We start from the raw sequence: 67,500 nt of genomic DNA, 5'->3' as shown, positions 1-67,500 counted from the left end.
GGGTCCTTCAAATTAAAACGTTTGAGAACCACTGCACACTAAATGGAACACAGCCTTAATTAGTATCATCGGTAACACCTGTGAAGGAAGTAGGGAAGCGGCCCGGAGATGAGTTATTCTGTGTGCATAGAGTCCATTAGAGGTGTTGTATATGCTCCAAAAATCGTGTCTTCTCAAGCTCAGTCAGTGTAAAAATTGACTCGTAAGGGTCACGGTCCCTTGGCTGAGTGGTGTTAACCGGTGAGGTCTCCCTGTGGCCTGTTTGTTTTCGTTCTGCCCTGTGAGAGACATCAGGCGGGCGGTGACCCCAGAGGTCAGTAAGAACACAGCTCTCAGCTCATTGGGTCAACTTTGTTTGACGTCTGGAAATGTAAGAGAGCAGTAACTCAAACCAGGCCTGTTAATCAAAGCTAATGCACGCTTGATGCAGTTGCATGTCCGTCTCTCCCTCCTCTTAAAGCTAGCCTCCATTACATGTGGCCCCGGCTTTCTCATTGCACATGGTAAAATACTTTAGTGTTAATTTAACTCCGGAGAGCGTATAAATGCGGACCCTTACGGCAGTGGTTCTCGGTCCAAACATGTTTTGGGGGGGGGGAGACAGTGACAGTGAAGTGACATTTTAAGGACTTTTAAACCCTTTTTAATACAGCAAAAAGGACAAATAATGGTCAAATAATATAAGAAAGAGGCAAATGTGAGCTTAGATGTTCTATTTTCACAATATTTATCTGTTGAACCGAGTCAAACAAAATGTAATGCCTCAACTCTTGTGTGTGTGTGGGGGGGGGAGGGGGGGGGGGGTCCCAGTTCAAATATGATTATTTTGGTGGGGGTCACAGCCTGAAATGGTTGAGAGCCACTGCCTTACGGGTCCGCTTGGTTCCATTTGTGCACTCTTCTGAGTTAAATAGTTCCTCCAGTCCAAACCCCTCCACCACCTACCGTCTCCCTGGTGGCGGCTCCGTTCGAATGGTTCCATTACCAGGACCCACCGAAACGCCTTGCCAGCCCCCCCCACCCCCCCTCCGACCCCGCTATACCCTCAGGCATCCCAAACCTCATTTACACAGACATGTTTAGCCAGCACAGGAAGCAACCCGCGCCCTTAACAAAATTAGGGTCCAGTGCAGCGAATGAGCCGCGGGGTCCGGTCTGCAGGGACCAATCACTGAAGGGCCTGGGCTCTACCACTTCCTACCTCAGGAGGGGGGGTCTAGGGGGAATGATGCGTTAGAAACAGTGAATCCTGGCGTGGCCCCCCTCGGCCAGGAGGCTTTGGGCCCGGCCAAGAGCTCAGCACCGCTCCTGATGTGGGCTAATACAGTCCATTATGGGCTTTATATGGGCCGGCCTCTTCCTTGATGTGCGGCTCTGATTGATAATGTAAATGATAAGGGCGGTAATGATGGTAATGTAAATGCACTCAGTGCTGTGCTAACCCATTGAGATCTAAATCCGAGACAGTGGTCCTCAAACGTTTTCATGTCGAGGACCCTCAAAATGATCTGGGTATTTAGCCGCGTACCTCACCATCTCAATTTCTTTTGTTCCAGGGACAAAACGATTTTAAAAACAATTGCAAGCTCACAGCGCGTCACTTCGTGCAGCGCTATGAGTTTGTAGATCTGCTATATTTTGAATAGCCAAAGTATAAAATGATGGTTAAAGTGGTTCAAATCTAAAGTGACACAGATGCATTCCCGGTCTTAACGCGCTAACAGAGCCAGGGTGCACGGCTTTCGCTGTGATCGCTATCTCAGCGGCGCCTGAGTAATTTGGCTCAGAAGTTTTTGCCCTATTAATGGCACTGTGCTTCTCCTTCTTCCTCTTCTCATCTCCTCTTTTTATTCTCTCCATCCCTCCCTCTCTCTCTCTCCCCATTCCTCTTTGGGTCTGTCGGGTCATGTGGCTGCTTTGCTTTCTCTCTCTCGTACAAAATGTCCTGTTTATTTAGTGGCCGGTGCATGAATCATATTCATACTTAAAAGTTGCATAAAGGGCGTAGATTTTGCATTAATGTGGCATATCTGAGCAACCTTGTGTCAACACATTCCTTCTCTCTTTTTGTTTTTGTCTCGTGCTGCTACAACAAGAGGAAGCAGGCAACACATACTGTAGCCTACTGTAATGCTCCACAGGCTTCAGATCTCCACCTGATAATAAGTCACTCCAACCACAGTGTGTAATAATACCTTTTCTTTTTTTGTGTTTTAAAATGTTTTGGTAACACTCCACTTATTATAATATTATCGGCAGATAATAGCATAAACATTTATTTAATATCGGAACATATCGGTATTGTTTTATTACGCATGCTGTTTTACCGACTAAACAAAAATCTGTAGCAGAACAAAACTTGTAGGGGCACTGTGGTACAGTCGGTATAGCGCTGCCGCCTCACAGCTAGAAGGGCCTGGGTTACAAATGTGGGATATATAATTTTTTAAGCTATTTTTTGGACTTTCTTGCCTTTATTGATAGAGTAGGTAGACAGGAAACGGGGGAAGACACACAGCAAAGTTTGTCGGGATTGGGACTCGAACCCGCGACACACTGACATTTTGGATTATCATGAGCCAAGGTGCCTGGACCGCTAATCCTTGTTTGTTTTACTGTCTGTTGAGCATTTATGAGGTCTGAACTACATATTATATTGACTAGAAGCCCGGCCTCACTCTAGCACCACGCCACATTTTTGTATTGCCCCTTTTTTTGGCAGCTAAAAAAAGTGGCATTGTAAACTGTAATATGTTCATCATGTTTGGCATGTTTGCACTATGAATACAAATATTTAAAACAATTTATTGTGCAGGTGATCGCCCGTAACTTCACACAGCTCTTGTTTACTTCCATTATAGATAATGTATTTTTATTATAGCTAATTTGTGAGTTATCTGGCTGAACTGCTGATTTGGAACGCATTTGCCTCAGGTTGTTCACATGAACTGCCAGGTATTCATTCATAAATTTTTCCACCACTGCCAGCATGTTTTCAGTGAAGGCCCACATGGGTCCCGAGACATGAACCGGAAGTAAACACGAGCTGTGTGAAGTTACGGGCGATCATCTTTTCTTTCACCCGCACAATACATTTTTATAAATCTTTTTATTCATAGTGCAAACATGACAAACATGACAAACATGATGAACATAGAGTTTACAATGCCCCTTTTTTAGCTGCCATACAGACAGACAAACCCTAGTGTTTTCAACAGTGAGCTGAAATTGTAAAAGAAAAGAATACCATACAAATTAATCAAACAATATAGAATCTATAACTGATAAGTAGACGGAAAATAAATAAAAGACTAATATTATTATTATTAATAATAATAATAATAAAAATCGTAATTATACACAAATGGAAGAAAAGAAAAGAAAGGAGAGGCACAAAAAGAACATAGAACCAAAGAGAGAGGAAGAAGGAATGGACTCGCATCAAAGTTCAACTACTACAAGTTCAAATTTACTACCAAACTACACCGGTATAGGTATAGTTGCAAAGTAATCCATGTGGGGTTGTCAAACCTTCCAAAAGTCCTGTTGCCTATTCTTAATGTTGCAATGAATTTTGTCTATAGTGTAATTGGATAGTTGACGCAATCTGTGAAAAGATTAAGAAGATCCGAGATAAATGCATTTTTGTGTAAATCTATTTACATCGAGGCGCGGACGGAGACGGACTTTACTTTTCCGGTTCATTTCCGTTTTTCCGTTTTTTTAACAACCTATAGAGCTATTCATATGTCTGCGAAGAGCTGTGGCAGTGAATGTGCGGGTCAGTTCATCCTGTAGGCGCGTGCAGTGGGAGACTGAAGACGACTATCTCCATTTGATTCCTGTTTAATATTCCACTGTTGTCTGTGGTTTCACGAGGACACTCTAACATCACAAGACCAGACCCCATGCACCCCACCTAAATGTGCTTCAGTATAACATCACCAGACCAGACCCCATGCACCCCACCTAAATGTGCTTCAGTATAACATCACCAGACCAGACCCCATGCACCCCACCTAAATGTGCTTCAGTATAACATCACCAGACCAGACCCCATGCACCCCACCTAAATGTGCTTCACTATAACATCACCAGACCAGACCCCACCCCACCCCACCTAAATGTGCTTCACTATAACATCACCAGACCAGACCCCATGCACCCCACCTAAATGTGCTTCAGTATGACCAGAAGACACTCTAACATCACCAGACCAGACCCCATGCACCTAAATGTGCTTCAGTATATCATCACCAGACCAGACCCCACCCCACCTAAATGTGCTTCAGTATGACCAGAAGACACTCTAACATCACCAGACCAGACCCCATGCACCTAAATGTGCTTCAGTATGCATCAGGGCCTGACTGCATGGCAGGGAGCTTCATGCAGGGGTCATCGCCATGATGGACAATTTTGTCACAGACATACAAAATGAGCGGACAATAATACTGTACACATGAAGAGATAGCCCTGAATGACCATAACAGGTCTGTCTGCCAGTGTACAAATGGAACCTGGAGACTTGACATTCAGTAACTGGGTCTTAAAAATAAAATCAAACATTTGTCCGTGTGCGGACATGTTGATGACCACTGGCTTCATGTGTGAGCTCTCTCTCTCTCTCTCTCTCTCTCTCCTCCCATCCCATCCAATCAGCTCTGTCTTCGTGCCCTCTGCTCAGGTAATTAACTTCTCCCTCCATCTTGATCCCCTCCACACCCACCGTCTCTCTGCTCCTTATCTGAGCTTCTTTTCAGACCGTTAGAACTACCCCCCCCCCCCCCCCCTCAGGTCTAATTCACTGGATAAAGGTGGTGAATAGGTAGAAGGCTAATTCCTACTTTATGTCCCACAGTACGACGGTATCGCATGGGGGAAAATGGCCCACATACACAAGCTCACAATGCGTCACGGATGCAACGAGCCATGGGCTTGTAGATCTTCTATTTCTGCCACACGACGCCAACATACGACAAAGTCTAAATGGGTCTAATCCAGACCTCCACCTCTCCTATCATCACCCACCTCCCTCCCTATCATCTCCTCTCTCTCTCTCACTCCCACTCAACCACTCTCTCTTTTTTTGTCCTCTTTAGCTTTTCGTCTGTGAAACGTGGCCCTACTTACATTTGTCTTTCTCTCTCTCGGGTTGAAGGGAGGTTTAGGAGCGAGAGATTGGATTAATTAGACATGTTATCCTGATCTGTAAAAAAAGGTGGCTTGAGCTGCGCGTGCACGGTGCACACGATCCCGATGATGAGGACAACACACAGACACGTGCACACGCGCACACACATGCACCCACACACACGCGCACACGTACACAAAAGCATGCGTGCACACAAGTGAGCGATGAGAGGTTAAATCTTTGACTTTTGGAACTGTGAGGGATTAAATAGAGAGAGCGTAATTACTTTTCCCTTCTCTGTGTTCATTTGTATTGCCATCTTGTTAGTCCTCTGTCACACGGCAGAGAGAAGCACGGCGAGGTCCCAGATCTCTGAATAAAGACCGAGCCGACACTTGACAAAGACCAGAGAGACTATAGAGAGAGAATGGTTTCAGTGTGAGATCAGCTCTCCTCTCATCTCTCTCTGTGACTGTTCTCCAACACTGAGGCCAAATGTAGGATTTAATTTAGGGGTGTTTCTTCTTATAACACAGGTAGGTAGATATCTGAATAGGAAACATTATACAGTTATGATCCCTGGCAGATAATCGCCGTCGTAATTGCCATATGTGATAATGGAGAAAAGGCTCTGATTGAATGTCAGTCAGATGAATTAAGGGGAGGTGGATCCTGTGTCCTCATGTCCTGTAGTCCAAGCTGAACACTTGCTCTTTTCCCCAAGCCTACAGTGGTTTAAAAGGTACTGACATGCTTTACTTAAGTAAAATTATCAATACTGCAATGTAAGAACACTCTGTTACAAGTAAAAAAAAAAAAAAAAGTCCGGAAATCAAAATGTGCTCGAGTAAAAGTATTGGCATCAAAATATCATCAATGATCGGCTATTTACAAATGGTCGAAGGGCTAAACTTTGTTTTGTAATAGTAATAAATATAGTAATCTACAGTACAATGTAACTACTAACTAAGGTTTTCAAATAATTGTAGTGTGGTAAAAGTACGATATTTGCCTCTGAGATGAGGTGGAGTAGTAATAAAAGAACTGAAAGTGAAATACTCCAGTAAACGCACTCAATACTGTAGGCTACTTAAGTACAGTACTTGAGTGCATGCACTTAGTTACTTTACACCACTGTCTTTATCTGTATCGCTCACTGTTTATATCACTGTTTTACCCTCTGACTCCTGGTGTGTGGTAGTTGCAGAGTTACAGGTCAAGTGTTAAGTGTTGTGTGAGTGTGTGTGTGTGTGGGGGGGGCTTGTTCCAGTTCGTGTGTGGTAAAGAGATGAGGTCAGATAGAAACTGTAAAAAAGGCAGTTGTTCCGGTTGTTTGTTTCATAATCCCAGATAATAATCCATTTGTGCTGGACATTTTAAGTGAAGGTAATAGACATGATTCTGTGAAATTGTACATTGATTTACGTTGTGTTCCATGAGTGCAGTGAATAAAACATAAAAACACAAGACACTATTTTAGTCAGTCCGAATCAGATGGAATCTGTAACAGTAATGATTGTCAAATCCACTGTATTGTTCCAATGTTAATTTATAAATCAAGTGGATTCACAATAGGCTTGACGTTGTCAGTGCTTTGATCATCATTTAGAAATGATAAAAAAATATATGTATTTCAACACTTTGTTAGAATACTTTTGTTAGTTAAAGCTACATAATTAGTTATGGGCCACAGAAGGTATAGCCTCCATAGCCAGACTAGTATATCACTTTTTATATATTTATATATTTTCTTTTTGCACCGTCAGATTGGTGTCTGGCCATGTGGGGCTACAGAAGCTGTGTTTTTAACATGTTAACAATGTGGTGCTGAAGGGCCCTGGCTGTCTTTAGAACAAGGTGTGTCTGTTTCTCTGTCTGTCTCTATCTATCCCAACAAAAGTATACCAATCAAAGTTCAGCTCAGTTCACGCGGCTATCTGCAAAAAAGAACACTACTAAGCTCCTATAAGCAAAATTATCAACATTAGCACACAGCACATGCATGCACATTTGCACGTTGGTACATCATTGGTGATGCGTACAAGATATAGGCTATGCATATTACTGTAATGGAAATGGAATACAGTATACAAGGATGAAGGAGCACTCGTAGCACTTGCCCTGACGACCTTGCAGGCTTATGCTAAGGCTAAAATGTAACTTAGATAGCATGTTATGTTAACAGATGCCAGGTCATTTGTAGCCCTGGCATCATAGTGTTGATAGTTTCAATGTACAGAATATAGATTTTTGAGGGGCGCCAGCCCCTCCTATACACAGGTTTAATGTTTGTCTTTAGTTCAATGTTTGTTTTGTAAACGCCACTGACAATGAAGGGAAAACTTGTCATATTGTCTCTTAATGGTGTTTAATGTTTGTGTTTGCACCGTTTGTTTTACATCACCATTACATTACCTAATCAACATGAGTTAGACTTTAATATATTAGCGCCCCTCACTTCACATGGGTGTGATTTTTCAATATTATACTGCTTAGACTGATGGTTCTTGGTTTACGTATGCATATGCATTTGATATACCTTGTGTGCTCCTTGCTTACTGTAAATCGCTCTGGATTAAGAGCGTCTACTAGATGCCTAAATTGTAAATTGTATGGATCTCCCACTACAGTGAGACTTAATTTTGTAGACTATTACACAGTCAAGCCAGTTATCCAGATTACTGCTAATTAATTCAGCTAACTGTCTGAAAGCCGTTTCAAATAGCACAGGGAAGCCATGCCATTATAAGACTCTGTTTCTTGTTTTACAGTATGAGAGAAGACCTGATGAGAGCCAGTTTTGGTAAACACTGAACCCATGTCTACAGTTTCACCATCGACTTCCCAATCCCAAATGAAGCCGATTGATTTAATAACAACATTGTCCAGTTGAGGGATTTGAGTCATACACATCCTCCATCATCGATGCCATTGACATACATTGCATAGCTTCTGAATTGGGTCCTCTTTCTCTTTTTCTTTTCTATTCTCTCCTTTCCGTTTCTCCCTCCTCCTCCTCTCAGCTTCAGTTCAGGGCTGCTTTTGGCTGTATCGTGTTGCTTGGACAAAGCTGTACAGATCTCTCCTCCGTTTACACCTCTGTCTATAGCCCAGGACAAAGAACTGACTCACACACCCTCTACACACACATCTTCCTCTCTCTGAGTGGCTACTGTTTACCAGCTCCACGCCTAGCCGCACAGCCATGGTTCTAGGGCCAGAGAACCAGGGTGGTCTCAGGGCAGGCAGCCACCAGAGGCAGCATCTCAAAAGCCGGGGCCGCCACGGTATGAAACACATGATCTAGCCCTAGGTCGTTCCGAACAATAACCATTCAAAGAAACATTTAGAGTCCTCGCTTGGAGGTCCGACGTTCAGCTGTTCATGCCACGGAGCCATCTTGGATCGTGTTCCGTTTGTGGGCCGAAAAGGTCTCGGTTGAAGGTCTCCCCCCCGGGAGACCTGTAATGGATGGAATAATAAAATGACAAAGATAAAAGTAAGAAAGTGAAAGACGGAGAGAGGTGAGTGAGAGAGAGAGGGGGGATAAGGAGAGGGGAGGGAGGAGGCAGGAGATTACTCACGGCGCTTATCTCAAAGAGAAGGTTGGTTTGGATGGAGAGAGAGAAATGGGGGAGGGTGAGGTATAGCCATGGGTTGGCTCCATATAAGACCAAGGATCTCCACTGCTCTCTGATGTTCATGTGCAATGACTTCACACAGAGATAAAATATAGAACCGCCTTTCATCTCTCTGCTGCTCTCTATCCATGGCAGCATCAATCCTCCTCTGCCATGAGTCGCATCCATCCTCCTCTCTCCCAGAGGTGGCAGTAAGTCACGGTGGGGCACACACAGCCCATCATTTCAGTGACTAAAACTATGACGAAAAATGTTCGTCGACTGCCTTTTTTTACTGACTAAAACTAAATAAAAACTGAGGTCTGATGACTAAAACTAAGACAAAATATATTGACAATTTTGTCAACAAATAATAGCCTAAAATTCACGGACAGCGTCATTGAATCCACGTTATGAGTCTGGCCCCGCCAGGCTACTAGTGGAGAAGAAATCCAGTAGAAATAAAAGACAAGTAATTTTATGTTTGGTTGCACCAAGCCATTGATTGGCCATTGAGAGCCAAGTGAGAGTACGTTGATCACTATGAATGAATGTCTCTAATCTAATCTCCTACTGTGTATATTCAGATGTCCATCATTTCCTTTTCACACTTCTGCTTGCATTCACGTGGAAACGGAGCATGCCGTAGAACAGCAGTGAAAAAATTGTCCTCTTCTTTGAGATGAAATGGGTTCAATCATTCTGTACCTGTCCCCCATTGCTCCCCACCTCTACTCTCCCTAACAAGCGGACCGGTCTAAGATTACCCACTAAAACCCAACAGCTTTGTTGGCATGACAAAGAGAGGAGCAAGCACTCAAATGACACACCATAGAGTTGCATAAAACAACCACCTCCCCTATATACAGGCACAAAGAGAGGCAGTCATGTAACACACCAGCTCTATCTCTCTCTTTGTTCAGGGCGCACTCTTTCGCTCTGCGCCTTTGTTTTGTCTTCATGCGTTTGGTTTTTTTTTATCCGCCCTCCGCCGCTAACACCTTCTTCCTTTTCTTATGGGTCAAGTCATCATCGTAGTCCTCCTCTTCATCGTCTTCTCATTACTGATATAGGTTAAGTATAAGACTCAGATGTCTCCTGGGACTTGCTTTGGTGAACCCTGTGGCTTGCTGGTCGTGGGCTCAATTCCTCCCTGCATTGTGCCCCACAAGTTTGTCCTCAATTGATAGTTGGCGTGCAAAATTTTCATCAAATTTTCCTTAATGGCTGAACGGAAAAGGAAATCCTTCTAAATGTGATTCTAAATGTGATGTTAGGCCTCACGGTATGCTATGCTATTATCAGGATGACTTAGCTGAATTCCTAATGCTATCTGACAGTTTGAATGTGCAGATGATTAGTCATTCACTGTGTGACAGATGGTACAGATTGCCGTTACGAGGCATTCCCAAGGGGGGGAAACAGAGAGGAGAGAGTGATATTGAAGGGAAGGAGGAGGGATTTAGAGGATGCGTGTGCTTATCACAATATAAAACAATTCCCATTTCAATCAGTCACAATCCATGCAGAAAATATCACCTGTTGCATAGCGCTGCAATTCTTATATTCTTTGAAACATGGCTTGCCGAAGCCTCCATATTTTCGTCAGGTGAAACAACACAGCTTACCATTGGAATTGCATTGCTGAACCTACACATTGTTACATTTAATGTTTTTTTCCCGTCATAGTGCAACATTTGTGAAAAAGTGGCCGCCAAGCGCCAAATATTCTGAACTTTCTGCGATTCTGCCAATAATTATTATTTTTTTATTAATTTAGTTTTTGATTTGTCTAGTCGTTAGAAGTTAGTTTGAAGAACCAGACGTTTTTCAAGCAGATCATCAGATGAGACGAGTTCAAGCCTAATTGCGTCTAGATTTAGAATGCCGTCTGTCAGTTTTTCAAGTTTTTCGGGTACGTCACTATATAATATGATTTTCCCAATAATTATTCTTTGACACACACTTCCGAGTTGATCCCCTTCCCCTATTAGTTCATAAGGAAAGGACATGGTGTATGTGTAGGAAGAAGAAGAAGTTGGACCTTTTCATCCCAGCATTAAAACGGTACCCTTCACACATGATTATTGTCTCATTGACCATATTCACACAGCAGCCATTTTGCTCTTAAGTCATAATTGGGGTTGGGGGCGGGGGGTGAATATACGGTCAATGGAGGAGGGGACAGAAACGACTATTGTGACGGTGACATAGCAGTAACAATTTGTTATGGATGGGTCGCTTTGTCCTTTCCCTCTGGGATGTCTTTACTTACATGTAACTGGATTAGAATGGACAGATAGAATTTGGGACGAGTGGCGGGCCCATGAGTAATGACATTAATACCTGGAGCCATGAGCACTAGTGGTCCGTGCTCAATCCAAACCCACTCAGCCACGATGGACTGGTGATAAAGACTTTCAAATGATGTGCACTTTGCCCTCTCTGCCCTCCATGTAATTACCTTACATTTTAGACTGGCCAATTCACAGTCTATAGGTGGGGTTGGGGGTGGAGGCACTTACATGTATTAGCATTGGCTGTTTCTAAGAGTTTGGGTTATTGTAATTTAAAGTCAAAGTGGATGGAAATATCGTGGTAAACGTATAGTTCCCACTGATTGATTGCATTTCCGCAGTCGGTCAATAAGAATTGACGGGCAGACTGGGATATTGTTGTACCAGTTGACTGAGCATACTGTGCTTTAACATTTTTGTTCCCAGAACAATGAGTGATTATTATGGCTCATATCAGCTTATCAATTTAGGCCCTCTGAAGACTCCTGTAAAAGGTAGAACTCCAGGAGACACGAGGAGAAACAGGAATGTAGTGGTAATAATTAATTTGTACGGTACAATCTCACTGTGATCTCCAGTAAGTAGCAGTAAGTACAGAGACAGCCTGATAACCTTGCTGTCTGAAAGCCTCCGCTATCAGTTAAAGGAAGACATCATTAGATTAACGAGACCCTCCCTCAGACCTAAACATCTGATCTCCAACTGATACACACCGATATTAATTACTAAGTGCAATTACAGGTTTGATAGACGGTAACATGGCAATTAGACTCAATCACAGACATGTCTCGCAGTCTTACAGTAACATCGGTTGTGACTGTATATTAGTGTATAACCTTCTACTTCTTTATAGGAAGAAGCATAGCAGATAGCTCGGTGTGTTTACACTATTTGAACAGAGATGTGCTGATAGAGTTAGTATTATATGGTATTATATTATCTGACCTTTTACTGTATGTTCGTTGGCAGAAGGATATGAAAATCATGTATGAAATGGTGAAAAAGCCGCGGATAAGATGCTGGCTGGGATTATGGATATGTGGGGATCTGTCTGGAGTTTGGCTGTTGGCCAGGGGAGAGGGGAACTTACTGTGTGTGTGTGTGTGTGTGTGTGTGTGTGTGTGTGTGTGTGTGTGTGTGTGTGTGTGTGTGTGTGTGTGTGTGTGTGTGTGTGTGTGTGTGTGTGTGTGTGTGTGTGTGTGTGTGTGTGTGTGTGTGTGTGTGTGTGGGGTCCCTCCATCCGCGTGCGAGTGCTTGCTCTGGCAGTTCTGGACACTCGGATGTCCATAATATGCCTATATGGGCCTATCGGTCAGATCGGCAGTCGGGTCACATCCCCGCATGCGTCGAGTTTGTACACTGAATACACTAGTATCCTTAAATATCTTCACGAGTACAACTATACCCCAGCACCGAATGATTATGCCGCTGATCTAATGAAGCAGTTGTACAGCTTCAAGATGGTTGACACGTCACATACTTACATAACTCAGTTAGTAATGCTGTCTCTCCAGCCACTGCCCAACAGGCTTCATCGAATACAAGAACGCTTCCCCAAGTCGCCCCAGTCAAATCCGGCGACCTCGGAATGGTCGGACCCAAGTATTTCTGGCCACAAAAGTCCATTCGCCCCAGTCAAATGATAAATCGGGTAACCTCGGAACAGTCAGACCCACCAGGTATTTCTGGACACCAGAACCGTCTCGAGGGTAGTGACTGAGACTAGGGAGGGGGCGATGAGACTAGGGAGGGGGCGATGAGACTAGGGAGGGGGCGATGAGACTAGGGAGCGGGCGATGATTTACAATTCTGTCCCTATTGGGACATAACTCGAATGGCGCTGCGTCGGATGAAGCAGACTTCACAACGTTCGTCATGACGGAGACTCTCGTCTGAGCTCGCTCTCCGGTGCCTCTCGTGGCTCAAGTTTGCTTCAGACTGTTTTTTGCTGACTTAATATCAGGGGCTGTAGTCTGTTCTCACCAAGCGCCCAGTGGTCCGCCTCCCTGAAGAGGCCGAGCATTCTGTGCCTTTTGGGACGAGCGCGTTCCCGTTACCACTTCATCCAGTACACAAGTAGCACATTGATGTAACCAAATGGACTTGTTACAGCACATTTGTACACGAATAGCTCAAGTAACAATGTGGAATTTACTGTGTACGCATGTGGAAATCCTCAACATTTAAGCCAAATTGGAATCAACTTAATAGGAATCCTGTCATTACAAGTAGAACAGTTACAGTTGAAGATATTAAACTGGTCAAAATTAGAAGGAAAGACAAAATGAGGGAGGGATGAGAAGGAGTACAGTAGCTACAGTAAGTGTAATTAGGTTGTCTTCAGAATTGTAATTGTTTCATTAGTCAGACAGACCCATCAAGGTGTAGAAGAAGAGGTTTTTAACACGTGATTGGATGGCATCAACTCTATTAAATAGCAAATGTAAGGCTGCTGATTTGCGTGCTATTCCTAAAATTACATTGCCATATGCTTTTGATTAAAATGAATGTAAGTATAAGTTGAGCCATTGTTGGTAATGTGCTGCTGGTGTCAAAGAAGCAGTTGCTTAAATGTTGTTTGAACAGAGGCGTGCAGGCATGAATGAAGAAGACTGAAAGCAGGGGGCATTAACACAGAGGAAACAGCACTGTTCATTTGTCAGGAGACGGATGGCAGCCATTGAGAGGAAAAGCTTTTAATTTGGTTCTGGTGTGGTAATTAGGTTTCAATTCGCTTCGCTCACTAAGAGGAATGGAGGGGCCTAATGAAGTTAGTCATCTCGCTGTGTGTTTGTAAGTAACAGAGAGAGAGAGAGAGAGAGAGAGAGAGAACGAGAGTTGGAGAGAGAGAGAGAGAGACAGAGAGAGTACGCATGTTTCCCCTCTTGCTCTAATTCATTGTGTAATGCTGTTTATTGAGGGTATCATAGTGCTTTTTATGCATTAGTTAAATGGACCCGGCACATTACTGTAATGGAGAAGGAACATGAAAACAGATCCACTTCACCCACCTCTCTCCCCCTCCCTCCCTCCCCCCTCTCTCTCTCTCCTCCCACTCCTTCTCTCTCCCCAGTTCTCTCTCTTTCTCCCTACAGTAAGTCTCTCCCTCTCTCTGTGCCTCTGTCTTGCTCCCCCCTCTTCCCTCTCAAAACTGTCTAGACTCTCTAGCTCTTTGGAATCATAGCTCTCATTTTTTGCTCCAAAATACTCTGCCAAGAAGAAATGGATGCCAGCATTGGCACAGGAAGGGTGATCGCTGGCACATTAGCATAAGTGTGAGATTATTTTTGGTTTAACATAAAATATTAAAAACAATTTAGTCAGTTCATTGAATTGCCCTCGCATCTGTATGCAAATTACATCCTTCACATAATTCTACATACATTCAAACTCTGAACTTTGACAGGGGAGGGAATCTGGGAGATAGGTGAGTCTAATGATCATGACAATGTTCTGATGAGAACGAAAAAATAGTTTGGAGGAAGAAGAAGTTATATGGACAATGGACAATCAAAATCTGTTGGATGAGCATGGTGTCATAATTAAACATGACATGGATACAGCACACTAACTATAGTCTGCACGCACGCACGCACGCACGCACGCACGCACGCACGCACGCACGCACGCACGCACGCACGCACGCACGCACGCACGCACGCACGCACGCACGCACGCACGCACGCACGCACGCACGCACGCACGCACGCACGCACGCACGCACTCACTCACTCACTCACTCACTCACTCACTCACTCACACACACACACACACACACACACACACACACACACACACACACACACACACACACACACACACACACACACACACACACACACACACACACACACACACTTTCCCCTTCTTTGCTGACTACCTGCCTCTGCACTGATTTGATGTCAGTATAATATCAGAGCTTATATTATGCAGAGAGGCAACAGAGCGTGGGAATCTCAGGTTACACAACCCTTCCTGGACGGACGGAGGAAGACAAGAGAAAGGAGAAGTGCAAGTAAGAGGAGAGGAATAGAATAGGAATAGTGTTTCAATATTATTATAATTATAGGGCAGAAAAGTGAAGACGGAAAACTAAAAAGGACACAAATTGTGATTGGCCAGAATGAGATGATGTGATGTATGATGATACGAGATCATTAAGCTGTGTCCATTAAGCCATGTTCCTTGTCTGCTGTGGATTGCTTCATTATCCAATCCGTTGCCAGCAGGAACAAGAATGGCGATAGCAGGCGACCCTGAGGTGCCAGTGAGTTGGCCCTCATGGATCACCCTGCAGGTCATTCCCTGGTAGGTGTGAGTTGGCCCTCATGGATCACCCTGCAGGTCATTCCCTGATAGGTGTGAGTTGGCCCTCATGGATCACCCTGCAGGTCATTCCCTGGTAGGTGTGAGTTGGCCCTCATGGATCACCCTGCAGGTCATTCCCTGGTAGGTGTGAGTTGGCCCTCATGGATCACCCTGCAGGTCATTCCCTGGTAGGTGTGAGTTGGCCCTCATGGATCACCCTGCAGGTCATTCCCTGGTAGGTGTGAGTTGGCCCTCATGGATCACCCTGCAGGTCATTCCCTGGTAGGTGTGAGTTGGCCCTCATGGATCACCCTGCAGGTCATTCCCTGGTAGGTGTGAGTTGGCCCTCATGGATCACCCTGCAGGTCATTCCCTGGTAGGTGTGAGTTGGCCCTCATGGATCACCCTGCAGGTCATTCCCTGGTAGGTGTTTTTGTAGTGTTAATGTAGCCTAACCAGTGGTGTGTTCTACTGCTATACACCTAGTACAGATGTGCAAGGTTTTTTAGGAAAAAAAGCATATACCGTCTGCTAATCATTTCATCCATTGATGGAGCATATAGCTTATACATCGGCATGTCGCACAGGGAATAATTATAGTATAGGCCTACCATCTAATCTGAAAAAGTGTTAAGCATTGAGCTTAACACTTGAGCCGAATGTCTGTTTATCAGCGAATGTCTGTGTTAGTTTGTGTGTGTGTGTATATAGCTGTGTGCGTGCATGCGTGCGTGCATGCGTGTCACTGGACCCAGTAGCACGTGCGTGCGTGCGTGCGTGCGTGCGTGCGTGCGTGCGTGTCACTGGACCCAGTAGCCACATGACGACCCCTGGGTGACCCCTGAGATGTGTGTAGGCGCCAGATTCAGTCTGACTGTTGTCACATGATCCCTTACCACACTCACTCTCACTCACAATAGAGTATTAATCTGGAGAACACACACTGTCTCTCTGATCTGTGCATGCACGCACACACTTTTGGACAGAAACCTCCTATCTCCATAATCTAACTATTTGTTTTGTTTTTTCGTCAAATTAACAACCTACTTGATCATAATGCAGCACTGGTTTTCAACCCTGTTCATATCAAGGTCCATTATTTATTCGTCATTTGAGCCACTGACAACCATTTGATGAGATTTTGCCTCTCAGACCCAAAACTTAAATATTAAAATATTGTGTTGTTGGATACGGTTTTGTCCACAATTCCATGCTGTATTGATGTGGTACCACAGGAGAGATAACAGGCAAACGTTGATCAAAATAACAATTCTTCTACATTCTCTAATTGTGTAGACTTTTAGTAAATTAAGTAGTGCAGATGTTTTACAATAATTTAAGTGTAAAATGAGTGTAGACATAGATATTTAATAAGGGTCCATTTGGTTACCAACTATCCATCATTTAGCTGGGGACCACTTGGAACTCCCTCAAGGTCCACTAGTGGTCCCCGAACCACTGGTGGATAACCACTGTGTACACTCACTACACTGTACAGCAGCACACAAAAGCATCAAAAAGTATTTTAAGCTTGTAGATCTGCTACTTTTGATGCTTTTGAATTTGAAGGTAACAGGACAACTCACCCTTTTCCGATTTAGCTCCCGGAATTGTACCCAGTGAGGGGTGGGAGAGGCTGGATGGCAGACGGCTGTGGAACTTGAAGGACAACGGGCGTGCGTTTATGAGAAACAACAAAAATAAAAACTTTGGCAAAAAGAAAACAGAAGTCAACAAGAGGATAAAGGAAACATTCAGTCCAAAATGTCCAGTTCGCTAATTCACAACTGTACTACTTTGGTGTTGAAACTTAGTATGCAGACAAGCAGCCTATGTACAAATATAATTTATGGAAAGGCTACTACAGTGATGTCGGTTCACGGAAATTGTTGTAGGCTATGTGGAGATTATCTGACGAAGTACCATTTGAGTAGGCATAACCTAACATAATATACTAAATTATACTAAAGTGTTTACAGTACAGGGTCAATATAAGTAAAATAATATAGCTTTTCCATAGGAGTATCTTTTAATATTTTTCCAAAAAGAATACAAACAGCCAATGGCATATTAGAAGTTATCCCCCTCACTGGGGAAAAAACCGGGAGGAAAAACTGGCAAGCACCAGGTGAGTTGTCCAGTATTCAAATTTTAATCCTGAAAAGTTACTGTTTCGGACATATGAGGTTTCCACCCGACAGAGACGATATATACACAACATGCACAACATGCTCTGATTGCCCTCAGACACCACTTTGTTTTACTCCACCAAACATAGTCAGCTGAAGGTGAAATGAAACATATTGAAGATGATGTATTCTTCATCCAGGCAAAGCCAGGTTCTCTGGTACTAATTACTAAATGTATCACCTTTGTATTTTTCTCTCTGTTTCTTTGACCCTCTCTATTCTCACAGTCTCTGTCTGTCCATCCCCCATAATTCCCTCTGGCACGCTGCTGCACTATCTCTCCGCCACCGCCGCCGTTCTCTCACTGTGTTGACTCTCTCTCCGAGGCTGGCGGTCATTAAGGGATTAACGGGGTCAGGAGACGATTGAGTGGGCTTGAAGTGCAATTGCAGGCTCACTTTCACTTCTGTATAAATAGACGGCGTGTGTCCTCTGTCAGTCATGTCACACAGTCACACCTTCACCCCCCACCCCACCCCACCCCCCAATACACAATGGCAAAGCTGTCCATGGAGTTTTATACATCTGAACTGAGTGCTTAAAATAGGCACGCACGCACGCACGCACGCACGCACGCACGCACGCACGCACGCACGCACGCACGCACACACGCACGCACGCACGCACACACACACACACACACACACACACACACACACACACCCCACCCATCACCTGATGAGAATATTTATGTCCATATTAAGTGCGGTGCAGTGGGCTTATACTTCCTCCTGTACCTTTTCCACCATGTCTCCCACGCTCACCAGACCCGTGCAGGGCCCCTAGCGTCCCAGCATCCTTGGTGTGTGGGCTGACTCCAGCCTGACTTCCTGTTATAGAAATGAGCGGAACCGTGCACAACCCCCCCGCCCCCCCCCCCCCCAATCTCCCCCCCCAACGCACACACGCCCTTCACCGCCAGCCCCGCAGCGGCCGTCTCTATATGATTGTGTGTGTGTGTGTGTGTGTGTGTGTGTGTGTGTGTGTGTGTGTGTGTGTGTGTGTGTGTGTGTGTGTGTGTGTGTGTGTGGCTGTGCTGCTCGCTTGCTTTGCACACACAATGGAGTCTCTCTGCGCAGAAAGACGCATGACCAGCCAAAATGGGCCATGAAAGGTGAATGGGTTCTGTAATTTCAAGACACACGCAAGGAACACACATGCCCCACACACATGTGCGCACGCTCGCACACACACGGAGAGTCTCCATGGTTCCCAACCATATCGCGTCACACAATCTGTGCTATCTGAGAAAGTGTATTGTAATATACACTGCAAATTATGTATAAAAAAAGAAAACCATCCACTTTTATGAACAGAGAGCGGTGAAGTACAACATTCCCAGATCTAAATGTCAGACGCCTTTACATGGAACAATTACAGGGAACAATTAGCCTGATCTCGTCTAGTTTACTTTTGGATCCCACCCTTGCATGAAGGTGAACGACCATTCCATATCACATTAAAGCTACTTTAAAGCCTATATGCCCTCTCGCAATGTAATTACAGAGATGGCTGAACTACATAAAAAATGGCAGCTCATAAAGTGTCCAATCTGGTCTGCTTCAAATAACTTTATTGACATTGTCAACCAGTAGTTTTCTACCTGACACTAGGGTCTAACTGTCTCAATGGAAGAGTAGGGAGGGCCACCTCCACCCACTGCTGATGTAACATATACTCTACCAATACTGATTGTTTAAAATAACATTTTGTTCATGTAAATCAGTCCCTGAATGCCGCGTTGCTACAGGGAGTTGGCCACATGGTACAGTAGGCTACAGTATGTTATACTGTAAGGTAGGCTATGACTTGGTGGCCTTGTGATAAACGCTTATCGGGTATCTTTAGGTCCTGAAGGAAGGTAAGTGCTCTCGACTAAGATATGGGTTGCGCGGAAAGTGGAGATGAGGTTGTGGAGTCAAGCGAGGGGTAAAATAACACTTGATTACAATGTAGCCGAAGTAGTGATAGTTATGGAGGTGTAACCAGAGTGCCGTACAGTACAAAGTATAATGTGGAGATGGGAGGGGAGGAGACGGGAGGATGATGAGGCTGAGGTTTCAGAACATGGACTAATAACCCCGCAGTGTCACTCAATCCCGGGCCGATTGTGCCGTGAGCCCCGGCCCGCGTTGTCACGGCAATCTGAGCGCCATTCTATGCGTGAACGCCCCGAGGCGCTTGGTTTTCTGAAGGAAGCATTTTCTTAAATGACAATAAAAAAGCACAATAACAGGGTGTAAACGAGCAGTTTGATCATGTTGGTTTCACAAAGCACCCAGTTTAGAAGAGAAAGATGGATTTCCTCACGGTGTGTCCTTGTGTACATGCGAGGGACTGTGGAAACCACTGTGTGTCCTTGTGTACATGCGAGGGACTGTGGAAACCTATAATCACTGTGTGTCCTTGTGTACATGCGAGGGACTGTCTGTGGAAACCTATAATCAATGTGTGTCCTTGTGTACATGCGAGGGACTGTGGAAACTTATAATCAATGTGTGTCCTTGACTCCTTGTGTACATGCGAGGGACTGTGGAAACCTATAATCAATGTGTGTCCTTGTGTACATGCGAGGGACTGTGGAAACTTATAATCAATGTGTGTCCTTGTGTACATGCGAGGGACTGTGGAAACTTATAATCAATGTGTGTCCTTGTGTACATGCGAGGGACTGTGGAAACCTAGAAATCAATGCAAATTCTCAGATCGATTAATCTATGAGAAGCTCACAGGTGGACGCATTCATACCAATATGGTTAGATTTTGAAGAATGCTTTGTTCTTACTAGATCTCTAGTCCCATCAGTAGTTTTTCATTACATTTGTGTGTGTGATGGTAAAGGTCAGAGTGCCCATGAGTTCAGGCTGGAGTAATTGGCCAGGCTTCAGTGAGGCACGGACCGACGTTGACTCTGTCACTGTTGCAGTGGCTGTCTGTCTGACAGCTACACAGTAAACACATTGTGTGCCCCAAAACACTGCCTAAATCTCCACAGTGCTGCTCCGACCATTACTTTGTCCCTCATTCATTTGTCCCTCTGTCAATCACAAGTCCTTGCAGAGGTCAGACAGGGTAGGGGTAGAAGGTGCTGCTCCTCTTGCACTAGGTATGTTGGCTTGATTGTTTAATTTATGTATTATGTATATGCTGTACGAGTCACCTGTGTACCTTATGGTCTTGTATTGTTATTGTATTGTATTCATGTATGCTGCAGTGCGGGTCTTTGTGTCCATGAAGACAAATTTGGGAGACAAAATAAAGTAACCTTGAACCTTGACCCATGTCATGATATATAGTGACATGGCTTGTAGTCTTTAGCCAACTCGACCCCCTGTATCATTCAGCTTTAAGATAGGCCTACATTAGCAAGTTCAATTACAGGACCCATCACTGTATGTTGTACAGCATAGTTGAATGGCCATCCCGTGCTATGCATACATATTTATTTTTTATAGTACACTGCCCAAAAGAGGAAAATATTAATATTTGGAGATAAAATTCCTTCTAAATATAGTTCTGTTTTAATAGTAAAGCTCCATAATATTTTCTCACACCCCACCTGCTCATCAGCATTGCTGTTTCAGCACATCATCAACATTCAATTTCCTTTACGTTCCTTTCCTTTTTGCGTGTGTGTGCGCGTGTGTGAGAGAGAGATCAACATCAACAACAACGCTTTCAAGAACTGATTCATTCTTGGAATGGTCAGGTCTGGAGGGAATAACTGGTACCATTCAAAACTAGTCACAACCGTCCACCCTACTCTGTCTGTATGGCATGAAGCACTTTCACTAGTTATGTCATAAAATGGTAAATGGTGCATTTATATAGCGTCTTCATCCAAGGCGCTTTACATTACATTCACCCATTCATACACACATTCATACACCGATTGCGGCGGAAACCATGCAAGGTACCAACCAGCACATCAGGAGCAATTTGGGGTTCAGTGTCTTGCCCATGGAACTTCGACATGTAGACAGGAGGAGCCGGGATTCGAACCGCCGACCCATGGATCATTGGACGACCTGCTCTACCTCCTGAGCCACAGCCGCCCCATCAGATAATACCTCACATGTACTTGCATGTCATACCTTTTCTCATGTTCTTGTGGACTGGGAGTCGGGACAACCAACAGGCCTGTTAATACACACAGAACATAACAGTGCCATACAGAGAAATTATGTCAAATCACCTGTTGCTAGACATTTCTATGATTACAGAACATGTAGAGGGGGTGATGTTCATCAAAAATACTGTTTTGTTTTTGTATTTTTGGTACTGAGTGTACAGCACTTCAACACTGTTCTATTATGTTGTAAAATTGTAAATAGAATATTCTAATAACCAACTCTTCTCTAAGAGTTATGGGACAACATTGTATTGAGTCCATGTTTTTATGGTATGGATTGTATATATTGTGTTATTTCTATTCTCACAGTCTCTGTCTGTCCATCCCCCATAATCTATCATCACTAACAGTGATGATGGACTGAACTCCTTCCCTGTTGCCACTAGATGGCAACAGGATGACAAAATTTACGCACTTCCGGGAACACGGAAGCATTTCAGGGATGCACCCTAGATACATGGTCAGTGATCACAGCAGCTGAAACGGTCCAGCGCGGTCGCCAATTTTTTTTATTGAGCTCCAAACACATCAATGTTTTGTATGATCAACTCCATTTGAGCTCAATTCCAATGCAATGAGTTTTTTCAATCGGCTCTAACGCCGGGACCTGGATGGAATATAACCGGTGCGTTCACATACGCAACAAAAAGAAAATCAGTATAAAAGTCTATTTTCGTCCAATGTCGTCCTAGGCGGTCTGTGATCATCAATTAAAGTCGTCCAATGTAGTCCTTGGCAGGGAAGGACAACACTCTGTGCCTTCAATCAGCTCCATTATCATTGGTTAATAGGCTGACTGTCTATACAAGTAAGACGCGCTAACGCGGGAAGGCGAACGCAGCTCGTAAATTGCAATAACAACAATTAGAATAAATTACGTTTTTTTTAAGTTCTTTTAAGATTTTTTTTTAAGTTAAGTTTTTTTAAGTTTTTTCTTTTTAATTTTTTTTTAAGTTAAGGTTTTTTAAGTTAAGTTTTTTAACTTTTTTTAAGTTAAGTTTTTTTTTAAAGTTTTTTCTTTTTAAGTTTTGTTTTTAAGTTAAATTTTTTTTTAAGTTAAGTTGTGTGTGTGTGTGTGTGTGTGTGTGTGCGTGTGCGTGCGTGCATGTGTGTGTTTTTGTGTGTGATACAGCTGCGACCTCTGGTGGTGGGCGGGTGGTGTTACAGCGTGACACACACACACACAGACAGACAGACAGACAGACATGATCTGCTGGGTCTCATAGTAAATGCTCACTGCGTTCGCAATAACTAGACAGCATGGGTATAGGGCAAGCCCCCAGTAAGGCTATCCAACGTTGAAGATGCCACTACCTACTGGCGAAATGTGGAATTTCAGCACTTAATGGAAGTGGACGGACATTCATGACATCACGTGAAAAGGCTAGGCTAGGCTAAACTTCCGCTCGCTCGAGCCATTGAGTTATAATTATACTTCGGGAAGTCTTCCGGGTGCTTCAAAACGCCACTGAGCAACTTCCACTGAAATGAATAGCGGGGGGGCGGGGCTAACGCTCCAGTTCGGTCGCTATCCTTCTTTATACATATGGTATAGGGGCCACATAATGCATTTCTCTCTCTCACGCACACACACACGCACGCACGCACGCACGCACGCACGCACGCACGCACACACACACACGTGAAGTAGAATACATTATGCGATACAGCTATGTCATATATATCTACCTGTAGGCATATATCAACAGTTAATCACTCAACATTCACTCTGCCATATTTGACCTGCAATGATGCAGTGTTAATACAGCATAACTAATCTTTGTTTACAAAATATATATCAACGACAAAAAGCAAACAGCGGCTCATACTAACTGAAGTATGTGTGAAGTATGAACCTATATGTTTATGTTTAAGCTTTATCAAGGTGCAGTTCTGACAGTTGTAACAAAAGCACATAGAGGCAAAATAATGGATTTGCATGCCAGATAACCTGTGTTCAGAGTTGATGATGGTCCGAGAACAGAAATGTCCGCTTCTTGTGTCCCTTCTTTCACTTTTGTAATGTAAATATATTGCATCCAAAGAGCCTCAATCTCCTTCTGTCATATTCTGTTATTTGTGGACTTGCTCTCTTGCTTTAACTTTTGGTAAGCCTTGAGTTTAGAGCGCAAACGTTTCTAGTTTCTACATTATATACTCTGTATGACAGACATACTCTTATTTCAGTCATCAACTTCATACAGTATATTGCTGGTGAATGTAAAGGACGGATGAATTAAATGGTAAATGGTAAATGGTGCATTTATATAGCGCCTTTATCCAAGGCGCTTTACATAGATTGTGCATTATATTCACCCATTCTCACACCCATTCATACACCGATTGCGGCGGAAGCCATGCAAGGTACCAACCAGCACATCAGTTTGGGGTTCAGTGTCTTGCCCAAGGACACTTCGACATGTAGACAGGAGGAGCCGGGATTCGAACCGCCGACCCATGGATCATTGGACGACCTGCTCTACCTCTTGAGCCACAGTCGCCCCAAAATATATTCACATCCAGAATGGATTGAATAATGTCCACTACCAGACCAGTGATTGAAGCTGCAGTCATCGGACAGTTTGCATTCTCTACAATAAAATAAAACCTGCTCTCCAATGTTCATATTTCCTGCGAAGTTCTGGGTGAGTTGAACGAAAGAACAATTGACAAGCTGGACACCGATTTAACTGGTTTGGGGATCTGGGCAGGTTGGCCAGATGATCTGAATGACATGTATTGGAACTGGCATGTGCATGTCGATGTGTGACACTGAGACCGCAAAGACCTCCGAGGGCATTATGAGCGATGGCTGGGAATGCCCACACAAACATTCTCGTAGCAAATTTGCTCACTTTTAACTCTGCTTCTCTGTACAGTTTAACTCTACGGGGTCCAGGGTCAGGTCTCACTGTCAATCGCACTGTGTCCTCCCTCAATCTTTCCTCAGAAACACTGCACTCAATGAGGACATGATTAGGTTCACTATAAAAGCTATCTGGTTCTATCTGGTTCCCAAGCTCTCATCCATCTCATTGTCTGCACCACCTAACAGAGCAGGTAACCAAATCCATGTCACATGTTTTTAATGGCTGTAATATGTACAAAGGACTGCACGCAGCACACCATGACTCCAAGGTCACATCCAATCATCATGCCCTCTTTTGTGAAAATCGACATATTCATCAGCGGTCAAGCCTGATATGTTTGGACTTTGCAATAATATAACCATGCAATCTTTACACTCCTTAGTGCCAATTCTCCAGATGTAATTGTAAATGGGATGTATATGCTCTGGAGGTTGGATGTAACTTTATCAACTCTAAAGAGTTTTTTAACTAAGCTGCAGAAATGCCAAACTCTCACAAATCTCAGCAGGTTCCCTCAGTCCTGTTTCCTCAGCATTGGGTTTTGGTTTTAGGATTTGGTTAACATAACCGTAAGTGTAGGGAGGGATCATAGAGTTGAAGGAACTTAGACACATTCCATATATATATATATATATATATATATATATATATATATATATATATATATATATATATATATATATATATATATATATATATATATATATATATATATATTATATATATATATATATATATATATATAGTCCATTTGGTCCACTCTGTCAGAGTTGGGGGGGGGGGGGGGTCCTTGATATTTCAAAGTTTGAGAATCACTGGCCTAGATCACGTGCAGCGGTGGCCGAACGGATAGCGGCGCGGTCTAGATACCGGAAGGTTCCCAGTTCGAATCAGCCGTCCGACACGTTAAAATTACCACCGCTGAAATGCCCTTGAACAAGGCATCAACCACTACGATGAAATGTGTTCTATGAGCAGGGCCTGGCTGGAAACAAGTTCTTGAGCTTAGCCCAGATACCCTGGGTAAATATAGATTTCATTTCATTTCACATGCAGGCTGGTGGTAAGAGGACTGCAGTCGGTAGGGCTGCACAAAAGGCTAAACAATTATAGCAAGGTGTTCTTACTGTTACGTTCTTAGTTTACGCATGATTCATGATAACTACTTTTTATACATGTGATGTATGCCATGCTTTTGTTATTGCTTAATGTAAATCGCTCTGGATTAAGAGTGTCTGCTAAATGCCTAAATTGTAAATTGTAAGGTGTTGCACTCTGTGTGTGGGTTATTGGTAGGAGGCACCATATCTGGAGCCGAGGCTTCTGCTTGCCTCTGTCCTTGATATAGTGATACGTTGCTGTAGGCAATCGCTTGTTGTGCGTATTGTGTGTGAACTCTGTGATGATGCCATGCAACTCGAAGTGTGTCGACGCATTGTTGCTTTGTGCCAGCAGTGTTTGTGTCCTTTGCTGGCTTTGCTATTGTGTGTGGATCCATACATAGAAATAACTAAAAGCCCTATACATTTTGTCCATTTCAAAATAGCCGATCTACAAGTTCACAATGTGTCACAATGTGACACATTGTGAGCTTGATAGATATTTTAAAACGTTTTATTTTTAATTTTTTACACATTACAATTGAAATGGGACATTTCATTTAAGTATATTTGGATACCAATACGTTTGCACTTTTACACACTTTTAGTATTTCTGCTTTGCAGTATTGATACTTTTCCCACCACTGGTAAAAAGCCTGCAGTGATTTGTGTGTTCACACAGAAACGGGCTCATCATCATGCCAAGATAAAGGACAATACAGCAGGGGTGTTTGTGGCTGGCACAACAATGGAAGTGAAATGAAAGCTGTGAGGGAGGCAGTGTGGACGTGGTGTCACTGCTGGGCCGCTGACAGAGGGTGGTATAGTGTGGGAGGGGACCGGACCAGGGCCATGGTGGAAGTACTGTACTTAAGTACAATTTTGAGGTGTTTGTACTTGAGTATTTCCAATTTCCAATACTTTTACTTCTACTCCACTACATCTCGGATCCAAATATTGTATTTTTACTCCACTACAATTATTTGAAAACTTTAGTTGCTAGTTACTTGTAGCTTTTGATTATTACAATTGTCGGCAATTTGAAAATAGCCGATCTACAAGCTGTGACTTTTACTTTTCCACCACTGCCTGCCGGGCTGCTGTGTCATGTAGTGCACGGTGACTGTGCAGGAGGGCCGTGCCTCCACCTGACGCTACAGATCAGGTGGATTCATGTCCATCGCTCTTGTTTTCTCTGTGCGCTCACCTCACGTCCATGTCTCCAGTTTCCCTTGGCCCGATTTCCACCACCCGCCCTACCTACAGTATGAATGTGTGTGTGTGTGAAAAAAAACTACGCCTCAGCTTGTGTGGACGTTGTTTGTGCGTGTTGCACGCGCACATGCTTTGGTGCACCAGGCTCAGTTTTGGAGCCTGCATACTTTATTTCACACTGAATCAAGTTCTTATTTTGGTGAATGGTGTAAGATAGCGCTGTCACTGTGTGCTAAATACTGTACACACTGCACACACAGTATGTAATGCATTTCCTTGACAATATGAACAGCACATGCACAGTCAGATCTTCAGTGAGGATGGACCTGTTATAGGGCACTTTTAACGCTAAGGATTTTACTGTGTCATTGTCTCCACCAGGCCGAAGGCATGGGGAGAGAGTATGTTTTGCACTCCGTCCGTGTGTCCGTCCTTCCGTCCTTCCGTCCTTCCGTCCTTCCGTCCGTCTGTGAACAGCTAATCTCCGGCACCGTTAACCTGGTCGATGCCAAACTTTGCACACACACTCCCTGGATGCCAACGATGAACCTCTGCCCCACATTTTCCAGAACGGCCTGTTATAGCGCCACCATGAGGCAGCTTTTCAATTTTTTTACCTAAAACTGCACCGATCTGCGTGAAACGTTCCATGCACACTCCCTAGAGGCCAAGGATAAACCTTTGACCTGCATTTTCCGCATCTGCCTTTTATAGCGCCACCAGGAGGCCGACTTTTGTAAAACACATTTTTGGATATTACTCCTCCAGATTCAGTCCAAAAATCTCACAAATCGTTACACAGTATCTCTATGGTCATGTGCTCAAGTCGGATCTGTCCGATATTTCATATTCCATCCTAATTGGCTATAATTGGCTTTCACAGTTTGCAAGATTGCCCCGTTTTGAACAAAAGCCTCAAATCATGAACGCAGCATGCAATTTACGTCAAATCTTTCACACATTTTCTTACTAGGCTGAGGAATATATCCCACCCTTTTCACATTGGCCTGTTATAGCGCCACCAACAGGTTGATTTTTGCAAAACACATTTTTGGAACAAAATGCCTCAAATCATCCAATTGCCATCAAAGGCGTATGAAGAAATGGCACCCTTTTCACATTGGCCTATTATAGCGCCACCAGGAGGCCACAACCTGACCTGCCCTGGTGGAGACCTGTGCCCCGAGGGGCACTTTTTCTAGTTTATGCACTGTTCTGTTGTATGCAGGAGTCATCAATGTGTCCGTACACCGACAAATGGGTCCGTGGCAAAGACTGACTCTGCCTTGTCCGTGGCAACTTTTAGATTTTTTTGTTTTTTACATAACATTATAATGTTCTTATTTTGATCGTAAGACCCAACTATACTGAATGTCAGTCTCCAGATTTTCTTCAGAATATGCACTGGAGTTAGGAGTCCAAAGTTTGCACTAGGACAGTTCTCTAACTTTTTATTTTTCAAGTACCCCCATAACTCTCAGGGTTACAGACCCGCAAAGGGTATTTAAGGCTGTATCTCATTTTCACAAAAATGCCCACCACAAGCCAGCATGGCAATGAGGCTGAGCCCTGGTTGTGTGCTATTTTTGGATGGTTGTATGCGTGTATCTGAAACGTTCTATAGGACAGAGATGTAGCGCTGCAGAAGGAACAGAATAGCAGTGTTGACCCCTGGAAGGTCAGATAGGGCTGTGCTCTGCAGCGGGGTGATGATGTCACAGTCTTTATGCTGTGGCTCAGGAAGGTGATGGAAGGGTTAAAGAGACACGGCACACACACATTAGACAAAAGAAAAAGCAATAAAGAGGAGAGGAAATGAAAAGCAGCTTGATGGAGGCTGCCGATAAGAGGTACGCTCCTCGTCGAAGAGGCAATCAGCCCCAAATTAAAACAAGACGGCGTCTAATAATGGTGTGGCTTCCCTGCCAGTCCCATATTGATGACATAATATAATGACATCAGTCTTCCCAAATATGGAGGGAGAGCGGCCGGGACAAGGGATCTGACATATGAATTCACAAAATGTGAAAATTATTCAAAAATAAATAAAAAATTACTAAATGTGAACAAATACATATACATTTTGGGATTGACTTCTTTCACCTACTGGCAGCGTGCACAATATATTTGGCACTGATGTGTAGTGGTTTGTGAGATTAGCCACAGTCGGATGAACAGAAATGTTATGAGGATGAAATAAAAATGGAAACCTCTAGGGTTAGGGCATGAGGAATCGGAACTGTGATTTATTTTCCACTACAGTACTGACGTTTGTTTGATTCTCAAGAATGTAAATGATAGAGTACGTTCATTTAAGTACAGTAGATCTATAAATTTAAAACATGCTTGTGATACTGTGTAGGTAATCCAACACAGTGAGGCTGTTATAGGCTAGTCAAGTGGGAAGTTTGTTTTTACCATGTGTGTGTGTGTGTGTGTGTGTGTGTGTGTGTGTGTGTGTGTGTGTGTGTGTGTGTGTGTGTGTGTGTGTGTGTGTGTGTGTGTGTGTGTGTGTGTGTGTGTGTGTGTGTGTGTGTGTGACTGTGTGTGTGTGACTGTGTGTGTGTCTGTGTCTGTGTCTGTGTGTGTGTTTATACAGGGCTAATCTCGCAAACTGCTGGACCGATCAGCACCAAATATCATGCACACTGCCAGTATAGGCCAAGGGAATACCTCTTCCTTGTACACTTGACTTTTCCACATATCCTTCCTTATATGAAAATTGTCTACTCTACTGGCTCCCAGTATGCACTCCGCTGAGCTCTTAATTAAGTAATTTACATGTACATTATTGTTGCATGTTAAGATTGATTTGAGAAGTTTTGCCGAAAACTCTTTGTCGAAAGGATTTATGAATCAAATTCTTGAGTTCACTTAAATGATTGAGAAATGCGCATAATCTAAAAAAAATTATGCATTCCTGGGGAAATGGTTTATTTTTGAACGGTGCTATAGCCGCTCCAACATCTTACTGTGTGTGTTTGGGTGTCCAGCATGGTTACTGTGGTTACTAATCTATTTCAGTCTCCATTACGTAATTATTACGTCATTATTATGTAGTATGTAGTATGTAGTTCATAGACAGTTTAATAAAATTAACTCATCAAAGGCACTTCTCACTTTACATTCACGATTTCTATGCACAATATGCTGAAGATGTGAATGGACAGACATTGATGTATTGAATTGCTGGTGGTCGATCAAACTGCACCAAAAAACAATTCCAATCACTTAAAACTACAGACACATATCATACTGTAGCAAAAGGCCCACTTGCTACTTTTACACGTTGTTATTATTCTATAATCACGGCTTCACATCTTTCATCTGTCTGTGTTTCCATTTCCACAAGTCTCTTGATAATCCCTTTGTTTTGTTTTCTTATCATGTCTTTCTTGCGTTTGTTTTTCTTCTGTGTTTGGTCTTTGGCCAGCGGGGCCCTATATACACTGAGCTGTAGTATGCTCCAGAGGTCACTGCCGGGTCAGCTGAGCAGCACTGCTGGAAAAAGTACTCACATTTTCCACTTAAGTAAAAGTATCAATAGTGTAATATAGAAATACTCTGTTTGTTACAAGTTAAAAGTCTGGAATTCAAAATGTTCTTGAGTAAAAGTACAAAAGCATGGGTATCAAAATGTACTCAAAGTACCAAAAGTAGCCTACTTTTTGTGCAGAATCCTATTTCACAAGTTCAAAATGCACCTACAATATTTAGAAAATAGCCAATCTACATTGTGAGCTTGTATTTGCTACTTTCAAATGGTGTATATATTGAAGTGGTTAGTGTGTTTTGTAATAATAATGAAAATCTACAAAGTAACTAACTAAAGCTTTCATATAATTGTAGTAGAGTACAATATTTTAATCTGAGATGTAGTGGAGTAGAAGTAAAAGTAGACAAGTACTGAAAATTGGAAATACTCCAGTAAAGTAAAAATACCTCAAAATTGTACTTAAGTAAATGTAGCCTACTATGTTACATTCCACCACTAGCCCCGGCCTACACCCCCACCGGCCTCTGGCTAAAAACAAACTACAGATGAATTTATCCTCCCTTTCCAAAGATTCCTTTCCATTCCAGTCACAAATGCATGTTCAGGATAAATAAACAATTAACACAGAAGGCCATGTGGTGTGTTAGTAGCACTGGAGCGACAGTGAAAAGGATGCGGTTTAGAGTGAAATCACCATTGACAGATAGCGTGATAATAACGTGTTTGGTTCAAACGGTGAAATCCCCTGATGAAATGCAACAACAGCCAGACAGATAGAGGGCCTCCAGATAGCCACGTGGATGAGTGTCAATTTAGTGCTAATCTGTCCAATCTCTTCTTGCATACAAAAGACAATGAGGCAGACTACTACCACAATGTGCTGGACGTGCTTACTTAGTGCTGTTGCTGATATCAGCTACTCGATCAGTGTTTGTTTGTGTCTGTCTGCAGTGGTGGAAAACGTACTCACATTTGTTACTTAAGTAAAAGTATAAATACTGCAATATAGAAATACTGTTACAAGTAAAAGTCCGGAATGCAAAATGTTTGTCACGGGGCAGCCGTGCCCATACACACAAGCAAATTCACAAATTACATTTTAAAGTAACATGTAATGATTGAAAGACTTTTAAATATGTTTATGTTTATTTATTGACACTGAAGTTCAAATATTTGTAGTGCTGGCAATCTCCTGTTGATTGGAAGTGTCCAAACACTGTAGGAAGAGGGGTACGTGTTTGTTCATGTTTGTATTATGTTTGGTCTTAAGTTATTTAATATTCTGTGAATGAATTAGCACCGGGGAAACAGTTGAATATGTTTGTAAATTCCTTTATGATTACTCATGGTCCTTAGTTGTTTTACTTACTTTACTTTGAAAACGTGCAATTCCCGTCAGTGTATGACTCAAAATCCCCATACATGGGAAAGCCACCATAGCCCAGGTCTCGTGACATCACTATGACATCTGATGTCATAGTAAATGCGATCTGCTGTCGCAATTAAGACCATATGGAAGCCCATATGGAATGGCAGTACAGGTTCTGACATTCCATATGTTGATCCTTTCCCATCCATCCTTCCTCTTCGATGTCTCCCTTTTAACTGATACCTGTCCATTCAAACTCTAGACGGACTTGCCCCAAAGTTATTAGTGCAGCCACGCCCGGCAGCCGGCGAAAACTAGAGTTCTCAACAGGCCCGAAAATTAAGGCCCGGCCCTCATTAAACCCTGTACACTCAAGAGAATGTCCCCGTTACCACCCTTACAGTACGTTTTTACAGCGGGAGACCTTAGAGACCAACAGCGAGCGTCGCTTGAATTTCATTGGCTATCGCCCACTATCGCCGGGCGACGTCGCCCAAAAGATGAATTATTTGTATCTTTTCGGCCTACGTTCCTCCGCCCACTTTTCCAGAAAATTCGTCTGGCTGTCGCCCACTGTTAAAACGTACTGTGAGATCTCCATTGAGCTGACGTGTTCTGACATTCCATTATGTTGATCTGACCTCATCAAACTCTGTACACTCAAGACATGCTCCTTTCTTATAGCCAGTACAGAATTCATTCCATGTTGACTGACCGACCCCCCATGCCATAGCGCCAGCGCTCGCCCAACAGTCTGCCGTCAACGAGGCGGATGTGTGTCTTACTGATTAGCCGTGTTTTGAGTTAATTGTGTTATGCATTACTGATTAGGGGATGGTTTGCCTCACCTGTTTAATAAATGCATGCATGTTACAGGTGAAGGAGTTCAGTATGAGACCACATCAGGGGAGAGCTGCCAGGTCATGGTCATGGATGACATAGCCTGAGCTAACAGGTTAGGTTTCTGGTCTAGAGGGGGGGGGGGGGGGGGGGGTCGCGGCTGAGATTTGTGCACGCTCTGATTGGATCTCACTGATCTGTCCATCAGCCGGGGCCCCTCCTCTCCCCCCTAGTGCAGCGCTACGTCACATCATTTGGAACGACACCCACCCGGAAGGGTTAACTCCCACTTCTAGACCAGAGCGACCAATGCGTTCCCCCAGGCTATCAATTTTTGCGAAAATGAAAGCCTGGGTACCGAGGCTATGGATGACAGCCTATGGCAGTATCTCAAGTTCCTGTTTTGTTGTTTTTCTTTAGTGTAGGTTTCAAGTGCTAACTAACTTCAAGTGCTTGTTTCCTATATTTTTGGAAGTTTTCTTTTGGCCAGTCTTTTGAAAATAGCTGATCTACAAGCTCACAATGAATTAATATTGGCTAAATAATCCCCACAAACAGTCAGGGCGCCTGTTCAGGGGGGGAGGAGGTGGGGGGGATAGCGTGTACCTCCACATGCGTTATGCCCCCCTAGTGAGACCAGGTGGAAAGAAGATGGTGGCTTGACGGCCCAGGTATCGGAGGAGACCCGAGGCTTTCTTCACCCTCCCAATAACTGATTGTGGGGGTTAGCAGAGATGGAGTACTCGTAGAGAGGCTGGGGAATTGGGAATTGGCTTTACTAAATTGGGACTTGAAGGGGAGGAAATGTTTTTTCTAGTTATCTTTCTCGAGAAGCGTTTATATTTCGATCGCGATGCAATGAAAAATCAGAAATCAGATCCGAAGTTCCAAACCTCGAATGTTTGATCAGTTCAATGGACAGCAGTGTCGTTTTTGAGTAAAGAGCCAGAGAAGATCTTAATTATAACAGTAGTCTACGCATGCGTGAGCACGCTCCATGTGTGCAGGGGAAAGCAAGGTGTTGCCTATAGCAACCGGCTCAGGGCAAAAAGTTGTTTTATAGCGGTGCCATTTCAGATCCATATAAAGCGATATAAAACGTATAATCGCAGACAACAGATGGCTATTAAAATACATATATATACGTCAATATCAGTCCATGTGTTAATTAATACATGGCAGTCAATGTACAGTACTTAAAGGTATATTCAGTGATTTCACATAATTCAAATATCACGTATTTTTTTGTTTTGTTGTCCCGTTAACCCCTGGGGGGAGGTTAAAAAACTGCAGGTTTCGTTTTTGGCTAGGTGGCCCAGCCTTCATCCAATCAGGATAGAGAGGGGCTTTCTGCCAATCATGATCGAGCGGGGGCGGGCCTTATTGTATTCTTTGCCGATAATCTTAAATGCTGTGTGTGGCCATTATCATGCATGCATGTGCATGTATTTGATTTTGCTGTTGATTCTGAACGTAATGAACTAGCATCTACGGCATGACGCCTAAGTCGTTACCGCGCTAACCAAAGCAGATATGTCGACGCAGGGCGGCGTTGAGTTGACGCCGTTCAAATCAGTCCAAACACATATGTGACAGATCTGATCTGTCACAGATCGGGCGAAAGGATGGAATTAGAGAAAAAAAATCGGATTCGACTGGATTTGACTGCAGTCTAAATGGGGCCTAAGGCTGCAACTGAGACCTTTCGACAGCCTCTGAGCCTAAAGAGCGAGCGGTGCGAGACAGACAGTGGTAAGAAGAAGAGGGCCACCTCAAGCTGCAAGTCTTCCCTCACCTCCCTTCCAACTTCCTTCACCTCCTCCTACAGTAAACAACAACAGCCCTGCCCACTCATTAGCCCAGAAATCACAAGCATTTATAGGCCAATACTGTACCGTAGGTGCAACCCACCTGTATCCTTCTCCCAACTTCCCACCCTCCCGGCCTAGATACCCCCCCACCTCTCAGATTTCCTGAGGGCTGAGCCCTGGGCCTTTTGTCAGCGATGTCATAGGATAGTGGGGCCCAGACGCCCAGTCCCAGGGGCCTTAACACACAGGACATTAGCCTAGCGCCTCGCTCTCTCTGTGGGGCGGATGCTCTCTCTCTCTCTCTCTCTCTCGCTCTCTCTCTCTCTCTCTCTCTCTCTCTCTCTCTCGCTCTCTCTCTCTCTCTCTCTCTCTCTCTCTCTCCTCCCTCTCTCTCTGAATCTCTCCCCCTATCTTTTTCTGTCTTGCACTCTCGCCATATCATCCTCCCTTATTCTTTCATTGGTGCAACAGGCAGAAGAAAAGAGGTGATTGTCTGAAGACAAGAGGGATGAATTTGTCTGCCTCAGACAGAAGAAAAGAGGTTTAGAAGAGACTTGTCAGTGACTGTGAGCAGGGTGTTTGGAGGATGTCCCACTTTCTCTGCATGGGAGAATGCACCGTGTGTGTCTGCGTGTTATACCGCCACGCTACCCGTGTGTTAATCCGTGAACATGCACACACGCATGCATGGGTGCATGCCCATGCATGTGCATGTTTGAGCGCACACACCTTCCAGATTTACTCCCCTTTGCCGTAATAAATTTTCACAAGTGTTTCCTCTTTAGTCCTTTTCCTTCCTGTTGTGTTCCAGCTTGGGGACTGTGCTCCTGTGTGTGCAGAGGACACAAGCTGTCTGAATGGCATAGGAGGAGCGCTATACTTCATTTTGTTCTTCACCAATTGTGTCATGGCAGTTTATTGTATGCTTGTCTATATTACGATAACTTCCTCTGCTCCCTTCCCTGTTTCATAAGAGAGTCGAGGGACCTAGTCGAGGTGGAAACTAGCACACATTTCAACGTGCACACGTTGTTTGCGGCCAGTGAGCATATGTCACTGGGTGTGTGTATAGACGACGTACATGGTTTTTGCAGCGATAGTTTATTTCATAACTCCTCAGGGATGCGAAAGATTCTATCACATTTTTCTTTTTTTTGAGGATCACTGTCAGAGGCCCTCTCTTTTTCTTCTGCCTCTTACTTTTGTTTGTATGTTGTAGCCCTCTTGAGATGCCAACAGAGATAGCACCTTTGTGTATCAAGCCCAGATCCTATTAAAGGCCAAGCTAATGTCCCAGATTGTACCAAGGCAACTGCAGTCCCACTGGAAGAGATGGGATAGGCCTACGTCATGAATCCCATTATCCTCCAGGGGCATCACAGGGTTGGATGAAAGTGCAATGCTCAACTCTCATGTATATCTGCCTCTTGGTTATGCAAGGGATTAGGTAGGGTGACTTCACTCTGGGTGGGACTTACCTCCCGTTTCTAGGGTGCCAATTTCATTTATATTGCAATTCTTAAATATTTTGTGATTCGATATTGTGATTTATTGTGATTTTCTTCCCAAGTTACTAGTATCTTTATTATACTAGAACATTTTAAAACAATTCTAAACAATATAGACCATGACAAGTTCAATAATACACTTCAATGCAGACAGATAATGTCAGTCAATCTTTCTGACATGAAAGAATAAATAAATACAAATACATGAATGAATAAATAAAAATGTATTCTAAACTTAAAAATCGCGATATATCCATCAATCGATTTTTTTGCCCACCCCTTGATGTAGTTAGGAACTCAGATTCTACTTACCACTTGAACCCTGTATACTTTCTTGACTGGAGTCCCCCCCCCCTTTTTCACTCTACACTAAATCTACAAACTCAACAGCATGTTGCATTGCAACGCATTGTGAGCTTGTAGATTCTGTAAATTTTGCCACATGCTCACCCCAGAATAAGGATGCTAGGGCTCACTGACTACATTAATGTCCTCAAAAGTCATAAGAATCAATGGGGCGCCTGCTGGCCTGTAGCAGTCAAGGTACATATTGACTTAGCTCTGGTCCATAGCCTTACTGCTTCTATGATTCTGCCCTGCAGTAAGGCTATGCTACTTTCGTTTTTAAATCTCACATGGAAATCAGACCAGCCTCTCCTCTTTAGCGTAAATAAAAATAACGTTTTTGCTACTCACCAAAACAAAGGCGGGTTGTGTCATTAGAAAGCCTATTTTCATTTGGAAGGAGCACTCTGAGCCCCCCACCACACGTATAAACGGTACTTTTTGGCCAAAAAAGGATTTTGTTTCCACCGGGAAGAAAATACTTTTAGTTACTCCACTGCGCCTTCTACCGATATTGCCCAGAGAATTGCCTCATAGAGAATATTTTTCCTCCGGTGAAAAAAAATCCCTTTCTGGCCAGAAAGTACCGTTTATACGTGTGGTGGGGGGCTCCGAGTGCTCCCACTAAGGAAAGTAGGCTTTCTAATGACACAACCCGTCTTTGTATTGGTGAGTAGGTCAAACGTTCTTGAGATTTCCACTAAAGAGGAGAGGCTGGTCTGATTTCCATGTGAGATTTAAAAACGAAAGTAGCATAGCCTTACTGCAGGGCAGAATCTTAGAAGCAGTAAGGCTATGGACCAGAGCTAATATTGACTCTAATGCAGCCGTCGCTGATCCTGACAACCTTTGTTGCGTGTCATTCCCTGTCTATCTCTCTCTGTTTCCTGTCTATCTCCACTGTGCACTATCATTAAAGGCTGAAAGTCCCTCAAAAATATCTTAAAAAACCAAAACAATCAAGAATCAAGAGGGTTTTATTTGTCGCTATAAGTACAAGCAGCGACATTCTTTGCAGCATGGGGTGCCTGCTGGCCTAGTGGTCCAGGCGCATGGGGTGCCTGCTGGCCTAGTGGTCCAGGCGCAGCATGGGGTGCCTGCTGGCCTAGTGGTCCATGGGGTGCCTGCTGGCCTAGTGGTCCAGGCGCATGCCACATAACCTTTGGCCTGATCTTTGTTGCATGTCTGTCTCCTTCTCTCTCCCTCTTTCATGTCAGTCTTCACTTGAAACTATCAATAAAGGCAGAAAAGCCAAAAAAAAACAAGGTTTCCAAAGGGTTCTAATCTAATTAACAATACACTATTTTGAGGGGAAAACAAACAAAAAGGTTCTCAAGAAAAATAATTAATAATAATTTAAGTTTTCTCCAAAGATTCCTCATTAATTAAAATCTCAAAAGCTGGCATCCAGGGATCTTGGACAGTGGAAATCACCCACCCCTTTCTTTTGCCTGACTCTTTCCCATCCCTTCATCATCATAAGAGACTCTGAATTGAACTAAACTAAACCGCGGTGCTTTCTGCTTTCATCTCGTTTATCACCATCTCTCTTGAAAGTCAGTCCTCTGAAGTCCAGCCTGAGCTCGCTTTTGATTCCATTAATTGAGTTTGGTTGAAAAACAAAATGTTCTAGGGAAGAGGCGTGCATAGGAAGGGGACCGTAAACCTCACTTGTAGCTGATTTAGGATGCCCGAACCACCACCCGATCCCCAGACCCCTCCCCTCTACCAGGCCAACAGGCTGGTTTCACCTTGCCAAATCCACTTGGAGTCCACCTCTGGAACATGGCAATGCTTTTCATCTCTTTACAAGGACGTTGTCTGTGTCACAGTGTCATGTTTTCCAGGGGGGAGACGTGGCATTTTAAAAGGGCCTGTAAATTTCTCTGTGTACAGAGTGGGGAGCGCCTGAAAGAATGACAGTGTAAGTGCTGCAGGGTGAGAGGTCAAGGAGGCTGGGAGAGAACTTAGGGTGGCCAGTGCACTTGGGATGACCCCTGATGTGTGTGTGTGTGTGCAATCTCATCCATCCTGGACTGTTACTGAGTTCTTATTTGTGTGATGGTGTCGCACACCAAAATACAGCCGATCTACAAGCTCCTCACACTTCAAGCTATTTTTAGCACACATCACTGTTGTGCGACTAAGTATGCATCAGGCTTGACATTATACAGTCTCATCCTTCTCGTCTCTGTTGGAGACCAGATTGAAAAAAGAGAGTGAGAGTGCGCCAGGATGGCATCGTGTATCAGACACAGTGGAAGGCAGGTGCCCTGCAATCGCCCATGAAACAGGACCATTTAGAAAGAGCGTTATGCAGGACAATGTCTAGAACCAAATGGCTACAAATGGCCAGGCGGGGTGATCATTGTCACTGCACCAGGGAGTGTTGAACTGCAAGGAGTAATAACTACATTTGCAGAAAAAGGAGGAAACAAATTGCAAACTCTTCATGAAAAAAAGGGTTTATTGATACCATTACATAACTGTCAGGGTTAGTGTAGTAGCTTGGTTATTGGAAAGTGGCTGATCATATCAACAGGGGATACAGTATTTTTTGCACAGCATAACATACACGAGTAGAGTGGTGAGGATGGCTATATCCTGCATTGTATTTTAGATTCTTTAAAGCCCCAATGCGTAAATTCTATGTCCTTCCCAGGATTCGAACCAATGCCTCCCATGTGGGAGAAAACATTTCTAGTCAAGGTGGAGGAGAGATATTACACTTTGCGAGTCAATACCACTTGTTATCCAGTAGTGGTCCTACATACAGATTTGCAAAATAACATTTTATTCACTAAAATGTTCCGTATAGTGGCTTTAATCTTATATCTAACTATAAATGCACCAAGTCTGTATGTGTGTGTATGTACGTCTGTATGTACATTGAAGACAAAAGTGTGTAAACACAAACATTGAAGACAAATGTGCTCCATGTGGCAGAGTAGACAAACGGCACAGAGGCTCCACTGTTAGGCTTACATGGTTTCTTTATTATCAACATTATGTTATGGCGACCAGATTGTCAGCTTTGAATAGTTTTCAATAGGTAGCAAAGAGCAGGCATGTGTTTTCTCACACGGGTAAGAGTAGAGAGGAGTTGATGAAACGCCATGATGTCGAGGCAAAGAGAAACAGAGATGCTGATTCAAAGTTTGACCAGTTCCTTATAGATAGTAGCTCCCTCAAACTAAGGGCTCATTTATATTTCATCACACAACCATGTTCCACTGATGAACGACTTGCCATGCATGTCACATTGTTTTTTCAAATCTGTTATTTTCCTGAAGTAATGTCATGCAGCAAAGTATAGACTAGCCTATATACTGTAGGTGTAACCACTTTCAACCTGGGCCTTATAGGCAAACATTTTCAATGAATTCCAAAAATGTTCTCATTCTTAAATGTTTTCAAAAGTAACGAAAATAGCAGATCTACAAGCTAACAATGATGCAATAGCTATTTTCACTATTTTTGCAAGAAGCCAACAGGCATAAAATATGGCTTAATATGTGTTGGCTACAGATGTGTTAATAATCATCGTGGAGCAGGACTGTGGAACTATCATGAAGGAATGTTTCAAACGCCACTGGCCAAACTGTCAATCAGTGAAGGTTCATGACAAATGTACAACAGACCACAGTGACCTCATTGGAAAGTTGGAAACTCAAAATACATAATTAGTAGGCCTAATGGTATCGGAAAACAAATCAATGTCAAACGAACCAAAACAAGTAAATGACATGATGGTACCTTTGAGGTGTATTTAGCAACGTAGGCATGCATGTACAGAGTAGAGTCTGCATCCAAAGATGTTTTCAACAATGGCCTTTAAGAAATGCCTGCAGTGTTTCCCAAGCTCAACATGGCACATCGTCTTAGTATGGCACAGAGGAAAGTGAACGTTAATAGTGCCATTAGTAACAAAACATGTATGTCCATACAGTCCACCATACAGGTGACTTTATACACCGACATCAAAAGTAGAAAGTCAATTTCACTCTGAGAGTTTACATTTGTACACACAGAGTGAAATGAACTCTCAGGATTTTTTTGTTTGAGTATCGAGTATAGAGGGAATAGATGGAAAAGTAAACTTGATCTCTTTATTTCTTGTGAGTATAAATGTTTAACAGCTCAGAGAAAGCACTTAAGCTAAAAAATATATTCATAATTGGCATAACAGCATCCGTATTATGTTTCAGGTGATAGTGTAAAAAGAAAGGAAGTGAAAATAAATTATCTGAACAATAATTATAATAACAATAATTATAATAACAATAATTATAATAAAACAGTCTCAAATGAAGATTTATAAACTTTTTTGTTTACCTGTTTCTTTTTTTGTAAATTCCTTTAAAATAGTCCATGAGCAAAAAATCCAGCATATTTGTCATAAAATGTCATTCAGGGGGATCACCCTCATCTACCCAAAGCTAACCCACACGTCCCCCTTTCATTCCTCTCACAAATTTACAGTATTCACAGTTAACTACAAACATGTTCGGCACGTTTACCACTGCAGCTAGACAGCATATAGTCCGTCTATCACAGGAAGTGATAATGGAGAAAAACTTAAAAAGGTGCAATTATATTTTCGTGTTTAAATGCGAACGGCCGGGGGTGGGGCGGGGGTGGTTGAGGGGTGATGTATAGAATCTACATTGTAGATCATTGTTCTGTCCTCTCAAATTAAAGCAGGTACCTAAAAGGGGAGGAATATGAACGTCCACAATGCATATTCCCTTCCCTTCCCCATCCCCTGTATTCAGCAAGACAATCATGATCAACTGTGTCTGCGTGGATGCTTTTTAGCACTGACAAATTGTGCAAACCACTCAAACATCACTAATGTTTTTACATCTCTCAATTCGGGTTGCGATTCGGAACCGAAGGGAAACGTATCTAACATTGAGGAACCAGGAATGGGTTTCATCAGCGGTCAGAGCTGGTATGTGGACTTCACGTCGGCTATACAATTACAATACCGGTGGTTCTCAAACCTTTTTCGTTAAGGAATCGGACCGTTAAAAAGGAATCGTTAAGGAACCGGAATTGTTAAAATTCTATAAAGAATCCCAACTCTACTCTTCACCACAAGGCAGGCAAGTCGACACAGTGAGGTCCAGAGGCTTGTGTGGTGCACCCGAGCGAACCGCTTAGCGAGTCAGTGCCCTCGGCAAGGAAACCGGTGGCCTCGCGCCTCGACAATGTGTCTTATGATCTGGCCAGTGGATGGAATAGATTATTACCCGTGTCCAAATTGTCATGCATGGTACTTGACAATGATGTGTGTGTTTATGCTAAACATTAGAGGGCTTGCTAGCTGGCTAGATAGGGTATAGCTGCAAACAGGCGGATGTCACTAACACCCAGCCAAAGGGAGGACAGTGTAGCCAATGAAAACGACTGGACATGTATGATGAATTGCCGCATTTGTCAGAGCGAAAAGCATACACGCACCGACTGTGTGTCCGTTTGTCTGTGATGATATACGCCTCTAACGAGACGTGACCTCCGTTTATGTAATATCTGAGCCCCACCCACCCCCTCTGCTGTTTTCTCTCCTGTTCCACTCTCATCCCATGGCCGTGACCATGTTGGAGTGATGCGGGTGGCCAAACGAGGGGTGTATGGGGGTGGGCGTGGGAAGCATGTGTCCGCCGTGGCTGAAGGGGGTCAGGTGGCCCATGGACATGTGTCCGGCCAGTGAGGCGGCGCTGAATGGAGAGCTCTTGTCGTGCATGCACTTGGAGTAATCCTCATAGCTGTCGTTCATGCGCTTTCCCTTTTTGGACTTGTTGGACATTTTGCGGTTGCGCGTCTGTATTCCCTCTTTCTTCATGGTCAGAGGCCGGTTCACCTGCGGTCACAGTGAGAGATCAGAGAGAGAAGTGAGTGACCTGCTGGTTACGACGTAGGAAGGAAGTTGAAATACCTGGAAAATATATTGTCAATATGCAATAAAGTACTTTTACCTAACTAATCAAACACACTTATATATGCCTTTGACCCATTTAGACCTGAGGTCGATTTTGAGGCCTTTTAAAACCTAAGGCAGTTTTATGAAAGACACCTGAGGATTCCTGAGAAACTTCAGAAATCCAGAATCCGGAAAAGTACAGAAAAAGACTGGCTTCAGAGATAAAGTAACGTGCTGCGGCAGCCGGTCTAAATTGCTCCAATTCATGCACAGCAACATGGAGTGTTAATTTAACCTCCATTAACACTCTGGATTAACCCATGCACCCCTTAGCTCAGTGGTTCTCAACCTTTTGACCCCGAAATTAATCATATTTGAACTGGGATCCCCCACCCCGACAAGCACTTGGAATTGTAGGAGTTGGCATTACATTTAGTTTAACTCAGTTCCACAGATAAATATTGTGAAAATAGCCGCTCACAACACAACACCTCGCAATGCCAAGTGTTGTGAGCTTGTAGATCTGATATTTTCACACATTTAGCCTCTTTCTCATATTATTTGACAATTTGGCCGATGTTTCACCAGTTGTTATGGGATAGTTTAGTTTGTTGATTACTTTTGATGCAGTAATGATCTTTCATCTTCATCTTCACGGCCATAGGGACCCCTCCAAAATTATGTGGGGACTCCCCTGGGCGTCCCGATCCACAGGTTTAGAACCACTGCCATATATAGTCAAACGTTAACCTTTTTTTACAATATAGAGTCAGTTAAATTGACTCTATAGTTCTTTGCATGCACTACATGCATTTCCTATAGCATAGCATACACCCCATATCCTATAGTGTCTAATAACGCTATTCATGTCCATGTTGACCCTGCAGGCTCATTTAAACAGAGTCCCACTCAAAGAACAGTCTCACCATTGTGAGTCTCAAGGGGATTACGCCTACCATGGAAACAATAAAGCACAAAGAAAGAAAACACCAACGAGTCCAACGGTGTCTGAGAGGCAGCGGAGCACATGCATTCTCCGCCTCTCCCTCTCTCTCCTTTCTGCCTCTCTTATCCCCCAACAATCATTTGTAACCTGCCCGCCTGCTTCCGGTCTATACTTGACCCCGCTGACTTGCTGTACGGGCCCATGCAACCTGCAGTCTGTTCTAGGAGTCCAGCAGCAGCACTTACGTTGTGCAGCTTGTAGTAGAGGCCGCAGGCGTTACACACGGGGTCTCCGTTGGCGTTGCGGCGCCAGAGAGTGGTGGTGGTCGTTTGACAGTTGGCACAACAGGTGCCTGCTCTCCTGGCCGCGGACTGCAAAGACAGCAATGAAACCTTTGTTAGAATACAGTGGCACTATAGCACTGGTTCCCAAACACTGGGTCGGGACCCATTTGTGCATGCAGGGTCGCGGACAGTGGACACATTGTTATGGGTCCCCATACTTTTTGTTTGTTTCCTACATTTGTTTTTTCATTATTATAAAACATTTACAAAAAACATTCCCAAAAAAGCTAAACTATTCATTAATTAAAAACAAAATGTTTTTTTCCCCCAGTAACTTCATGAACAAATACAATAAAAATCTAATAAATTGCATAAAGAGGAACAAATATTTAATAAGTGATTGTAGATCTGCTATTTGCACTAGTTTGGGTCCGGGGAGCTGATTGGGGGTGGGGAGGGGGGGTGGGGAGGGGGGGTCAAATTCAGCTTTCCAGTAAATAATAGTAATTAGGCCTATATTTGCAATTTTGCCCTGTTACTTTTGACAATGGTTTGTGCCATTGTGTTCCACAAGTCCATTATTTATTGTCTGATTGGTGTCTAATTGGTTTAGAGAACTAATTAATTGCTATACAATTACTATTGAATTATACACAGTCTTTCTTTATTCTACTTTATGTACAGTATACAGCCTACTTGCAGCTTTAAAGGTTGAGTGCAAAGAAATTAGTCAAATTCAGTCACGCAGGAGCCCAGACAACCTGCAATGTTTAATTGCTATATGAAAAATCACACTTTATAATATTTGCTTTCAGTTTCAAGTATTTCCCCCAAGAAAATAAATAATATGTAAATAGGCTTCTCTCACAGTGATTATAGATAACAGAAACAAATATTAAAGCCTATTGTGAAATGTGGAAATTATATATTTTGTTCCATAAACAGTCACATCTAGAATTCATTCAGTCCATAATGGGTAAAATCATTATCAATATATTATCGCGATTTCCCAGCGTTATATTATTGTCACATAGCATGCATGCTTCATGTCGGGGATGGACGCCTGGATGCCTGGACCATTAGGTTATAGCGGAGCTAAAAGGAAACACGCGGTGGTCTCGCTGCTTATCTGGACTGGTCAGATATCCGGATAGGAAACAACTGGAGGCCTCGCAGCGACGCTGCTGCCACTGAATAGAATGAACCCCGCGCGATGCACGTTATTGGCTCATGGGAAGAGAAATCCAATGGATTTATCGAGGCTATTCATCTAACAGCAATGTAGGCACTAGGCCTAGACGTCGCTATAGTTCATATAGGCATCGACAGCCGCGGATTTTACACGAACGTCTTTGAGTCTTGACTTAAAGCCGATAATAATTCAAGATGATTTAAATTGTGCATTAGGAGCTTCTTTTCTTCTTTATTTTTTTCGGTAGACGCGATAGATCAATGACACACATACTGCTCGGTTAGTTATAGCCTTCATTCATATATATATATATATATATGAATCATATATTTAAAACAATATTCCAATCCCAAAGCCTCATGGCTAAGCTGCCATTTCCACAGCTCTGCTATAGGTATAAATGTATAGGCTGTGTATTTCTATTAATATCAATGGTGTTCTCGCCTATATACTCTTGATTTTGAATAAAATCACTGATATTATTCAAGTGGCATAATATCAGCAGGTATAGGCCTTGCGTTATGGGTTATCATATTTAAAATTTGTTTTGGATTGTGCAGTTGACTGTCAAAGTGAGACACAAATGATTATGTAAAAATAGCTACACTCGGATCAGGCAATAGCTATATTCTGATGAGAATTCAACCATCAGACTTTGAATTGGACAAAATGACCTTTTAGGCCTACATACAATATACATTACATACCCACATTCATTGATTTAATTAAGTGTTCATATGGCATGTTGTTTGAAATGGCCATAGGTGAAGCATGTTTGACTGGGCATATAGGCCTTCTTCTGAATCTGAACTGCTGCCCTCATATAAGTAAAAATATAACATTGATGTTTAAACAGGTTCATTGTGGGGGAAGAAGCCAGAGGGGTAAGACGGATGAAAACAAAACAAAAAGGATGTATGGAGTAAAGTTACACATGCCTTTCCACCACAACACATGAGCCTCAATGAAAACAAACACAAGCATGAAGCCACAGCAGCACAGCAAGGTCAAAACGATGCGCCGCGGCGTGATGGGCTACTGGAGTGTCACCCAGCCATTGTGCTGCATGAGAGGGATGTTGCAGTGAGCCTGCTATCAGTGACAGTATCAGAAGTAGCGGTAATAATGATAGCAAAAACAACACAGATAGACTGCACTCCACTAACGGCCCGTGTGAAGGAGTGCAGGGGTGAGAGTAGGAAACACAATTCCAGGAAACTGATTGGGAAAATATAACTTTCCTGGAATTGTGCTCCCCCCTCCTCTCTCTCTCTCTCTCTCTCCATCTTGTGATCTTTTCATTTAGCCCTGCATGGTCGTCCCCTCGCTCGCCCCTCCACATGTTTGAGTGACTGAGTGGCATATTATAGGCTACTCACCAGTCTGCGTTTGGGCTTGATGAGCGGCCTATTCTGTCCGTTCATCTTGTGGTACAGGCCGCAGGCGTTGCACAGATAGTGGCCGGTGCCATCGCGCCTCCACAGGGGGGTAGAGGTGGCCCCGCAGTTGACACATTCACGACCCTCTGAGAATGGAGGATAAAACAGGTGGACATTTTAATCACTTTCAACCTGGTGACCCTATTGGGCATGTATACCGTCTGTGACATTTTAAAAGGTGTGTTTGAAAGTATAAAATACGGTAACCTTTACGGTTGACCTTTTGATCTGATAGACATGCATGTTATATAGGTTTTTTATAGGCTATATGTCATGTTTAATGTATCTGTACGTATAGTCATCGTTTAAATAATTTTGAATGCATGAGTCTTTAGATAAAGATTGACAGACAGATATCTGGAAGTCCATATAGAGAAGGGATGTTTGGGTTAGAGACAGTATAACAGAATGAGCATGCAGCAAGAAATAGTAAAAGAAAGAAAGAAAGAAAGAAAGAAAGAAAGAAAGAAAGAATCCAGTAGGCCTGCTGGCCTTTCTTTTAAAATGATCATAATGGCCAAATAATATATGTAATTTGACCATGCAGGTGTTCGTTTGGTTTTAGTTTGACAATTAAAGTCATGCAGTACCATTTACGTTTTTTAATTTAATTTTGTATAGGCTGCATTATAAAATGTATTTTAAAGAGGGACATCTAATCCCTGCTTGGCGTGCTTGCTGATCTGTATGGCTATGGCTGCTGGACTAAAAACATTCTATATAGATTATGTTCTAACAGTTAATTGACTAAACACAAACATTGTATTTCTGTAACGTCGGCTTGTGCAGGCTATATGGTCTGCCAACAAATATGGGGGGGTATATAGCGGCTACATGTCGTATTAACAAAGAAAACGTCTCTTAGCCATTTTGGCTGTTTGGTACCTTTGAGCTGTATCCAGTTGACCATTCTCATGGATCCATGCTCACGCGCGTAATTGAGTTTCGGCTAAAAGAGGATTATAACCAACCGCACGCACCCGACAGGGCGACAGGCATATATGATATGCATATAACAAAAGGGCAAAGCATCCTCATTTGTATGGTTCAAACACTGTTTACACAAATGATATGATCGTTAATCAAGTTGAAAGTGTATAACTTAAATGCTTCATGAATAATATAGGCCAATATTGCTCGTATTCATTCATATTAGCCTGTAGATTTCTGAGCAAATTAAATATACTTAGTCTACTGAATATGAGCAAATTTACAAAATAACCTGCAGGCTATACTATTGGCTTAATTGTTACTAGCTACATTTGGGAAAATAGATCTTTCGACCCTGCAAGTGCACGGCTACATTTATATGCTGATTTATGCTGTTGCTATAATTCACACGCAGGCCTGCTGATTTATTTGATGGCTTCAAAATGTATCCTATATTTTGCTTCGCCGAGCTGTCACTGTGTGTGTGTGTGTGTGTGTGTGTGTGTGTGTGTGTGTGTGTGTGTGTGTGTGTGTGTGTGTGTGTGTGTGTGTGTGTGTGTGTGTGTGTGTGTGCAATTATTTCCCATAATTGCGAACTATATTATGCATCAAGAAAAGAAGAAAAGTTGCTGTGGCCTATAGCCTGCGGTTGACTCAGCCTTTGTGTTGATTATGTGAGAAACAATAGGATACAGAATTATGTCTTAAGTGTATCATATTGTTTTAATGTTTCACCAACTGATATTTTTGCAAACATATATCCTATATATCCAAAACGAATTGAAATCAATTCATATAGGCTATTCAGCTTTGTGCTTGTAGGCCTACCAACGGATTACTAAAGTGCATATAGGACCAGATAAGTCAGTTAAAAATAATAATAGCCCTGCAGTAGCCTATTTGTGTTATACATTTCCATGAAGATATTAGGCGAATCGTCAACTTCATCATGATTTAGAAACAGAAAGGCCTGTCACTCTGACTGCTGGTTGGGAAACTCACCGGAACACGAGCGCGTTTTGCTTTTGCACTTGGGGTTGAAGCTGGAGGACGAGGCTCCCAGCAGGCTGCCCGGGTGGAACAGACTGCTGCCATAATCGTGCGCCGAGGGGAGAGAGTACGTGGGGTAGGTCGGTATGGGATGGTGCGTGGAGGGCGTCTGGGCGCTCATGGAGGCCAGGCTGCTCCTGAGCGGACTGCAGCCCTCCATCTTCATTCCTTCCGATAGTGACATCTGGTATTTATTGATAGATTCCTTCTCGTCCATTCTGACACTAGAGGAGGACGGGGACGCGGCGCCAGGGTCCGGCGACACGTCCTTCGGCGGGGTAGGGGGGAACGGGTATAGGTGGTGGGGACTCGAGTGGGACGGCGTTAGCGACGAAGCGGAGGCCGCGTTGGAGGCGTTGCTGCACGGGTAGACCGCTCCGGAGGAGCCGCCGGAGTGGTGCAGGCCAGCGGGTTTACTGAAGTGATGGCTGACCGCCCACGCGTTGTGGTGGTGCGCCGAGAGGGCAGCCTTCCCGCTGTCCAGCCACGAGATCCCCGGGCTGTGGATGAGATGAGGCCGGCACACCTGAGTCCCCGTGAGACGAGCTGTGAAAGAATTCAACGGCAGCCTGATTATAAGAAGAGTTGTTTCATATGGCCTATATATTTTAATGCAATATATATATATATATATATATATATTATTATTTTTTATATTTATATTATTTTATTATTATTTATATTTATATATGTTTATACATATATAAATAATAATAATTTTAAAAAAATAGGCTACCTGTTTTATTACTACTATTTATGCGGTATTCTGCTAAAATAAAAATAATTGATTTAGATATATGTCTAATGCAGTTTGTATGGATTATTGGATTATTCAAAATAAATAAAATGCACATGTTTAGTATTGTTTGTGGGTTTTTTTTTATCACACCTGCACAAGATGTGTTTTATGTGGTTATTTTACGATCAATATTGTTTGATTATGCTAACATTATATAGAGCAAAAGCAACTTGTCAAATATGTTTTTATTTGTATTTGTTATAGAACACAGCAGGCTATAATAGACAGATGATTCTTACCATGAGCTGCTTGGCTATAAGAGACTCTCGCCCGTGCGTGCGGAGAGTTGGGATAGTAGGGGTTCCCCTGCGAGTCCAGATGATTAAAGAAAACATCCACTTCATCCGGCGGTAGGAGCTGTGCCGTAGGCTCCATGTAGTTGTGCGCGAGGCCGGGATGGTGAGAGTCCGGGTGCTGTCCGTTAAGCATAGCATGGTGGTGCATCCACCGTGGCTGGTCAGCCGCAATATCCATCTCTGGGTTAGATTTATGGGGCGGCTATCCAGTGAGAGGACGGCGGATAGCCTTAAATATGTTCCTCTGTAACCGCTGTGTCCTTTATTCGAGGTCCTCAAAGGATCGAACTATAACAAGGCCACTTAGTGTTGAAGAAAACTCCAAAACGCGATCAGTTGGCAGTCTATTCCTTCCCGTTCCATGCACTCTCTGGAAGCATGTCCCGTTTGACACTGGAAACCTGTAAACCAAATATAGGATGTTAATATTTCAGAGGCAGTCAGGCAAAGGTGTTGCACTTGCACATAGCTATCTCACTCGGTGTGACCACACAGTCATCATGTGCGGGAGAGCTCGAGGACACTGCTCCTTTTTAGGTGATGCGTCGAGATGCATGACAAGATAATGAAGAAATCATCACCACCCACAAATTAATGTTTTGAATGAATGGCTAAGTGAAAATGTTTCACCTAAATTGCATTTACTCTGAAGTAAACTAACTCCGTCAGTTGATAACAGGAGCCTATTGCTTCCACATGTTTATAATCTTTATGCTTTCTATATACCGAGTTTTATAAAGAGCGCTCAGCGAGCCATTCCATACCTTGCCAAGTTGTTGTAAATACAGCGTCGGTGAGTCGGTCGATGAATTCTTCTCTTGAATTGCTTCTTTTTTATCCAGAACTCAAAATGTAAAAAAGCGTTAAATAGGTCTATTTGTCGGTTGGGCGTGCATGCGCGTTTGTTTCTCTCTGCAAACTGTGACTGACTAATACTATATGTGTCTGCGTGGACTTAGTTCAGCAACATGTAGCCTAATGCAAGTCTGGCTGCAAAGCTCAGGCGCCAGGGATGTCATGCTCGCAGGGCGGAGTCTGGTGGACTCTGTCAGACTCGAGCCAATTGAATGTCTGCTCCGTTTCAAGATTCAACCCATCCCTGAGCCAGCGCCACTAGAAAACAGTGGCCGTAGCGGCTACCATATTGTATTATTCAATAGCAGTGAAAGTCCCTATTTAAATAATGGGTAATGGCCTATATGTATCGTTGTACATTCTTGTTTAAATATGTTAGCCTATATATGGCTGAGTCGCCTTAAACCTTGTTCAAATTTGCTTTGATGGCCTGGGAAATTAAACCGTTCAAGTGGATTTAAATGAGAATTAAATGCTATATTAAAAGAACAGGTGCAATAGCATCATATTGGCATCATATATGTTATTTCACCATAGCTTCACCTGCAGCAATAGTGTTAGAAATGTGCAAAGGTCGCTCCGTCGCTTTTTCTTGGCACCTGTTGTTGAGTTAACCTAAACCCTGACTACTTGGTTGGCAGAGGTCACTCGGGGATCTATAATAGGCCTAGTGACTTTTCTGTTTTCACTATATTAAATATCTATTCACTATCACTATAGTCTACATTGTTCAATAATAAACTGCTCAGAAAACTTTGCAATCACTTCTAATGCAACTGAACTGATCTCTTCCCCTCTCCTCCATCTCTCTCTCGCCCCCTCTCTTGTTATTGTGTTGTCACGTTATTGTTATTTTTGAGCGGTGCCTCCGCTCCATTATGCAGCTGTGTGTCCCGACCCTATACGTGTCCCTAGGCTGTATACGAGCGCGTGTCCGAGCACGGAAAGCTGCAACACGGTCTGTCATTTCTCGACCGTTTCGGACGCGGTAAGGTTCGCCAGGAACAGGGCCGTCCAACTGGGCCCGTTCCTGCAGGGGGCTGGATGTTCCGGGGACCCCCACGCGGTAACTCTGTCATTTCTTGACCGTTTCGGATGCGGGAAGGCTTGCGCGTTCCTATGCGGGTCTGGATGTTCCGCGGAGCCCCCCGGGACATTTTGGGAAAAATGACAGAGGTACCTCTGTCATTTTTGACAGAGGTATACATGAGCACAGTATAGGGCCTACACTACAATACAGTACAGATCACAGTATAAGTACAGTACATGCAGTAACTATAGGCCTATATAACAATAAATGTATATTGTACCGCTCAGTTCACACAGGTGTTATTTTTCTTTCATCACGTTTGATATGCACTTCTGCTGAATTGTTATTAGTAATAAGGACCCCCCCTCTCTCTCTTTCTCTCTCTCCCCATTTTTCTATATCTTCTCTCCCCCTTCTCTCTCTCTCTCTCTCTCTCTCCCCCCATTTTTCTATATCTTCTCTCCTCCTCCCCTCTCTCCCCCTCCCTCTTTCTCTTCTCCAATCTCTCCCTCCCTCCCCCCTTTCTCTCTCTCTCTCTCTCTCTCTCTCTCTCTCTCTCTCTCTCTCTCTCTCTCTCTCTCTCTCTCTCTCTCTCTCTCTCTCTCGGCGGTACGTGGGATGAATGGCAGGCAATAATTGCAGAGGGAACTCGCAGCCCTGACCGGCCAACATTGCCGCCTGCTTGACGCCGTTTACTGACGTCACCGCATCTTAGTGGAGAAAATACATGAGGAAATGAACTTTTTACAACGCCAAGGGACCGAGAGGATGCTGGGTAGCATGAGATCCAACATCCCAATGGATCTGAACTCTAGGAAGCCGAAGAGAACTCCATGTGATATTGAAACCAATATATCAAGTAGCCTACAGTCTTTTCATTTATGTTTAGATTTTTTTCCTCTTTTTATCAAAGAGAAAAAGTATAGGCTATATAGGCTATATAGGCTTTATAAGCCATAAAGCTATATTTCAGTGAATAAGCTTAATGACTGAGTATCAACAATTGGAGTGAACAATGAATTATTTGTATAGCCATCACAAACAAAGAGATAGCCTTAGGCTACTATACATCACTAATGTATATTAACTATGTAATCAACAAATACAAAACGATATATAGAGGCCAAAGAGGCTTTCAGATCCACCCGTACGTATCCACAACGAAATAAAATCGGTGGCACCGCATTTGGATGTACTTGTTCAATTCATTTTCTAAATTATCCCAAGGTGGTGCAGGTTATATTATGCCGATGGATAAAGGCATTTTTTTTTAGAGACAGCTTTTTTAGGCCTATTCTCTATCTGTCCATCTATCAGGGGTGATTCGTATTTTTGACGTCACCTCTGTCTTGGTTATAGGCTAAACCTTTTTTTGTTTAGTTAAATCATGCCCACTCGTTTCAAAGGTGACTGTATAGCCTATAGGCTAATTGGTTTTCAATAGGCCTACCAATTGTAATATATCAAATCATAATTTAAACATATAAACTTTAGCTTAAAGAATGCAGGACAAACATTCAATTCCAAAAAAGTGTGCCAAATATTAGAAGTATATATAGCCTATAAAAATGATAATGTGCGGATACATGCTTGAAGCGTGAGCTGTTTTGATCCGCCGTGGCAAGTAACGACTACACATACAGCCTTCTTGATGCACGAGATAAAGCCTTATCAGCGACAAACATCCACTTCCATCTTCACATTAATTCAATCCCCCTCGCTGATCTTTTTCTCCACCGCTTCTCCCAAACACACGCTCTGTAGTAGATGGAGATCCATCCTTATTGTCGTTGTTGCACAATCTCAATCAACTCAACAAAGAAAAGGAGAGATTGAGCCTAAATTAGTGTAGTGAACCATAGCAGGACTACCATTGAAACGGAAGCCGCTTTACTAATAAGCCTTTACAAATAAGCCGAATAATAAACCAATATTAGGCCTATATCAAAGTTTACAATAGCAAAAATATGTGTTAGCCTAATAATAAGGTGCATTTGTTATTATTGGGCCTATAGTAATATATATTATTATTATTATTATTATTATTATTATTATTAGTAGTATTATTATTAGTATTTATTATTATTATTATTATTATTATTATTATTATTATTATTATTATTATTATTATTGTTGTATTGTTTTTTTTTAGTAATGCAATATCAGGCCTATTATTGATCATCCCTTTTTGCACTTACTTCTAATAAAACCGTGTGTGTGTTGTGAGTGTGTTGTGAGTGTGTGAGAGAGAGAGAGAGAGAGAGAGAGAGAGAGAGGAGAGAGGGAGAGAGAGAGAGAGAGATGGGGAGGAGGGGGATCCACTGCTTGTAGGATCCTTGGGTCCTCCTGATTAGAACCCATCCCGGGGTAATTTTTCATCGGTGCTAGCTAATCTTTGTTCTTTGTGAAGATAATAAATAGCCTAATCGTTATCAGCAAGCTGCTGGAGGTGTCGGGAGAATGGGGGGCTGATCGGCCCGGGAAATAGGCTCCAAAGTGCCGCGGAATAAATGGCATTTCTTATCTCACTCCCCCAGATTATCGCCGCCTTTTCAAACTCGCACAACAAATACACCCGATGCAGGGGGATGCATCATTGACTGGACCAGATCTCTCTGAGTGATAGACAGGGAGAATGAGTGCATGGCAATATTTACAAGTTTAATGTTCCGCACGTGCAAAGTCTTCATCCATTGTATTTGGGCGGCATAAATACAAGCTCAGTATTCCATTATTTTGAGGTTATCTGCGGATGCCATCTGATCTGAGATGCCTGGTCTTTGTTGTGGCGTCTCTCGCAGCTTATTTCTTTCATGTTGGATTTTGCTGGATAACGGTTTAACAAGACGCAGCTCAGTTCTGCACAGGGAGGGAAATTTATTCTATAATGTTTCTATGGAAATATTTGGAAAATAGCAAATATCTTGGGTCGATCCGTCGATCGACATGACACGACAATTTGGTATAAAATAAACATTTCGGAGCCTGTGGTTTGATTTAGACTGATATAGGCCTACGAATATGGCATCATTTTTACAGCATAATCGTGGCCTGCAGCCCTGCAGGCATTTACACGTTTGAGACACTGCATGCTGTTGAATCATGTTGGTCAATCAATAGCCTAATTAAAACGAAGATTACCGTCATGCACGGACTAGAGAAGGCTTTCTGACTATTGCTTATTGTTTAGTCAACAAAAACATAAAAACTCACAACAGTTGGTTACAAAGCTTTACGTTTTATAACATATATTTGGTTTTCGTAAATAGGCTTAAATGAAAGTCAAAATTCGCCCAGTAGGCCTTCTTAGGCATACCGCCACTTATAGGCTGTAGCAGGCTAGTGATTTAAAAAGAAGGAAAGAAATTATGTCTTGTCTGTGTTGTGACTTGTGAGGGCACATGATTTTTGAAGAACCTGTTTGTGGAGCTAATATTATTATGTGTGAGTCAGTGTCCGTTAAGCATATGGCAAAAACGGGGGGGGGGGGGGGGGGGGGGGGGAGAAAAAGAAAAAACATTTCGCCCCTTCCAGTTCCAATATACAAAGATTATAACTCGATGCTTAATAATAGGCAGCCCCGCTGATGGTCTCCTGGGCAACAGCGATAACAGTGCAGTCATTTTCCATATCTTCGCCAGAGTCTATTATATTCAAGGATTAGTTCTCCTTCCGGAAAAGGTCAAATCCAAAGTCATGCTGCCAGGAGTGTTCATCACACTCTCGCTCCCCTCGTGTTGGAGCCACTTTCCTTTCTCTGTGCTCCCTTGTCATATCAATATGAATGATTGATGACCTTTGTTGACATGCTTTTGACAGAAAAGACAAGACAAGCTTCTCCACTTCTACCCAGAGACATACCGGTAGCTTTCCTGATTTTACTGGCAGGATGAATTTATATCCAAAAGCCAGAAACGCCTCATTTGAGACTGTGGCAGAAACGCGTTATTCCTAATCCTTGGTTGCTCAGCCAGCTATAGGGCTCCAGTTTTATTCATGAATACTGTCTAGCACTAGTTTGGGATAATCAGGCGGACAGCGACACCTAGCGGGAAAGAGGTAGGTTGTTAGTTTGTGAAATGCCCATGCATGATGCTCTGGAAGGATACGGGACTCGGGAGTAATAGGACCCATTTTCGGTAGCCGAATGCTAATGAAAATAAAAGCCTGGGTACCGAGGCTACATTTTAGGTGTGAATGTTTAGGAACAAACCATCCCAGAACAGCTATCACCTTATTCACCGTGTATTTAACATAGTGGCCTAAGGTAGACTATATAGGCTAATATTATTGGAGGCCTGCATCTTCTATCCAGTGGACTGAACAGAAAAAACTAAACTCAGGAAGTGTTTTAGGCCTATCTCACAGCCCGTTTTCCACGCCCACTTCCGGTAAATAGTGGTGTCTTTAACATGAGCATTTATTATTATTATGAAGCAAACAAGATGGTAAATCAGGTCGAACAGATAGAACAAACCTTACCTTGAGAAAACAAAAGTTGTAGACTTCTTAAATTACCTCTGTTAACATGGAGCGTCTATGGAGTGACGTCACGCTATCACCACTAACCCCGAAAGGGGGCGTATTTAGGGGGGCGGGGAAATTCTGTGAGATAGGCTTAATGGACTGAGCTGTATGTTCTGACATGAACTTCGAAAATATTCTCTTTTAAATATACAACATTTTTTATGTTTTCTGTATAATTATATGCTCTTTCACAGTCTTTTATGGATGGACATATGCAGGTCTAGGCCTACTATTGTCTATTCTCTAGAACTGGCATTTGAAGCAAAAAATCCAAGGCCTGCAAGGATTTAAACCCAAGAAAGCCTATATGTCTTGTTTCCATTGGGGTCCTTTTGTACTCGAAACAATAACATTAGAATCTTAATGTTTTGCCGATTATTTGGGGGCTCCATTACAATACGCTTGCGGCCCATGGGCCCCGGCCCACAGGTTGGGAATCACTGATCATTAGGGGTCAGAAGTCATGGTTTGACCCATGACTGCACTTCCAAATTTGACAGAATCCAGTTTGCCGATGACACAACTGTGGTGGTGCATGGGGCTCATCAGTAAAAATGTGGAACTATTAACAACATGGTGCAGTTATAACCTCTTCCTGAATGTGGACAAACACACATCAATCACACGTCACTGACCATCGGTGGCACCCCTGTGGAAAGGGTTAATAAAATCAAGTTCCTGGGGGTTCATTTGGCAAAAGACGTGACCTAGGCTCCAACATCAACACCACAGCTATCATCAAGAAGGCCCAGCACTCAAAAAGGCAGGCCTTCCCACTCCTCTTCTCACGGGGGCACCATTGAGTCCATCCTACTATCCCACTTCCTGCATGGTTCGGCAGCCTCAAGGCACAAGAGAAACATCAGCTGAACCGGGTGGTGAAGACAGCTGGGAGGATCATTGGTGCCTCTGTTCCCTCCTTGTTGGAGATACAGTATACACAGAGCGCTGTGCCCGAAGAGCCACCAGCATCATAAGGGCTGCCAAAACAGCTTCTTCCCAGGAAAAAAAGAAACTAAGAAGCGCTACGTGGGTCCTTTATATGTAGAGAGAACTGTTGACAGGTGCTCTTTGGAGAGGGTTTCATATAACAAAGCACAAGAGTTCTTAAAAAGTTCTATACCTTGAGTCAATGTCACTGTGGAAGTATAAGGTGGCGAACTTAAAAGAGGGTCCAAGGCAGCTCTGTCCAGTAGAAGTAGAAAAATCCTTTATTTCATTGATTAGTTTAAATATTAAAAACAAGGGTTTAAAAACACGACCAACGCGTTTCGGCCTGCATGGGCCTTCATCAGGGTCAACTGAGCTTCTTCCCAGGCTTGTCGTCAATGAACTGCGACCCCTGCCATTTGACCAATCCCCTTCCCAAGGCCAACTGACCTACGATTGTGCTGGACTGGACATGCATGTTGAAATGCACAACAGCACTTTACTAACTGTGCTGGTGAAGTTATTTCTTTGCCTGTGCGTGTACACTGGATGTGTTACAGGACTGGAATGTTGCAGCTGCACTCCAGTGATTGGACAGGATGTGTGAAATCCATGTTGGAAATCTATATAACACAGATTTAACAGTGGTGGAAGAAGTAGCCTACTCAATTTTGTTTTACTTAAAAAGTATTAATACCTCAATATAGAAATAAAAGTTTTGTATTCATAGTTTTAAAATTACAAAAGTAGTGGCATCAAAATGTACTTAAAGGTAGGCTACTAAAAGTAAAAGTAGTCATTATGCAGAATGTCCCACTTCCAAGTCTTCAAAATGTTTAAAAGGATATTTAGAAAATAGCAGATCTACAAGGTCACAACACAGCATTGTGAGCTTGTAGATCGACTATTTTCAAATAGCCGAACTATACCGTATATGGGGCTGAAGTATGCACGTTTTGTAATAATTATAATATTCTACAAACAAACTAGTAACTCATGTTTTCAAATAAAAGTAGTGGAGTATAAAGTATGATTATACAATATTTGCCTCTGAGATGTGGTGGAGTAGTAAGTAAAAGTATTGACAATTGGAAATATTCCAGTAAAGTAAAAAAGAAATACTACTGTAGACTGTACATGTAGGCTACTTAGGTTACTTTCCACCACTTACTACAATGAACATGATGAAGAGAGAACAGACATTGTTACCCTTCATCTCATGCTTCCTTTTGTGTGCTCACAATCACCCCATTCGTCACAGCTACGCCACCAGTCGATGTATAACAAGGGATCACAGAGATGATGTAATTCACATAACGGGATGGATGCCCAAACTCAACCGAGCTGTTCCCTATAACCTCGCCGGTCAAGTCTAATTGATGCTTTGTTGTATGACCGTGGGGCACTTACCAAAAAGGGCTTTTGAATGGTTTACAAATTTGATGTAAATGATCCTTCACCATGAGTGTTGTTTGGAGGAAACAGCCTATCCTGGAGAAGACAGGCCACAGCAAGGAGATACATAATACAGTAGGAGGTGATCCATCCACTACAACAAGTCTGATATGAACTGATATTTTGTAAGTCATTATCTTATTGTTGTGTTCTTTCTTTCTTTCTCTGTCTCTGTCTCTGTCCTCTCTTTCTCTCTCTCTCTCTCTGTATGTATAGTGTGTGTACGTATACATGCATGCATGTGCATATTTGCATTAGTTAATGTTTCTGTGTGCAATTATCTGCTCCTTCTGTCTCTGATGCTCGCCGAGGCTGCAAATCTAAGTCCTTTGACTTTCCTCCTCCTCGATGAAAAGCCTGTCTCTTTGCCTAAGCTGATCCTAAAGAGCTAACCCATTCTGTCTAGCACGCACGAACGCACGCACACACGCACGCACGCACGCACGCACGCACGCACGCACGCACGCACGCACGCACGCACGCACGCACGCACGCACGCACGCACGCACGCACGCACGCACGCACGCACGCACGCACGCACGCACGCACGCACGCACACACACACACACACACACACACACACACACACACACACACACACACACACACACACACACACACACACACACACACACACACACACACACACACACACGGAACAAAGAAGATCACATAAGCAAAATCCCATCAATGTCTGTCTTCTGTGGAGAGGTGCCTGTCTGTCTTCTCTACCTGTCTGTGGAGAGGTGCCTGTCTGTCTTCTCTACCTGTCTGTGGAGAGGTGCCTGTCCGTCTTCTCTACCTGTCTGTGGAGAGGTGCCTGTCTGTCTTCTCTACCTGTCTGTGGAGAGGTGCCTGTATGTGGAGAGGTGCCTGTCTGTGGAGAAGTGCCTGTCTCCGATTGAGTAGAAGTGAAATTTCATTTCAGGTTTTTCAACATCCTCAATCATTTATTTTCCCACAGACGCACGCACGCACGCACGCACGCACGCACGCACGCACGCACGCACGCACGCACGCACGCACGCACGCACGCACACACACACACACACACACACACACACACACACACACACACACACACACACACACACACACACACACACACACACAACCGTACAGATATAAATTAACTCATGTGCACACAAACATATCTTTCAGTATTTGTGATCTATATGTGTGCCCAGTGGACTATCCAATTAATATATGGGCATTGTTGCAGTATATTGAGGTCACGGGACTGTGTGTGTGTGTGTGTGTGTGTGTGTGTGTGTGTGTGTGTGTGTGTGTGTCCGTGTGCGTGTGTGTGCGAGTGTGCGTATGCGTGTGTTCTGCATTCTCTAAGCTTAGTCCTGCCCTCTGGTGGCAAACAGGCAGCCTTTGTGTTCAAATTGCAGAAAATTTTAAAAAGTTTTGAACAGAACAAAGATATTAAAGGGTATCCGGAATGCTCACCTTAAAACACGCTCGCCCTCATTTATTTTTTTGCCGACCTCACGCTCGGTGGGGTGGTTCTTGTATGTTTGTTTTACTGAGAATAAGGTTAATACGTTTAGAGTTAGGCATAGTTTTACTGGGGTTAAGTTTAGGAATAGGGTTAGGTTTGGCACCTTTTTACTGAGGTTAAAGGGGAATTTCTTACTAAAATGCTTATTTTACCTTTTAAAGTACTTCTCTGGTCCCATCAGGACCCCTCCAGGTGTTGTCTTTCACATTGGTCCATTTGTGGTGTACCCCCCATATCCCTGTTAGCCCCTCTGCATCGTATTATTGCAGCCCATGGGTCTATCTGTTTTCCGCCTTCAAAATCCGCGCAAAATTCACATTATGGATATGTATGTCAGTGTCCCTCTCACTATCCGCTGAAGTGCCCTTGAACAAGGCATTGAACCACTACGATGAAATGTGTTCTATGAGCAGGGCCTGGCTGGAAACAAGTTCTTGAGCTTAGCCCAGATACCCTGGGTAAATATAGATTTCATTTCATTTCATTTCATTTCATTTCATTTCATCCGTAGTTATTGTTTACTTCCTATTTCTACCAGTCCCGTTTTAGTCTCGCGATACTCCCGTACTCTGGTGCGCTTCCGGGTTCCCCTAGCTGGTGCGCGTCTTGTTATTGTCTCAATCACTCTCACTTTCCCAGTGGCTGTATCAACACGCATTCTCTACCTATCGTCCTTCTAACCTTTTCTATGGATAGACCAGTCTTTGTTTCAGCAGTCAAAGTACTTTTGACTAGTTTATCAACTTTTATTACGGATCCGGTTGTTTCTTTTGTTGACTATTTCCAGCTATTTATAACGGTCTTTGCTTTCGGACAAATCATTGTAACAACAATGGCCGAACATATAGAAGAATTTGATTTTTCTGAAGAGTTTGAAGTCGGCAATGCACCGTATATGTTCGAACCCGAGTATACAGAGGAGGAATTACGTGTAATGGATGAACAGGCAGCAGCCGCAGCACTGCTACGTGAAGCTGAGGACGACACAGTCGTTGATGAAACACCCCAGAGACGTCTTGACGAAAATGTGGACTGGTGTCGTTGTGGTAAAACGTGCGCTAGAATGCCACTAAACAAGGAATGCTTCTGCTGCTCAGAGTTTTATTTATGGCGTCCAGAGTATTCTGAAGAAGATGACCAAATCTCACCCTGTATCACAAACCATGAGGATTTTGCACCCATGATAAACAGAGGTGTCCTAGAAACCTTTTTTCTGACCGTTTAAGCTTACATTTATACGTTTAGTAATACGAGGCTGAGCAGTTCTGCCGGCTGTACGCCTGGGGGGACTGTTTTGAGGTGAGGTTTCCACTATTCCCATAAAGTATGGACTATGATGGCGTTTCAATGGCTGATTTTACACTTGGTTGCGGGCCGAAAATAGGCGTTTTGCAAGCTCACATTGCGCTGAGCTTGTAATTCGACTATTTTCAAACACCTGTACCAAACATAAAATTACTTGTCTATTAGTTCTACTGAATCTCTTCTCCACTAGTCCCTCCAGAACATTTTAGTGTAGTTTTTATTTGTTTACAAAATTGTCAATATAGCCCACTGTATTTTTATCGGCCACATGACGTCTTATGTCGTCATTTGTAGAAGTGCCCTAAACAAAAATTAAAGTCCATAGACTTGGCTGGCTCTAAAGTGCTCTCTAAGTGCTCTAAACAAACATTGTAATTTCCCCAAAGTCTATTAGTTCTACTGGATCTCTTTCCCACTATATTCCCTCCTGAACATTACATTTCTGTTTTTATTTGTTGACAACATTGTCAATATATTTAGTGTCAGACTTGGCTGGCAAACAATTTATAATTTTACTATTTTTGCTGATACTACATAAAATGCTATTCAAGTTACATAAGTTTAGCCTTTGTATACGCCTGTAAGGTCGCTGAGGCTAGGGTAAGTGCTATGATTTACATCATAAGTGCACTAAACAAACCCATAGACTTGGCCGCCATATGACCTAATCTTCAAAAGCCATGCATTGGAAAAGGTAGTCGATGAACATCTTTCGTCATAGTTTTAGTCGACGAAATTAACACTGACCTTTACCCAACACGGCCTCCAGCTGCCCCACTTATACCCCCCCACCAACCTCCATGCACCCCTCCTCTCCCTCCCCCTCTCTGCTGTAAAGCCCTTTGTCTTAATCTCCCTCTGTAGACCTTGAGTTGACAAGGGATGGAGTCAGTGAGGTGCATCACATGTCCCTCCCTCCCCTCTCTCCTCTCCCCTGCATGCCCTGCATTCATGGTCCCCCCCTCACCACATCAGGATACACTTGTTCTGCTGAATTCCGGTTTCTAACGGAATACTGCCTCGCTCTGGGTTTCTGCAGGCACCCATATTATTAGCTTCTTCTCTTTCAGGGCCCTGTGGTCTGGCCAAGCATGGTGGTCTCTAACGGCCTGTGTTAGTTATACTCAGTCACACACCTTTGTAAACCATCATGCTTCCTATACCCCACCAGCCAGCCCACCTCATCGCCCATTGAACCCCCCCCACTTATGCTCGTTGATCTTCAAGAAAGCCAGTGAAAGAATGCAGTCCTCTCTCTACCCCAACTGGCGGCCCGGGGGCCACATGCGGCCCCCACCTTCACTTAATGCTGTCTGCAGGTTAATTTCCCACCTTCACTCAATGCTGTCCGCAGGTTAATTTCCAAATATTGATATATTATTGATTTCAGCTTGTACAATTACAAACATAACCCACTTGAATTACTTCAGTCTATATTAGTATAGCTTAATGATAGTGTTAAAAATTGTGTTATCTTTTTATGCACTATGCATTTGAATAAAGATTTTACTTTTCAGGATTCCAATTAAAAATAGCAAAAAAGATTTCAGGATTCCAATTAAAATATAGCAAAAATAGCTGGATCTACAAGCTCAAGTTTTGAGCTTGTAGATTGGCTATGTTTGCTACTATTGTGGGACATAGAATGACAAAGTTTAATATATGGAGATAAGAGGTTTCTGCCTGACAGTATGCAATGTGGTCCTTTGGAGTGAGTGTGGAAATATTGTGGCCCTCTCCATCATCAAAGTTGACCACCTGCCCACTGCTCTATGTTTGGGTACAGGCTTTAGTTTCGACATACTATTGGTTCGACAATGACAACCTACCTCAAACCCTAACCTAACCTAACCATAACAGCAAGCACGGAGCCACGCATGTTCGCCAACCTTAACGCATGTTCGCCAACCTTAATCCGGTCGCCAACTTTAGCGCATGTTCACCAACCTTAATCCGATCGTTTTCCGATCGTCGGTCCTATGGTCGGATAAGCGTGCACACCCCCTATGTTTATCTATCTGCTGCCAATTACTCCATCATCTCTGCCTTCGTCTTTCACTGAGACAGACCATTCCAACCACAATGCCGTTGACCTTTATGTTAGTCATATATTATAATAAAGAAGACTTTCATTACAATAGTCCTCCTGATGTCTTTTGATGTCAGGTTTCCTTTGACCTCTAATGCCAAATGTGGCACCCCCAGTGTTCAGAAGCATCACTGTCAAAGTTGTTTGACTAGACCTGTGCCCGGCTGTAGAGCACTGAGTCGGTAACGATGGAAGTTGGAGTTCCATGCCCCACCGGGCTATGCAATACCCGTTGTACCCGTGTCAAGAGTACCCACCCATCTGTCTGTGTCCCTTTCTCTCTCTGTCCCTTTATTCCTATGGAGTTCTGTGTCAGGCATGTTGACACAGAACAGTGTTGTCAGAACGGGCCAGCTCCATATGGAGCCTGTGCAGGGGCCCTGTCCAGAGCCCGGGTAGAGGCCTTTTGTGGCGGTTCTGGACAACCGTGGGTCCGACCGTCTCGACACCGGGCATTGCACTCCCTGTGGGGGACGTGGTCCTTGTGGAACGTGTGTGTTGTGCCGGCCTAGCGGTTCGGACACCTAGGCTGGTTAATCCAGCCTGACAGCGTGTCACGGGTTCGAGTCCTGATCCCGAAGACCTTTGAAGTGTGTCTCCCCCCGCCATCTCTCTCTCCGTTTCCTGTCAACCTACTGACTACTGTAGGTGTAGGCCCTACATCTATCAATAAAAAAAGGCCCAAAAATATCTTAAAAATAAGAAGAAGAAAAAAAGGTTTAATTTGCAACACAATTTTATACAATGTAGTGAGGGGTCCCTGCTTCATCTCTCTCTCAGCTAAGGGGTCCTTGGGCTGAAAAACGTTGAAGACCCCTACTATATAGACTACAATGGATATACTGTGGTGAATGCATGAACTCTTGTGTGTCTGCATGTAGTGCCTCAGTTCCCCTTTGTGTTTGTGAACTGAAATGAGAGTCTTCGAAAGTCAGAGGGAAATCTTGCATCCTGTTCAGGAAAATTATGTAGCCATCTGCGTCCCAGGTGTTTAACCACTTGGAATCTAGCATATCTATTCTGGGGGGCGAACATCAAGGTGAAAATAGTTGACCTACAGTATAACACATTGTGAGCTTGTTGATTTTTCAAAAATAGCAGATCTACAAACCTTCTGCTACGAAGCTCAATTTTAATAATGTGGAATAATGTTCCTCTATCTCTTAGATCGATTTTTATCTTTCAGTCGCTTTAAGTTTAGGACTTAGGACCGTACACACTTTAGGACCCTACATTCACATCTTGATTCAGCTTGTTAATGCTTCTAAAATGACATGTTCCAGGCCAGCAATGACATTTACACTGATTGATTGACTGACTGTATTTGCACAGTGCACTGTCCCCTATCTATCTCTACTGTATCTAATCTGTTGCTTAACAGCTAATGGTGTGGTGGGGTGGGTGGGAGAGGGTGAGCAAGCTTCCTGTGTAATGTGTATATCTGTATATTATCTGTATCTGTGTACTGTATGTTTTTATGTATCCTGTTAATCTTTCATGGGTCCCCTTTAAAAATGAGATGCTGCATCTCAAGGGGCTATCCCTTCAATAAAAATCTGAAACAATGACGCGCTATATGAGCTTCAATATCAGCTATTTTTGATTAGCCAAAGTATAAAATATGGTCAAAGTGGTTAAATGATTGTGACCTTTAACTACTTTTGCTGCATGGGGTCCCCCTGGTACTCAACCCCCCCCCCCCCCCCCCTCCCCCCCAGAACCATTTACTCTTATGATGTCTCAGTAACAGAAGACATGCAGCAGGGTGGGTGGGTAATAGTGTGCTGCAAGCGTGTATTCAAGGGTCAATGGGCTGGTATCAGAATGAACAGCGTAATTGTTATTATTCTGAGCTCGATGTGCTCTGTTGCACGCTGAAATGACACAAGGTTGCATGAGAACTTCCCTTGGGGGGATGGCGGTGGTTCTCAGAGGGATGTGCTCACTAACCGCTGCCCATGCCTGGGCTTCCGGCCCTGGGCCCGCACAGCCTGCGGGTACCCCTCACACCCTCGAGCACTGCCACTATCACCCCACAGCAGACACTGTGTGTCAGGATACTGTGGTGACACAACCCTTGGCCTTTGGTTCCTCCCTTGTCAACAAGACTGATGGAGAGGAGAGGAGATAAGAGAAGCAAGGATGACATGATAACAGATAATGTGAATCAGATAATGTGAATCTGGTCTACATTTCCATTGCCGTGCTGACGACACCCAGCTGTGTTTCAGCACAACACCAACCACTCTGCTCTCTCCACAGTCCATAGTCAACTGCCTACATGACCTAGGTGACCTGGATGACCACCAACCTACTCAAACTCAACCGAAAGAAAACGGAGTTCATGGGGTCATACATGGGTCCCAAGGCGCAGCTTCAGAAGATTGGACATTTTCTCCTCCATCTCTCCATCCCCTGAGGTTTGCAACCTGGCTGTCATAATGGACTACCCTCTCGTATCAATCCCAGATCCCACACCAAATCTGTTGCCATATCCGCCTTTCTTCCACCTCAAAAACATTTCCAGACTCTGGCCATCTCTCTTATAGGCAATTCACACTGAGAGGGACTGAATCCGTTTCATTGGAACCGTTTCCGAATACGGTTGCCTGGTCCCCGATGGCCATGATTCACATTGCCCGAGATTCAACAGCGCACCCAGGTACACTTGCATAACACAATTTGATCCTCCAGATAGTGGTGTGCTTGATGACTGGTGCGCACGGACACTGACACGGACACTGACATCAACTCTGCGACATTGTCTCCAATAAATCCTCTTTTGGCTCTTTGCCGTTATACTACGTCACTGTCAGCCTGCCTGCTGTGTCAGTCAGTTCTGTGCTCCAGTGTCGTGTTTGATATTAGTTTAATGGATTCTACTTTAGCATTATTATTATTTTGTTTTACTTTGGAAACTATGCCAAGCAAAGCCCAAGAGCCACGTGTAGTCCAAGATCAGCGCATACTGCGGTGCTGCGTGTATAGCAGATTCAACATAGCAGATCTGCAAGCTCACAACGCGTCGTGAGCTTGTAGATCGGCGACGGGCGGTGTTGAGAAATGAGCTGGTGTTACGCTTCGTGCAGCGTCTGTGTTTTTTTTGTTGACGCTTGGCTCGTCGACTAGAGATCATGTCACGACTAGAGATCACGTTCTAAAAAAAACAGTCCACTTCCTTCTTTAGGTACGCATGGATTCACATTGGAACGATCCGTATCTGAATACACTTCAACGGTCCAGAGACCTGCCCCCCATGCGGTCTCGGGGACGGTTGGGAGATCCCCGGCACCATAGTGTGAATTGCCCCTTAGACTCTGTTGCTGAGACCCTCATGCACGCTTTCATCTCCTCGCGCCTGGATTACCCCATTAAAAAACCCTTGGGGTGCCACCCCCAATTGCAGCCCTTTTGTGACATATATTCATATTTTTAATTCATCATTTTAATGCCAAAAGAAAAATCCGCGATTTACACACTATATCTAATTTTGACGGGGCAAGACTATAGTATTGGGACAATCAGTCCTGATGGTGGCGGTAACGTCACCATTGTGCCGATTCTGACCAAAAGGAGCGAGTGAACGATGACCACATCCGGTTTGGATCAAAATATCCGGTAGTAGCTTTGCTAGTGTGCCACAATGAAAGATGTCCGGAATGCTAAGCTATCATCGTCTTTTTCATAACTAAGTCAAATTAAGCTCTAATCAAGCCCAAAACATCGCATTTTACGCAGCGATGCATGCGCGATCATGCGCGTGCGTGATCGACCATGCACGCGCGGATTTCGGCCGGTTTTAGGAACATTACATCGGCCGTTAGCCAAATTAGCCAAAAAATGCAAAATTTTGCTACATTAAGGTCCCGATTAGGCTCCCGATTGACAGCCCGTCAAATCCGTCAACGGGATATCTGGATTTATTGATTAAATCCGTCAATTCTGTCAACGGGAGTCTAAGGGTTAGTGTATGTTTTGTAATAATAAGCCTAATCTACAAAGTAACTAGTAGTAACTATAGTTTAATTTCAAATAATTGTAGTGGAGTAAAAGTCCAATATTTGTCTGTGAGATGTAGTGGAGTAGAAGTAAAACTATTGGAAATACTCAAGTAAAGTAAAAAATACCTCAAAATGTACTTAAGTACAGTACTTAAGTAAATGTACTTTGGACTCTTACGGGTCAATTTGGTCATATTTGTATCGGAGTTACGGAGGTCCTTGCAATTCAAATGTTTTAGAACACTGCTGGACAATCTTTACATCCAATATATTACTATATATTATTATATAATATATGACTAAAGGTCAAGGGACTGTTAAATTGAGTTGTATTTATTTTTAAATTAAATAATGTTGGATTAGTATACAGGGCTGATAGAGGAACATAATTCTCAGTAGAATGTAGCACTGCACCATGTCATTGTGTCATTCTAGCCACCAGGGGGCAGACTGTAGAGCCTTTCAGTGCAGAAGTCTATTGTATCCATAATATATCCTCTAATAACGCACGCACGCACACACACACACACACACACACACACACACACACACACACACACACACACACACACACACACACACACACACACACACACACACACACACACAATCGGGATGATTGGTCTTGATTACTTTAGTTTATATCAACTGAAAGTTGGTGTGTGTGTGTGTGTGTGTGTGTGTGTGTGTGTGTGTGTGTGTGTG

At 43.3% G+C, this 67,500-nt stretch overlaps 1 protein-coding gene across 2 annotated transcripts; it reads right to left on the bottom strand.

Annotated features, from left to right (window-relative positions):
- Positions 1 to 39,204: 39,204 nt before the first annotated feature.
- On the bottom strand, positions 39,205 to 55,510 carry LOC306930330 (GATA-binding factor 2-like). Of its 2 annotated transcripts, XM_079511244.1 has the most exons (7): positions 55,464 to 55,510; positions 49,861 to 49,940; positions 49,040 to 49,497; positions 47,954 to 48,547; positions 45,962 to 46,107; positions 43,352 to 43,477; positions 39,205 to 42,100 (listed from the first exon to the last, which is right to left on the bottom strand). In XM_079511244.1, exons 3-7 carry the CDS (start codon positions 49,272 to 49,274, stop codon positions 41,816 to 41,818), a joined length of 1,386 nt encoding a protein of 461 aa, XP_079367370.1. In that variant the 5' UTR covers positions 49,275 to 49,497; positions 49,861 to 49,940; positions 55,464 to 55,510; the 3' UTR covers positions 39,205 to 41,815. The 2 variants fall into 2 exon arrangements, with proteins under 2 accessions (XP_079367370.1, XP_079367371.1); XM_079511245.1 differs by lacking the exon at positions 49,861 to 49,940 and having other exon boundaries at positions 55,464 to 55,499.
- Between the last annotated feature and the right edge of the window lie 11,990 nt (positions 55,511 to 67,500).

Source organism: Electrona antarctica (genome assembly GCF_951216825.1).
Source record: "Electrona antarctica genome assembly, chromosome: 9".
NCBI classification, from domain to species: Eukaryota; Metazoa; Chordata; class Actinopteri; order Myctophiformes; family Myctophidae; genus Electrona; species Electrona antarctica.
The sequence above is the reverse complement of the archived record's forward strand: the minus strand, read 5'-3'. Positions and strand labels throughout refer to the sequence as shown.

What these genes read in the sequence shown, in the direction of transcription:
- LOC306930330 (XM_079511244.1), bottom strand. Translation starts at nt 49,274, where the DNA reads ATGGATATTGCGGCTGACCAGCCACGGTGGATGCACCACCATGCTATG. An exon ending in TTATAGCCAAGCAGCTCATG is followed by an intron (nt 48,548 to 49,039) that starts GTAAGAATCATC and finishes ATTCTTTCACAG; the next exon opens with CTCGTCTCACGGGGACTCAG. An exon ending in TCTACTACAAGCTGCACAAC is followed by an intron (nt 42,101 to 43,351) that starts GTAAGTGCTGCT and finishes CTGTGACCGCAG; the next exon opens with GTGAACCGGCCTCTGACCAT.